At 40.3% G+C, this 60948-nt stretch overlaps 3 protein-coding genes across 7 annotated transcripts; 1 reads left to right on the plus strand and 2 right to left on the minus strand.

The window, feature by feature from the left end:
* Positions 1 to 3727: 3727 nt before the first annotated feature.
* Positions 3728 to 16482, plus strand: ncln (nicalin). Of its 5 annotated transcripts, none has more exons than XM_030083532.1 (15): positions 3728 to 3985; positions 5364 to 5554; positions 6588 to 6732; positions 6874 to 6968; positions 7988 to 8068; positions 8497 to 8600; positions 10043 to 10131; positions 11609 to 11748; positions 12010 to 12236; positions 12478 to 12565; positions 12675 to 12713; positions 14319 to 14482; positions 14640 to 14693; positions 14932 to 15010; positions 15864 to 16482. In XM_030083532.1, the coding sequence occupies exons 1-15, from the start codon at positions 3811 to 3813 to the stop codon at positions 15924 to 15926; spliced, it is 1734 nt and encodes a 577-aa protein (XP_029939392.1). In that variant the 5' UTR covers positions 3728 to 3810; the 3' UTR covers positions 15927 to 16482. The 5 variants fall into 5 exon arrangements, with proteins under 5 accessions (XP_029939392.1, XP_029939393.1, XP_029939395.1 ...); XM_030083533.1 differs by having other exon boundaries at positions 14322 to 14482; XM_030083535.1 differs by having other exon boundaries at positions 12010 to 12188.
* Positions 16483 to 19224: 2742 nt separating this feature from the next.
* cers1 (ceramide synthase 1) lies at positions 19225 to 50926 on the minus strand. The gene is made up of 7 exons (XM_030082864.1): positions 49740 to 50926; positions 31337 to 31496; positions 27289 to 27469; positions 26563 to 26724; positions 26132 to 26279; positions 24823 to 24983; positions 19225 to 23000 (listed from the first exon to the last, which is right to left on the minus strand). The coding sequence occupies exons 1-7, from the start codon at positions 49986 to 49988 to the stop codon at positions 22958 to 22960; spliced, it is 1104 nt and encodes a 367-aa protein (XP_029938724.1). The 5' UTR covers positions 49989 to 50926; the 3' UTR covers positions 19225 to 22957.
* A 227-nt stretch (positions 50927 to 51153) lies between these two features.
* cope (COPI coat complex subunit epsilon) lies at positions 51154 to 60681 on the minus strand. The gene is made up of 10 exons (XM_030082865.1): positions 60537 to 60681; positions 60283 to 60345; positions 60067 to 60167; positions 56938 to 57090; positions 56286 to 56339; positions 56006 to 56087; positions 55420 to 55575; positions 52947 to 53015; positions 51863 to 51937; positions 51154 to 51502 (listed from the first exon to the last, which is right to left on the minus strand). Exons 1-10 carry the CDS (start codon positions 60636 to 60638, stop codon positions 51449 to 51451), a joined length of 909 nt encoding a protein of 302 aa, XP_029938725.1. The 5' UTR covers positions 60639 to 60681; the 3' UTR covers positions 51154 to 51448.
* Positions 60682 to 60948: the final 267 nt, after the last annotated feature.

Raw genomic sequence — 60948 nt, forward strand, 5'->3', positions numbered from 1 at the left:
GTAAAGTATAATAACTTGTAAACTAGTAAAATAGTACAAAGTATGAGATAATATAGCGATGGCCGCCATGACTGTGCAGCCACAATGCAGCATGGGAGTTTGTGATGGGCCATTCAAGGTTCAAACAATGCTGGTTGATGCTAATGTTCTGATGGTGTTAATGCTGGTTGTGTTTTGATTTTTGTTCTTGTATTTGAATTTGATAAAAGAATGTAATTTTCATGTTAGATCAAGAGTCGGAAGTGTCGTATGTTTCATGAAATCCTACTACCATTTTTGTATGTAAAACTGTACATTAATTCTTTCATGTGGACATAAGTTCTTGAGGATGCCAATCTTGAGGTGATCTGCTGACATTAGAATAAATTTGAATTAGTATGTCATAGAATTCAGTTGATATTAATAATGTCTCAGTGCAATGTAATGTGAATTGCAAATAATATCCTGCAAAGTGACAGTTAATAGAAGAGAGTAGTGATACCTCCATATTTCAACAAACTTAAATGTGCACTATAACCAATACACTAGTAGTATATAGATGAGTGCACTTATTATATACATATTACATAAAGGTGGATTTTTTTCTACCTTAAAAAGTGTGCTTTTATAAATGTACAATCTTTAAATTTAGTCCCAAGTATTAATTTAGTACCCTTTCTATTACACTGCAAGTACATAGTCTGTAGTATACTTAAACCTAAACTCAAGTGTACTTTATTGAAATAAACTTCAAGTACCTGTATACCACATTTTGTATGAACAACCAGTATTTCTCAAACAACAATGCAGTTGCGTGGATAAACGGATGAAGAACCTGATACAGTAGTGTCTGTGAGTATGCAAGAGACAGCTGAAAATTACTTGTAATGAAAGTGAAGCGTAGATAAATAAGGTTTTCTTTTTTTTTTTACATGTATTCATTTTAATTTAGACAAAACTATATGCAGCAGGCCCCCACCCTCCCCCCAACACTTGTCATATTATGTATACTATATCTTGTCTTGTTCTGTATTTTTCTTCTTTGCATTTGTAACTTTATATGTGAGCTCGTTACCTTCAGGTTTTTTTGTGTTTTGTATTTTCTGGCACAATAGTTTTTAATCCCAAGTACAGATTTGCTTTTAATTTGTGAAATATGCAAATACAACATCAAATTAATTATTTGTCAGACAATAATTTTAAATCCCAAAGAAAGGAGGAAAATGCAGTTGTTTTATCCAGCCATCTTTAGTCAGTATGCAAGCTGTCATGCAACGTAAGGTCACGGGAAACTGGAGTCTGCAGGTTGGAAAGTTTTGGTACACACTGGAAATTTGCCAAGCCAAATTGTACATACTTAAGAAAAAACTAAACTAACTAAAAAAACTAAAAAAGGGTACCCTAGGCCTTTGTTCCCCAGAATACACACTCAAATATGTGCAAACACAGACTACATCAGAAAAAATTAAGATGATGATGAAAAAAAATCTTGTTATTATTTTCACTCACTGAGTTATCAAATCAAAGTTTATTTATGAAACACATTTAAAAACTGTTCTCTTTGACCAAAGTGCTGTACAGGATATTTGAAGATATAAGCAGTACAATAAAATTTAATCAAATCAATACACATTTCATCCACCCATTGATCCATCCATCTTATGACTCTGCCCAGTTCAGCATCACTAGAATGTGCTGGACCAATCCCAGCTAAAACTGAATAAGGGTCAATAATACAGAAATGGGACAACATTTTAATGTGATTAAAAAAAACAGTAGGTTATAATTGCCTGAAGACAAAGAAGTTAAAAGACAAAACTTTATATCAAAGTTTCAAGGTGATTGATGATCTTATGGAATTTTACAAGCCACGGTTATAAATATAAGCATACTGTATTTGTGTCTCTTAAATGAGATCCTTTGATGAATGAATTTATTTTAGAATAAAATAGAAATAACTCTCTCAGAAATAATGTAACTTCCCTTCTGATTATTATTACTAATATAACTAATCAGTGTAGAGCTGTAGTAGAAGTAGGAGTAATAGTAGAAGCTTTATTTCAAGCATGTATAAAACAAAAGTAAACAATGAAGGAAAAGAGAAAGACAGACAGAACATCCAACTACGCAAACAATATTGAGGAGAGAAAACAATCTGTCAGTCTTGTCTGCATGAATGAGAGAAGCAAGAAGTGAAAGTGAATACTTAATCCTACCCCTTCACACCTCTGTCATTACCTTAATTTAAAACATCATGTATTTTTTTAATTAACATCCATTTCCGCGCATTAATATACCCAAATATCAACAGTTAAAATATCACTCAATGCAGCACCATGCATTGCGTGCCATGCAATAGTTTATACATTGCAACAAACAGGCCTCCTGTCATCACCAAACCCCGTACCTCATCAGAATCAAATTCTGCAACTCTTTATCTTTTTTTGGAATTGACATAAGTTTGTCTGAAAATTGTAACACAAAAAACTTTTCAAGGTGGTTCAAACTTTATGAGTTTTAAACTGTAACTCTCTCCTTGGAATGTAACCTTTGCTTTTTAATAGAATTTTTTGCAATATTTCCTGTTAATTAGAAATTCTTTGCTTCATATATTATTTCAATAGATTTAAACTCCACAAAACCCATGTATTTCAGAGTTTTTGATTGTAAGAAAGTTTGTAAGAAAGCCAAACTTGTGTTCAATTGTTATTGCTCTTTTTTTTTTTTTTTTTTTTTTTGTAGAATAGAAAGTCTTTGTAGTGAATTTGCATAAATATTTGACCATACTTCCATACAGGTAAAATCATTGAGTTGTAAAGAATATAAAGAGATTTATAGTCTAAAATATCTTTGGATTGCAGGACTGAGATCCTTCTACATATTATGAACTTGTTTTAGGTGAGGTTTCCCTAAAACGATGTCATCAATTATTACACCCAGAAAATTGTTTGGATTCACCTTATCTATATCTACAATCTGTATCAGTAAATTTGCCTGATTATTTATTTGACATTTTCCAAAAATCATGATTTTTGTTTTACAATAATTTTATCATAACCTGTTTTTATCAAAACAAAATTTAATTTTCTTTATCTCTGAGGTGATTAAGTCCAAAATATGCTGTAAATCCACCAATTTCTAAAATATCTGTGTCATTGGCAAATAATATAAATTTCACAATTTTAGATACTTTAGAACAGATTTGGTACAAACGCTCAACCCTGGGGGACGCTACAATATTCAGATGTTCAGAGTAACACTCTCCCATCTTCACAAACTGTTTCCTGTTCTCCAAATAACTTCTAACCCAATTCAGTTCAACTCCTCTGATTCCATTTGTCTCTGGTTTATTGATTAATACATCATGATTTATGGTATTAAATGCATTTTTTGAAATGCATGAAAACTCAAGGGCTGTCCAGCATCGCGGTATTGATTGAGAAGCAATGGAAACCTTTGATGCATTTTATGATGGAAAAGTTTACTATTATCATATATTATTTGATTTGTTTTATTTATTATCATCATTACTAATACTGCTACTACTACCGACACATAATGAAATGCAAAGGGTTTTTAGAAATAGACAGTAGTTGTATAATAACTCTTGCTTGGAAATGCAATAAAAGAGATAACAAAGACATAAAAATTTATTTACTAAAAATATTACTGTTGTCCTTAGTTGTCCGTGTAGGCGCCTGATCAGAATTCCCTCGGCTGGTTGCGCCCCGGTTAGCTGGATTCAGTACCCGGCTGTCAGCAGCTGAGAGCAGTGTCAGCCACACAGATCTTTTATTCTTATTCAGCTTTCCACCGATCACAGCCGCCAACATGTTCGAGGAAGCGAGTGAGGTGTTTGACAACATGTTTAAGTCTTCGTTTCCCCTGACCTTCATCGTCTTTCTCCCCGCGGTACTGATCCTGGTGTCCCCGCTGCCAGCCGAGGCGGCACACGAGTTCACCGTGTACCGCATGCAGCAGTACGACCTGCAGGGACAGCCGTACGGTACGTCCGCTGGCTCTCTCCGTCCTGTAGCACACCGACCAAAGCTATTATTACCATCATGTCATTAGACGGCTAAAAGACAGACCTTTAGCTGTTGTTTAGCCTCCCTGTTGTTTCTGTTTGCCGTTAGGGTCACCCACATTAATGACGGCGTGCGGGGGAGCTAGTTAGCTGCTAATGTAGCTTTAATGTGCTACTTAGGGTCAGCTAGCTAGCTAGCTTGTCAAACGAGAACAGTTGCTCCGTAAGTTCCCTATCAGTGTGCAATGGAAATCACGCAGATCCTTCGTTGAAAGTTCTTCTATCCTATTTCAAAGTATTTGTAATCAGTTCTCATGCAGCCCAATATAAATAGCAATAGATGACACTGAAAGGCCAGGCTATCCACTTCTCCCTTAGCACAAGTGAAATAGCAGAGTTGCTGATCCATTCAATTTGAAAACCATCTCATTTGTAGACTGAGAAACGGCAAGAAAAACAATTGACACTGATACAGATTTCTCACATAATGTAAAAAGTGTGATACATTTGTGCTAACACTGTTTTCAGGTCCTGAATGAAAATGAATGAAAGCTAGCAGAGTTTACAAATAGTCAACCAGTCTGATTGGCTTGGCCAAGAATAACTTTAGATTTTAGGTTGCCTTGCTGTGTCACTTTTCACAACCAGTCACCAGATGCTTTACAGGAGTGAAATCGTAGGACATGGTCATAACACTGGACTCAGAAAGATTTTGCACCGCTGGGTGGAGAATTTGTGGGGGGTGTTTCACTTGTTGTTGGAGCAGTATCATAAAATTCACAATCTTTGTGTCTTTATGACATGAATCAAGACACTACCAGTAGACTGTGGTTTAATGGTTTGCTATTAATGGGAGGTAAGTCCCAATGGCAGGAAGAATTCAGTGTCATAAAGAAATATGTCCACCAAAGAGATCTCTGTAAGTCATAATAAGAACTGTGAATGGGATCTTCAATGTATTTATAGGGAAGATAAGATGATGTAGGCCTTGTGAAGTTAGGTTAAGACCAATTCTATTTGCTCCAGTGCCAACTGAGTGAATGAGAGTCTTCCCCACGACAAACATATCTTTCTTTTAAAATTAGATTGTGAAGTAAGAAAGGTGAGTGTAGTTGTTTTGTTTTGATTTTCAAAAAATAAGAGCATGTACAGCTCAACGCAACCAACTTTTCTGTCCATACTGCCCGTTAAAAAGACAAATAGCTGAAGATTACAGAGGTAACACTTGTGTGAAATGGCCTGTAATTTTCCGACAGAGGACTTGAGTGCCACTTTATCTCATCAGCACCGTTTTGTGTATGACCATGGGTGGATATCTGATGACGTCCCAAAAATCATGTTGTGTGTATCTTCTCAGGTACCAGGAATGCTATCCTGAACACGGAGGCTCGTACTGTGGAGGCAGAGGTATTAAGTCGCCGCTGTGTGATCATGCGGCTGGCAGACTTCTCCTATGACAAGTACCAGAAAGCACTTCGGCAGTCGGCGGGGGCTGTGGTCATCATCCTGCCCAAGAACATGTCAGCTATGCCGCAGGACATAGTACAGGTAACAGCATGCTACTCCATTCTCTGTGATACAGCTTAGAAAACTCTCTCATCCCGAACAGCACCAGCCAAACTCATCACGTCTGCGTACCGCCAAAAGACCAGTGCTGTGTCGTGCACACATCAAAAAAAAAAAAGACTTATCAAAACAACGAGCGTGTGTAAAGTGGGCGGCACAAGTAAATAACAAAAGAGGGGTTATACAGCTGATGAGCTGTTTAAACACATTTCTCCTCCATATGGTCACCTTTCTGTTGTTCTTGGTGCCGCAACGGAGGTGCTAATAAAAATGGTAATGGTTGAGTATGGTTCTTTCCACAACTTTAGTCAGTGGAAACACACAAAAACCCAACCTGCACCGTGCCGTACCACCACAAACTGCGCAGTGTAAACAAGGATCTGGAAGACCTTACACATATTTCATCTGGACGGATGTGACTGAAATTTTTCATAACGTGTCTTGCTGGGGCTGGGTCCAACGTCTTTAATTTTCTTTATCTTGCTGTATTTTCATTGTTAGTGTTTAATTTGATGTTGTCAAGTGTATGATCACCAAGTCACAATATTTGTCTGCTTAAGTTATTTTTCTTTGGGAGAAAAAAGCTAAAAACAAAATACTGTTGTTTATTTTGACTAATAGAGGATTTGTATACAATACACAGCCATCTCTCTGATGTTTTTTGAAGTGTTTCCCTGATCTTATCCAAGATTAGTGTGACTAATTAAAGAAAATGTTGGGAAATTGTGGGAGAAAACAGTGAAATGGCAGTGCTTTGTAATTCCCCTCTGACGCATACAGTGACTGATCAATCTGCACATTTTGTGAATGTGTATCTTTCTGAAGGCAGAAGTAATTTATGCATTGCTTACTACTTTGGATCAGTCGAAGTTCAGATAGTCCTCTTTTTGTTTTCTAGAATAGATACTTTCATTTACGGTGATATAATGTGTAAGGTTGCAACACCGCAGAACCTGCAGGAAGGACATGGCTGCTTCATTGTTTGAGTTTCTAAGCTGTTGTTCACCCTCTGCAGCAGTTCATGGAGCTGGAGCCAGAGATGTTGGCCACTGAGACCATCGTCCCTGTCTACTTCGCTATGGAGGATGAAGAGCTGCTGTCTATCTACCTTCAGACTCTGACCTCTTCATCCTCGCAGGGCTCCTTGTCGGCAGCTGAAGGTACGATTGAGCTCTTACACATCACTGTCCTACCTCTGCTGTGTTCAGAAGAATGACATGACAGGTTTTTAAAGCCCATGTCTGGTGGACACTGTCTAAAATCAGTTGTGGTGCATTATGTTTATTGTGTGTTTTCTGCAGTCCTGCTGCACACAGCCACAGCCAATGGCTTTCAGATGGTGACGAGTGGAGCTCAGAGCAAAGCCATCAGTGACTGGGCCATCACAAGTTTAGAGGTGAGAGACTGAAGTCTAATCTGAATGCTTTGGGTGAACAAGCACATTCCGAGTTAAAGTGTTACTGTTTTGTCACAGTACATTAACTGAACACAAAGTCAGTTTTTAATATTCCAACTTCTGTCTCAGTCTGTTGTGTGTGTGGGCTTTAGTGGGTGTATTTTTCCTCCAGCAGCAAACAAGCGGAGACTCAAGTAGACGTCAGTAACTCTGCACATGAGAAGATATTGGCTCACTGTACAGCATATTGTTTCAAAACCGTTAATACACTGGGATATATTAATCCACAGGTGATAACAAAGACCAATTTACAGGACAGTCTGCCTTCCTCAACTTGGTTCCAGCTGGAGAAGTTAATAAATGATCGAGTGAAAGGAACATTCTGACATGTCTGAATGCCTGACCCGTGTTTTCTCAGTCTGTGGGTGGGCATAAATTCCTAAACAAAAGCTGTTGTTTGGACTGAAAGCTGCAGGTTTTAGGCTGAAGAGATTAATGTGAGTTGCTTACTTTAGAGTTTGAGCCACTGAACACGGACTTCTGGAATTATAGGAATGTCTTATCTTTAGACCATCGTACACAAACACACTGTTCGCCGACTGCAAGGCGATCTTCAAATTGATATGTGAAATCTTCTAAGTTAAAACATTTTCATGAATCTTATTGCAAACTAACATTCACAAGGTTCGGTAGATGTTTTGTTGCTTTTCTCAGGTGTTAAGCAATCTTAAAAAGATTCAAAGGAGTTTTGGAAAGTCAATCAAATAACTGCAGTCAGACATACAACGGAACAAAGCAGGATTAAAATGTCACTCCTTTATTTCCTAATCTGAGCTTTAAAATCTTCTACATAAAGCAGTTTAATCCGGCTAACAAATAAGGGGTTGTTCGTTGAATGTAAAGCAAGTGTTGAAGTGTTATTTTTACTACATGTGTAATTTTATTCTATTCTGTTTATCTATCAAATTACTTTTTTACTTTTCTGTGTTTAGTCTAAAACCTTTAAATCTGTGCTCCAGGGTCGTCTGGCTGGAGTTGGTGGAGAAGATCTTCCCACTATTGTTGTGGTGGCCCACTATGACTCCTTTGGTGTTGCCCCTGTAAGTTTCCCCTCCCCCCCCAATCATTCATGTAGAAATAGGTTGACAGCAAGCTTTGCAAAACTTTGGGTTAGACATGGCAGTCCTTCCAGGTGAGTCTTTCAGCACATTCAGATGAAATAATCCAACGTTGTGGTACTTTTAAAAAAGAGATGGATCAGATCAAATTAATCAGATTCTTAGGGTCGTGGTGGCCAACAGGTCAGAGAAGTGGGCTTGGGATTAGAAGTTCTCAGGTCACATGTGGGTCCCTGAGCAGAACAGTCGACACCTGCTGGTGTCCGGGCACGGCACTGCGGCAGCACACCGCTCATAGCACGTGTAGTTCAGCCTAACTGTGAATAGGATGAGTTAAGTCCAATGAAATAGTTTCCCCAAGGGGGATCAACGAAGCATGCTTTCTTTCCTCTTGTGCTGTGGTGTTTTAGTGGCTGTCTTACGGAGCGGACTCTAACGGCAGTGGAGTGTCCATGTTACTTGAGCTGGCTCGTCTCTTCTCCAAACTCTACACCTACAAGAGGACACATGCTGCGTGAGTCATGAAGTCTTCAAGATGCATTTTGATCAGTTATCCGTGTGTCCAAAACAGCTTTAGTGTTGCAAAAATAATCAATCTATTATCTACACTGCTCCCTGTGGGTGAAGGTGGTCCCTCAGTGGACTCACATCAGCACCGATTACCTACCGATGACATATAGTCACTTATTTAACTCAGTAGCTTTAAAGACACATAGAGCTCCTACTCTAACCAGAGACATTGCTCTAAGGTGGGACTGCTTACCACCGCCTCACTATGAAGCCCTGTAACATATTTCATCTTTTATCTCAGTTATTCTGTTCAGAATGGCTTCCCCACAGCTCCACCACACACTCTCATCCTCATCATATATACAGTTTATGTGCATAAACTGTTTGTACACACCTTCTCATTCAGTACTTTTTCTTAATTTTCTTGACTGTTTACATTGTAGATTCCCACTGAAGGCATCAAATCTATATTTATATAGTAGTATCATATTTGAGATTCCTCCAAGTGGCCACCTTTTCTTTGTTTTACACTGCTGTAAACCTTGGGTCTTCTCTCAGTGAGTTTCATGAGGTTATCATCAAGCAGTTTTCTCTTCACAGCTTTGCGTTGTCAGAGTTCATTTGTAGAATATTTCTTAAAGGTGCCTTAAGGAGTTTGCACGTTTTATGCGAAACAGCGCCCCCTGCAGGCCTTGGGCGTAATGCAGCTTAGTGAAAAACTCGTCCCTGTGGCTCGCGTGCATGGAAGAGGGGGACTCCGTCTTCGCTCGTTTAGAAGCGCTCAAGTAAGATTTAAGTTTCTTTTACCTGGTGGAGTCTGTGCTGGAGCTGTGGCAGTGCTAGAAGCCAGTCTGTTCTTACTTTCTGGAAGATCCTGCTCAGTTGTTGCTCACTAAGCATCTGGCGGAGTAATGGCGGACATAACGAAACTCAAGGAGCCGGAGCGTGCATTACATCATTCCTTTCAAATTCTCCCCAAAAAAATGCTGGTGCCGGACCGGCACTGCAACTTTCAAGTGACAATTTAGCGCTGTTAGAGGTACTTGTAATGAATATGTCAGGGCACATTGTACACATCATTAAAAATGTGTAATATATTTACGGTGGAAAATAAGTATTTTTAAGGTTGTAAAACTCCTTAATGCACCTTTAATATAAAACATGTTCTGAGTTATTTCACAATTTTTGGTTTGTTTCGTATTTCCATATGTGTTCATTCATAGTTTTGATGCTTTCAGTGATGATCTACACTGTAAGTAGTGGTGAAAACAAATAAAGGCCATTGAATGGCGTGGATTGTCCAAACGTTTGACTGGTAGTGTATTTCATCAGAATTTAATTTGAAGAGGCACTGGCAACAATTTATCCTGAATATCAAACCTATATTCATTCAGCTCACTCACATAAGGCTCACGTGGAGTTTCTCGATGACGTGTGTGTGTTTAGGTATAACCTGCTGTTCTTTGTATCCGGTGGAGGAAAGTTTAACTACCAGGGAACCAAACGTTGGCTGGAGGACAATCTGGACCACACAGGTATTTCTTTTAACGTTTATTCTGCTATGCAGCACGGAGCATCTGGTGAGGAGAAACAGATTTTCTGTCAAAAATTGTTCTAAAAAGTGAAGTAGGATTGTATTATTGCAATGTTTACAAAGATATTGCACTAATATTCTTTCATACATAGACAAGTGAATTTGACATGAAGCCTCTCCAGTGTGGAGCTACAGTTCTCTCTGAAGTGTCTCATAGATGATAACACATGGGACGTGCAGAGACATTAAAGTATTAGAAATTTGAACATTATTATTTAGCCATGGCATTTTTTATACGTAGGTGTTTTTATAGATACTGTAAGATGCTGCATGCACGCCAGTAGGAGCGGTGGGGTGCAGCCCTCCGGGGAACAGGTGGGGCTCAGGGATGCTGCTCATTATTCCTGACCCGTCAGCAGAAAGAATGCAGACTCGCAGAAGGTCAAACTTCCTGGGTCACCACATACCAACACTTTCTGTTTACTGGTCTGGCACCTTGTTGTGACATTTTAATTCTTTTTTTGATAAGTAGACATTTTTGTGTTTCACACTTGTATTTTTTTTTTTTAACTAAAGTTGTGTTTATACATATCTCTTGAAGGTTGCATAAATCTTAATTTTTTTTGTGCTTGTATATAACCCTCATCTGATGTTTTTTTTTTTTTTTTTAAGTGTAAATGGCACATAAAATATGCTTTTCTTTTTCAAGCCTGACCCAGGCCAGTATCGTCTGTGTTTTTCATCAGATGTGATGCTGGATTTAATCCTACCTCAGTCTGAACAGTCATGTTGCATCTCGTCTGATGTTTTTCACTCACAGAATTTTAGACACATGTAGCAAGAGCGCATAATAATAATGGACCCGTTCACACACAACTCCTGCACAGATGAAGCAGCCGGTGCTACATGAATGCACATTTCACAGTGTAACTCTTACAGCGTTTGTAAACAGTCTGCAGTGTCGTCGGCCTGTTCCTTGCATACATGTCCTGCCTCACTGGTATTTCTCCGGCTATCATTGCTGTCATGCTTCAGTCCCACCTGCTCCTCCCATCTAAGATGGAACATTTGCGAGGCTTTGACCTGCTCGCTAACAGCAGCGTCTAGCAGATGTGATTCAAATAGCATGATCATTTAAGTCACCTTTCAATGAACTCATCCAGTATATGAACTAGAGACCCCGACTATAAGGTTATTTCCAGAGCTGTTTCCTTGAAAACAAGCCCAGTGTGATGTTTGTGCCTGTGCAGTGAACACAGTGTGCTGCTCAAGACGCCACACCGGAGTCTCTTTTCAGATGATTTTATGCAGGAAAAAAAAAACACTTTCTAAACCAAAGGAAACCATTTCAACTAATTCATGTTTTGAGTTGAAATGAAGTTGGAGTCAGACAAAGTCTGCCCATAATAGAGTTAAGTAATTAATGCAGGTACTTCTCATCAAGTGAAAACTATACCCTTCTCTTTTATCCGTTACAGACTCCAGTCTGCTGCAGGATAATGTTGCCTTCGTCTTGTGTCTGGACACGCTGGGAAATGGAGACTCTCTGCACCTTCATGTGTCCAAACCTCCCAAAGAGGGAACCCCTCAGTTTTCTCTGCTCAAAGAACTGGAGATGGTAAGATACAGAGACTCATTCGTTCCTTTGAATTAAGTACAAAGCAAACAAGGGAACATGAAATCTAAATGTTGTCCTGTAACTTTAAAATTCTGCCATGATATTAATCAAATTATTTGAACTCATGATGATTTAGCGAAGTCAAGACACTCGTCTTGACATTTGTCATGTTTCCAGTGGAGCAGTCAACTTCAGTGAAATAAATTCCTCACGCCTTCAACATGTATTAGATCCTTAACCATCAGCTGCTCCTTCTCGCAGGTGGTCACAAGTCAATATCCAGAGGTGAAGTTCTCGATGGTTCACAAGAAAATCAACCTGGCCGACGACATGCTGGCCTGGGAGCACGAGCGCTTTGGGATCCGTAGACTGCCGGCCTTCACTCTGTCTCACTTGCCTTCGCACCGCCTGGCTCAGCGCTCCAGCATCATGGACGTGCGGTCAGTGTCCCTCTCCTCTCGCCACGGAGCGGGAGAGCCCCCTGCTGGGTGGGTTCATTACTGCAAGTCTCTCGAATCAAAACAAGTTTCTTTTATTTTAGTTCCACCCATTAAGTCCCACTGTGGTCATCATGTTCTGTAAACCATTACTCTTTTCCACGTTAAGCTCCCTGTGTGAAACCTGACACTGATCACTCTCTTCTTTCAACACTGTTTTCTCATTATTTTTAGCGTCGTGTTGATGTTTGTGTAGTTTTTCTCTTCATCATCTCCACATTTACTCTTACAGGCCTCACGTGGACGTAAAGAAACTTGGCAGAAACACCAAGGTGGTTGCAGAAGCTCTGGCCAGAGTAATTTACAACTTGACAGAGAAGGTATTAATGGATGGAGATCATCATCATAATATCACTACCGTCAGTGTCGCTGGTCTTTTTTCTGACGTACGGTGTGCTCTTTGTGTTGTGGCCACATCCTGCTGCACAGGGCGCACCTGGAGACTTGCAGATTTTCACTGAACAAATGGTACGTGAATAAACTCTACACCTCTTCTCCACCCTCAGTTATGTGTCAGTCAGTTACTGATAATAGGTGAATCTTTGATCGCTTATATTGTGTCATGTTTATGAATTCACAAGGTTAGTTTCATGATGAAATACTCCAAAGCACCACAAGAGGGCTCCATTTCCACTTGAGCTGCCTTTTTGTCCTTTTCCCAGGCTGTAGTGTTTTAAAAAAGGGTTAAAATAAATGGGTCTTGTGTTTGGAGCCAGGTGTGTTTTTAAGAGTGTTTAATGCACTTTATCAAATAGGTTCACAATGCTGGAGAAAGTCTGAGTAGTTTGTTTAAAAATATCTTTGTAAAGTTTTTATAGACACGTGTTTGACGCTTTCATACTGGGTTATTTCAGCATGGTTTCAGATTAGTACCTCAGGTATGAATCTGAACCTGGAATGACTGAAACATCGGCCTGTTTCTCCACAGCTGTATTTTATCAGAAAACTTGCTCTGTTTGGAAGACAGTTTCCTTGAGGTGCTTTCACCTGACAGGCTGCTTCCTCCAGTTTCTTCTTGTATCTCGTCTGATTTAAAACCCACAGTGCAGTTCTGTGAAGCTTTTCAGCACTTATTGCAAAACATTTCTCTTTGCAGTCTTGAAACTAGCTGATACCGTCTGCTGAGATTGTACCAGAGAGTCAGAACTTTAACCTTTAGAGTCCCTCTGACTCCCATCTGTCAATTCCATTTATGCTTTTGGAATAAAAAATAAACATAGTTGCACATTTTGTGTGGTAAACAATAATTGGTGTTAATCAGAAATGTGTTTTCTGTATCAAGTTGTGTAAAGAAAATGAGGGTCGCAAACCTAAACACTAAGGTGAGAAGTAGGAATATTATTGGAGGTTTTAATGCTGCATGTAGAATTTCCACTAGAAACACTCAGGAAAAGAATTGAATTTATTTGAAATAAGGACACATCAAGCTGAGAAATGAGGATTTAGATTTCATTTTATGTCAGTTTGAATGGTTTTTAATGTCCTAACTGCAGTATTAACTGAGCTTTTCTTGCAATGCGATTGTGTAAATTTTAATCCTTGGACTGTGCAAAAGCTTTAATGAAGAAAAGTTAACAATTTAGCTTCTTGTTTCTGGGGGAAGCATTTCACACTGATTTCAGTTTGAAGGCATTTCTGACACTGACGGCAAGAAGTAGAAGTAGTGATAAGTGTATGTATCAAGCTTATGGAAAAATATATTGTGACCAGTGATCATTATTATTCACATATGGACAACTCCAGCAGGACAATCATGTTAACGGACACTGTGTGGAGCTTTAGGACTACTTGGTGGATGAGTCAGGGCTCTGATATTCAGTCTGCTGGGTACTGTCTGTCCAGGATGAGATTAAATCTGTGCTTCGTGACTGTTTTCAAACTGGTTGTGTGATGCCACAGCAGAGAACAAGGCACTGACAATACTAAAACTTAGTACAATTTTGAGTGAACCCTCAAATTTACAAGTAAATGAAGTTACTAGAGTAAGTTTATATTGCAGAAAACCTTGTTTTGTATTGAGGGACATTGCAAAAAGTGTATGTGGAACCTGATGAGCCTGAGCGTCTCTGCCAGCAGGTGCAGGAGGAGCATCTGTCAGCAGTGGTGGACTGGCTCACAGCGCAGCCCCGAGCTGCACAGCTGGTGGACAAAGACAGCAGTGTGGTGTCCACTCTGGAGTATCACCTGGGACGCTACCTCAAAGACGTCAAGAGACACTATGTCAAAGCAGATAAAAGGTAAAAAAAAAAAAAAAACAAAATGAAGGAAGCACAAAGAAATGTCAAACAGAGGTGATGCATCAGCGAACAAGCCCTCGCTGGAATTGATAAACTGAACATGAACCACATTCAATAGATGATCTGTTTTGATTTTCTTGACTTTTGTCCTCTGCAGGGATCCTGAGTTTGTGTTCTACGACCAGCTGAAGCAGACTATGAACGCCTACAGGTTCGGTTCAATGAGCTCATTTTCTCCCCTGAAATGGTTTTACTCTCATCATGTGAATGCTCTGCAGCTCATGCGGCTCTCATCTGTTTCACTTCCTCCTCTTGTAACCTTATTTTGAAACGGCTAAAACAGTGACAGATTATAAAAGCCATGGCCTGCTCTGCGGATGTTTGTGAAAGTCTCTTGTGTCGCTTCCTCTCTGTGGGTCTGACTCTGGTGGTTTCTTTCTCGTTCTCAGAGTGAAGCCAGCTATTTTTGACCTGCTGCTGGCTGTCTGCATTGCAGCCTATTTAGGGATGATGTATCTCGCTATCCAGGTAAGTCACAGTGTTGCTGCAGCACGTTGTTCCTCCTCTCACTCATGCATCACCCTGCAGAGCAGACTGATAACTCGGTACGTGCTCAATGTACTGGATTTTTTATCCTTCTGAATATTCTAGTTGTCAGAGTCAAATGAACCTTATCATTATTATCAACTTGATTGATCAAGTACTCTTCTGTAAAGAGAGGTGTGCCAAGAAAATAAACTTAACACATGTAATCATTAAAGTGGCATTCCGTATAAACACGGAGTGATAAATGTAAAATGTTAAGAAGGGTAATCTTTTAAGTTTTTGTCACATTTCCTGACTGATAGCGTCATCTTCTGTGATAACTCAGTAGTTCTCTTCAGTTAGTTCATTCGTACTCTGGAGCATCTCTATTGCCGTTCAATACAACAGTCCTGCAGTAATAACACTGATTCTAACCTGCTTCAGCCGTCCCGCTGCACAGCCTGACCGCTGCTGTGAGCTTCAGCTGCTAACCAGACGGAGGAAAGATTATCTAAACCAGTGTGATAGTCGATGGCAAATGTCCACGTCCATATTCTCTGACTCTGCTGAGGTTTTTTTCTCTGCACATGAAAGGCATTACAATTCCATCTTCATTTATTGATCTCCCAAAGACACAGATAGTGGACGACGTTGGTAATGTTGCGTCAATTGTTGCTGTTATCGCCTCAGACTCAGTTGAGGGGTGACATTATTTATGAACCCAGGTTAGAGATCAGATCAGGTAAAACATTTCTCTTTTGCATGAGTTCCCTGATATTTCAGTTTAACAGGCAGTAAACTTATAGGATGGCTGAAATAACTAATTCTTCTTTTTCTCTTGGTGTTTTCTTTGCAGAACTTTGGAGTCCTGTACAGCGTTGTCCGTAGGATCACTCAGCCTAAGAACAAGGCCCACTGAGAGCACACCACATGGCGCCGCCTCCCCCCTCAGACCCTGATGCACCTCCTCTCCTCAAGTGTAAAGAACTCTTGCCAGTGCGATGCGGACGTGGGACCGAGCTGCTGTTCTTACCAAGGTTTTTTCCAACCAGCAGGTTCACGTCTCTGTCCTTTTTCATAATCCCCTTCTTATGATGTCAGACCATTTCCTGCTCTCAGCTTCGTTCATTTGATCTCGGTAATCACTTTTCCTCCAGCAGTCAGTCACAGTCGTCCCTCCTGTTGTGTTTTTATGATTTTCCTCATGTGAGGGACCTCACGGTGGCTGTTCTGCCGCTCTTCATCATTCTTCTCAGTATACTTAATGAGCCAAACCGACGATCATGTGTTGTCTCAGGCAGCTATAGAGAGAAACCGAACACTTTCAGCCCCAGCATGCCCACCAACCCTCAGGTTAAAGTCTCTTTCAACACTTTACTTACATTTTTATGTACTTCAAAAAAAAACAACAGACTTATCACAGTCATTTCTTCTCCCTTGTTAACCGTGCAGAGGATTATACTAAAGCTTAATTTCTTAGCCTGTGATAGAACTGAGCTTTCACTCCATAGAACATTATGAATTGATCGCTGCATCGTTGGGATCTTTCCCCTGCAGGACGCAGTGTTTATGGAAATGACTTGAACTGACTTTGAAGACATACGATGCTCATATCGCTTTGGGTTTCATTCTAAAGATTCCAGGACCGCCTCGGTCTGTGAGCTGCTCTTCATTATCAGCTCAGTCTTGTGACGTATGGCCCCGTTCAGATACCAGAAGCAGCGGGGAACACTGTGGCAGGTCACCAGTCCGACTCACACACAGTTAACCGAACACACACACGTTGTTGAATTGCTTGGAGGAGTCCACAGTTAAGATGCACTCATCGGGAAAACATGCAAACTCTGCTCAGAAAGGCCCTCAAACCTCTCTGGTTTTTTGGGGTTGTTTCACATCAAAACGGTTCAAGTTCAGATTCTTACAACATCCTTTCTGTATTCTTTGTGCCCTCCAAACAATACAGACTCGTGGTTGTTCAGTATCTAGGAGTGAATGTGTGGCGACTCCTGACCTGCTCAGGGCCTTCAGACGTCTTTTCTCCCTTCGTTGCTGGAATCGACCCAAATAACTCTTGTCTTTGTGGTGATTTCAACCACATTTCCTTTAATGTTAATCACCCAAAACACTGATGTTAATGTACATCTGCATTTGTTGTTAAAATTTCCTGCAACTTGCAAAAATTTTAATGGCATTTTTATCAGTTTGTTTCTGCGGAATGAAAAATGAATCTGTAAAGAAATAGGAAAGGACTAACATTACTTCTTTTAAGTGCTGTCAGAGTCTATAATGTAATAAAGACCCCCACCTTGTAGATAAAATAACTTAATGAGAAGTCAGGAATGATGTGTGGTCGGGAGCTCTCAGTGTGAATAATGTCAATATCGTGTTGAGAACGTGCTGATAAATCGTGCGGTTGTCCTCAAAACACTTAAGGATCTGAGTACTCGAACACAAAATACTGTTTACAAATAGGGGTGATCTGATTGAAATGTGAAGTAGTGTTTAGATCATATTGACTTGCCTTGGTCGTGGTTTAGTCTTAAAGGAAGTGACTGAATGGAAAATCCATGCCAAATAACGAATGCCGTATGACTCCCGGTTCAATGTCACTGTGTAGAAGCAAACATTGCCATCTGCCCTCTTCGTGTTTGTGTTTTTCTGTCACTGTGTGAGCTGCTGTGTCTTTTATTCTTTGCACCTGAAATTTTTAAGCCTTGAATTTAAGAAATAAATATGAATTTTGGGGGTTATCTCGTGATCGGAGCACTTCAGTGATGTTTGCCATCCTGTCGCAAAAATACCAAACCTTGTTTATCCTGTTAAAGCGACACTAAGGAACTTTTCAACCTTAATAAAACATTTTAATATCTTTTGTGATGATACATCGACTTACAGCTAGCTGAATGACCCCTCTGTCACGGCCTGAGGGCGTCAGTATTGCTTTCACTTGGACTAAGCAGCTGTGAGAAGGGTGGTAAGAACCCTGCACACTAAAAAACTCCAAATGTGCGGACTGCTTTATGGAATGCGTCACATCATGAGATAACATTGTTTAGCCAGCATTAAATTCATTACCTCGTCGCTTTCCATCCTTCACACAGCCACTGGAAACAAATGTAGGCGAGTTCAGTCTGACAGCATGCCACCAGCAGCATTTTACGACGCCACGCGCTAGGCCTCATGGGAACTGTAGTATTGGTTCAGGAATAACACGCTTTTGTCCACTGACGCTGCCAAAATCAACGAAAACTGAAAGTTCCTTAGTGCCGCTTTAACAAGTGTGTGGAATTGAATCGGATCTTTTGCTGACGGGGATAAAATGTGAGTTATCATGTTTTTAAAGTCTTGTTTGGATATTGGGTAATCTAGCACTGCATTTTTTTTAACACTGGACATCTACAAATGTTGGGGACTGTAAAGGTTTGGACAGTGGATGGTAAAAATTTTATGGAATATCAGTGACTTTAATTGAAAGCTACGGTATCGGCCAGACCCTGCTCTCTTCTGTCTGTGAATGTTAAGTATGATGTTTTTTTCTTTCTTTTTCACCTGTTCGCTGCATGACTTTTTTACCCAGCCACATGCCATTGTAACAAAACAAGGACTTCATTTACTGACCTGATGAGAATAACTGTGGTGGTACAGATACATTTTTATTTATTTGATGCGGTTTACTTTCACTGGTGCATTGGAAGAAAACCTCCACAGCTTTGAACTGTTCTCCACCTCATCCACAATTTGGTCTTTACAATGAAAACAATTTCGGTTGTGATTAAAAGATACTTGAAAGAAAAACCAAACACAGAGTGCCTCTTGTTTACAGACATGTTTTATTTTATGAGAAAAAAATGAAACAATAACATTGGCTGAATGGTATTAAAATTGTATTACAAAAGAGTGTCGTATTTTGGAAATTGGTCAAATTGAGTCTGAAAATCGGGGTAATTCATTCATAGCTTACAGTATGTATCAGTGGTCCAACAATTGATAAAATACACCTTTAAAATAAGATATTTAGTCAATTATTCTTCAGTTGAAGCCATAAAAACACCCAAATGTCCCGACCCCTCCCCCCTGAAATTTTGATCGACTAATGAACAATAAAAATAATACCAATAAATTACAGTGCAATGTAAAGGAAATACCTGCAGTGGGCTTTCTCTGCCCACCACTCATCACCAGCTCCCACAAACACTTGCCTCGTAGTTTGGGTGGACTTTTTGGCACAATCAAAGCCTCAATGGAAACACTTTTACATGATGGAGAGAAAACTGTCAATCCAGTTCACCGAGATGTGTGAGACAGCATCTTCATCACTGCCGCTGCTCAGTCCCACCACTTAGAGAAAATACAAAACAATGAAATCACCCTTCATGATCTTGTTATCTCAGGGAAGCAGACGAATTCAGGCTGATATGTAATACTCTCGATTATTGCATTAGAAATAAACTGCAGCCTTCGAAACACAGTGGCTTCATCAACGTTGCTGCTCTGCTGATAAATTTGCAAACGTGGTTCATTTCATCATTATTTATTATTTTAAATTAAGGGAAACGAGAGGAAAAAAAAAAATCCAATATTACACTAACTTCAGCAGCAGGCCGAGTGGATTCAGTGCCTTTGCTCTGATATTTCCGTGCTGATCGTATTGGTGTGTGCAGACGGACGGCAGATCCCCGGAGTATCGGCACTACTCCACAGTGTTTGCTATAAGGTGCCCAATGCAGCTTTACAACGCAGCTCACAAGCATCAGTCACAACACCACCACTCCCTTCATTTCACAATTTGCTGATCTCAATATGGAGATCCAGAGCTGAACGTCTGTAAACCATCTGTATTACAAACTTAGAAAGAAAAAAAAAACTAAATTATTCCTTCAAATAACACCCTGATTTTCTTAAGATGAACTAAAACCAATAAGTGTCATTGTTGTGTATTCACACAACTTTATGATTAAGATTATTCTTCTTTACTGGACCGTTTCTGATTGGTTTAACATAAGAATCACGCAAATAGGCAAAAAACAAGCTTGGAAAATCTTCAGCCCCGGCAAGTTGCGTGCAACTTTACGAGTGATGCACTTCAGGGAATTCTGTGCTGGGGGTGGGCAATGTAAAATGATGCAAAAAAATAAAAGAAATTAGAATTTACCATTATGAACATGATGTGCCATTGGAGATATTTTTTCCTTTTCAATTTTGTTTCTTTAAATAAACTCAGTGCTGATGGTTTCCAGGTATTGAAACTTTTATTGCACATAGAAATAAATTACATACTTCACACACTTCAAAGGTTTGGGGAGTTTGTGTGTTTTTGCTATTTTGTTTTGCCTTTTTTTTTTTTTTAAGGGGAGGGGGAAATTCATAAATTTAAATACTCAAAACCATTTTTAAATAAAAAAAAAAAACATGAATTAAAAGCCATTAATTGTTTAAAGACATTGTCTGTAAAAGCTGAACATACACAGAGGTGTCAGAGAGGGTAAACACCACGTTGTAAACATTACAGTCTTGTCTAGTGGTACATTTAATCTTATTGCCCACCCCGAGTAGTAGCTACCCGTTGACGCCACACAGCACTGTGTGTGGTGTGAAAGAGCAGGAGAAAACAAGTGTGTATCACACAATACCATGTCATCCACGCCACCATCTCAGGCCTGAGTCGCACCGAATCCAGATCACAGGTCTTTGTGGGTCTACTGCAGTCTTCAGTCCCAGTCCAGGTATTATTTCCGTCATCACATCGTTTCAGCAAACTGATGGATATTCTAGTCTCACAGTTGAACAGGAACGACAGCAACATGTCGGATGAACCATGTCACTTACAGTACAGATGTGTCGTGTGGCTCCACTGCGGCGAGTGCGAGTCGGCATTCAGATTAAAAACAAAGAGGTCGGAAACTAAATCCAGAGGTTTGAATGTACCGGCACATGGACAAAACTGCTTTCCCTGGTCCCGGGTGAAAATACCTGATCCGAGTAGACGATACGCAGCAGGAAATGAAACACATCTGGGATACGAACAGTGCTCTCACAGGTAAAATAACAGCAGCAATTCAAAAAGAATGTAAAAATCAACAAGGATAACCTGAACTATAGCAATAATAGTGATAGCTTCATGTAAAAATTAAAAGTTAGTTTCAGTCCCCTCCGTCGCGCCGACGTGGGGACTGTGGAGAACAAACTAAAACAGAACGAACAGACAACATCTGCGGCCTGCTCCAGCAGCACAAGCATGCTGTTCATCCAAACAAGAGCTTGAATTTGATCGAGAAGGTAGTAAAAATAGAAACATCCCTTATTTAATAGAAGTGCAGCAGCTGCTCCAGTAACACACACAGTAACCAGCAAGAGAAATGAAACCAGTGAAATGAAACGATTCCCTTTACTGAGTTCAGGTCAGATTAGATAAAAATCCCCCCTCAATCTCAGGCCTTACTGATTCTACATGTGCGTCTGATGAGCTCTTTTGGAGCCACACAGTCCTGAAGGACCTGTGTGTGAATTTCACAGGACGCCGAGTTGCTCTCTGTTTGTATGAGTGTGTTTGTGTGTGTGTGTGTTTGTGGTGGTCAGCGCTGCTTCAAAAAAGATCAATTTCAGGATGAACTTCTGACTATAATAAAGACGTTATGATTACATAGCTAGAGGATTTTTGACAATTTTATAGCATATTTCCAAAAAATCATTCCAATGTCATGCATTCCTGAATACCATAATGTGTGCATACATGATTAGATTCTTTTTTTTGTTTGTTTTTTAAATAACATACTGATCTTTTATCTTTACACATGTTCAGGGCTATTGTTTCAAATCTTTTGCAAACCCAATAGCCGCCCCGCCACCACCTGCAAACTGCTTTAAAATGTGATTCAAATCCATGTGGGTTCAAACAAATTAAATCATGAGGATGACGTTTAAAAACCCGTTCAATCAATTCTCGCTATTTGCTGTCATTAAACCAGCAGTCAGCTTGTTTGCCTTCATGTCAGTGCAGCAACAGATGCTTCGCAACGCACACTGAGGAACTACAATTACAGAAAGAAAAAAAAAAAGATAAAAGCTTTCTCCACACAGGAATGCTGAAGGGGAATAATCCCAATGCCTGTTGATCATCAGTATACATACATACACACACACACACACACACGCATACACACACACACACACACACACACACTCACACATACCTGCTTCTCAGTTCAAACTAAGAGATGCAGAGGGCTGCAGCTGTGCAGCTGCCACAAATGGTTTGAAAATCAATCCATGTGGTGCAGCAGCTCCAGACAATGAGGCAGGCTCACCCTGCATCCCTCAATCATGTAGTTTTCTTCTTCTTTTTGCGTTTTTTTTCTTTCTTTTTTTTTTTTTCATTTTTATCTTTCTTGACTCGTTTATTCAGTCTGGGGATGGACGGAAGTTGAAGTAGGAGAAGGAAGGAAGAAAAGGAGCACATTAGGAAACATGTCACCCTTGTAGAAGTAGCATATTGCTTGTTCGTCGTCTTCACTACAGATCTTAGTATCCATAGTGCTTTTACCGGCCAAAACCTCGTCCTTGTCTGGGTGCTGTGGTGGTGAGAGGGCGAAGTGATGAATAATGACACCCTGTACAGTCACAGTCCAACTCTCACTCTCACTCAACTGGTGTTCTACTGAATCTATCAAATGCAAAGTTACCAACAGTAAGACGAAAAGTCAGCTGAAATAACATTCACAGTGCTCTAACAAAACAAAACCTGAAAACAAAATGACAGTAATGAAATGAAATGTCCTAAAACAAATAAAAAGAATACAAACTCATCGCGCTCTAACTTGGTGTTTTTCCAATTTTTTCTTGTTTTCACACTCATCGGTTCAGCCACGCTGGGAGTGCGAGCCTTTTGAGGAGTTGCGTCCCACCGGGTATGCACTAGTAGCGTGGTGCCAGGTGGCGGCGGTGGAGAGGCGGTTATAGATGCTTCTCCTTAGTGATCCCGTTCTGCACGTGCTTCCTGCCAAAGACAGAGAGGGAGCAGCGGTGAGTGGTGGAGGAAGGAGCGTGGGGGGGGTGTGGGGGGGGCGAGGGGTGTGGTGAGGGGTCAGCTGAGGTGATCAGCAGACTGAGCCACGAGCAGGCGCAGGGGATATCTGAAGTGTTCAAGGCCGGGCCGATAAGGAGCGCCACATAATCACATCTCCATATGGTCCCGGGGCCGTCTGATCCTATCTGCCTTCCAGCGCTGCCGTTACGTCGGCTCGGCAGGAGGTCTGCCAGCTCCGCATCCTACAGCAAGTCTCAAGAGAAGAGAATCCCTCACCGAGGAGACCGAACCTTTCCATGATATCATAACGGTTACTGTCATATTTAACCACTATTAACAAATCAGGGAGGCAGGGCGAAGAGGACCCTAAAAGATTTAGGGTCTTCATGGATAAAGTGGTCAAAGGCTACGGTGATAGCCAGCAGCAGATGATAGGGATGCATGGGGTAAAGGTATAGCCACAGATAACAACAGACCTGTTAATAACTTTAGATAAAGGCACAAGCACATATACTTCGCCTCCAGTCAATATTTTCTGGTTTGGTGCTACAAAGTACAGTTTTGCATTGTGCAATCTGGTGGCTTCTTCAGAAGTCTATAAATGGCCCAAAGACTCAGAGGCACAATCTGAAGGCTTCAACATCTTTCTGTAGCATCACAGGAATGTATCCCAGTGTCTGCCGGGATAACTTCCACATGGATCAAACTCACAATATTTAACAAATCAAAGTGACAGCATGTCCTGACTGCAAGCTGAAAGAAACGTTGAGAAAGAACTGGACCGTGAAGGTTAGAGCAGTGGCTTTCAAAGAGCAAGATGCTCCCCTGTTCAAGGGGGCTTGGGGCCTGTCTGTGTGGGTTATCTCTAGGTAGTTCAGTTTTCTCCTACAGGCAGAAATTATGCATTTGAGGTGACTTTCAATGTCCTGCAGGGACATACTTCCCCTTGGAGGGGCAGAGAGCCGATGTGGGGGCTCAATGCCCAGAGAGGCTCTCTGCGGTGTGAACAACTGGAACAAAGAATGGCTATATTTATTTTTCAATACTATTCTGGTGTCAGGCTGGTTGGAATTAAATGTACTTTGAAGTCTAAAGGAGGAGGTCTTACAAGTCTGAATAGTATTTCTTGTTTAATCTGATATTATTTGGCATTCAAAGCATATGTAAACTACTTAACTCTTAATTTTCAAAGTGAAGTGATAAATTCAAAATATTTCTTCTGGTCAGCCACAGAAAAATCATTTAATTTCAGTCAGTAGTCTTGTGAAATCCAAACACTGTCTTTTCTGTGAAAGCCACAACTTTGTTTTATAAACAATGTAGTTTTGTGCGAGTCACTTGAATGTTTTTGGACTGCACATCATGCGGTCATCAATGGGAAGGGAACTCTAGGACTTTGGTTGCTGTTTGACTGTTGCGTGAATCCAGCCTTATCGTTCACAGAGGGGTAAAGTATTTTATGGTATCTGTGAAGACACACTGACAACTATGGCTGGTGATGAATGTACAGAATGATACGGGTGTTAAACAGCAGTAGTGGGATAAATTAACACACTGACACAGGCTGGCTTAGTAGCTCAGGTCTTCCCAGAGGTCCGTCTTTAAACTAATGATTTATTAATGTAGAAAGTCTACAAATAGCACCTAAAGACTGGTTTGGTTTTCCTTCAAACTGACTGCTCCTAAAATAGGTTCCACTTTTACAGAAAAACTCTAGTGGTTCATTTTCCAGCCTGCGCTGTGGTTTCTGTGAAGAAGTAAACACGGGACAGAGACTGGAGGCGTCGCTCACCCCTCAGTGGAATTGTGATGTCCAGCATCGTCGTCGTTGTTCTGCGCCTGAAGATCTCTGAGCAGTTTCGCCGCTGCCTTGCTGCTGTCCTCGTCCTCGTACTCCCGGACGTCGTTCACTTCCTTCATCTTTAGCACCTTCACTACAAAGACCACAATGAACTACACACACACAAACACACACAAACAAACACACAAGAGGAAAGCAGGGACTCATTAAAAACAGATCCGCCACTCGAGTAGCAGGTTTCCTGAGGACAAACAGTGAACTGTGACTACTGTGATTAACGGAATACATTTAGCTTTTTCTTGATATTGAGCAAACATTACCAAGCTACGCCGAGCGTGTCAGTGTCTTTATTGATGGTGGTTGTTTCCTCTTCCTGTGTTCTATTTTTCATTCCATTTTCTATTCAGTTGAGGTTCTTGTCTGTCTTTAAGTTTCCTCCACAACACACAGCTTTCCAGACGGCGGTGTCACTTCATTCCTTAGTCTAATAATTGTTTTTATTTGTCCTTAGTAAACCTTTGACTATGTTTTTGTCTTCTTTCTGTATTTTGTCATTTGTCAAATTTTCCAAGTAAAGTAGCTTAAATGTTTTACGTATCTCATTTCAGATTTTTTTTTTTTTACCTCCTCAATATCTTATCCCATATCCTTTCAATTTTTGGCAGTACCCAGATGGGTGTGCATTTTTTCACATCCTCCTCCCTTTATACCTTTCCATCCTGCCACATATTCATCCATGCACCAATATATCAAAGGTCTGATCTGAGCAGCTTACAAATACTCCTGTAAGGCTCAGTAAGGCCAAATGTCCTTTAATTTTAGGAAGCAGCAGAGTGTTATGTCTGATAACTGGTTTCTTTCCTCTCCATGTTAACCTTGATATCACATTGTCCCATTATATCTTTTTTTTTTTTTTTTTTTTTTAATCTTTACTGCAGAGACTAAAACAAATACAGTAGCCTTGGTTGAAAGTTTATTTTAATATTTCTATCACTGAGCAGGAGTTCAGACCGATATTGAACCATCTGGGTCTATCCTAGTCTCTTGATTTATTTCTGTGTAATATGCACCACGTAATTTCAGAATTGCTTGTGTGACATTCACTCGTTACTATTGTATTGATCCATCTATTATTCCAGATGAGCTTGCATATTTGCGTGGTCTGTTGAGGTGGGGAGTGAGGAGTGCTGACCTCCACTTGTTATCTTTGAATGCTGTTCATTGTTGAAAGTTTGAGAGGATTTTGTGTGTAACTGGTGTGAATTTCAGTGTTTTGTGAATGTCCTTCATGTATCCTCACCAAGAACCAGTAGATATTCATGATGAGCAGCGCAAACAGAAGTGCGTTAAAGAAGAAGTAGAAGGGGATGGTGGGGACAGACTGCAGGCTGGAAACACATGTGGCGTACAGCACTTTGAGAGGGAACCAGTAGAGACGGAACCAGAACCTGAGAGAGACAGAGACAGCAATACAGTCAGGACCGGATATGTGCAAACCGCCTCTTCATCTCTGGCATCTATTTGGGTAAATGACACAAAAATGACAAAACACTGGAAAACTTTAGACTGTGACAAAGAACTACTGGGATGAGAAAAAGCCAGGAGAGAGAGGAAATGAGTGAAATGTGTGTGTGTGTGTGTGTGTGTGTGTGTGTGTGTGTGTGTGTGTGTGTGTGTGTGTGTGTGTGTGTGTGTGTGTGTGTGTGTGTTTGTGTGTGTGTCAGTGCTCACCAGGTGATGCTGAAGCTAACGGAGCCCATGTTAGACAGCACGTCATTGAGCAGGTAATATCCTCCTCCTCTGGACTTCAGGTAGACGTTGAGCTTTGTGAACTCCAGTTGGATGTCATTAATGTCATGCAGGAATAACACCAGAATCCCAACGTTGTGGTATCTGAAGGGCACAAGAAACACACAGTGGAGTGTGGGTCATCTTCGCATTTATTTCTAACGCATGCACGACATGCAGGACATCAAACAGCACAAACAAGGAATAACATTAAAAACATCTTGTGCATTTAAATGCGCCCGCCTCCATTCACTGATGGTTTGGAAAGTTTTTTTTTGCTAGTCATTTATCGTGCATTTCACTTTTCCGTTGACTTGATAACAGGAAAGGGATTGCATTGTTCTTGTTCCTGGTTTTTGCTGAGCTGAGATAAATACTCCTGCACCCTGTGTGAACACTGACTGAAAGCAGCAGCATCGTTTCTTTTTGTTTTTTTGTTATTCCAACAGAAAATGTAAGTTTCTGTTCAACCTTTAATCAGCATATTAAATCATAAAGAAAAATGTACTACTAGCATTCATGAATTTTATCATCATCATAATCATCACTGCTATAACACACACTGTATCCCTGCTTCTCTGTCTGGTTGCATGTTATTACACCGGCCTAAAGGTTTCCTGTTTTGTGATTAATTCACTCCCAGCACAACAATGCAAAATAAAAATATACCTGAAGGCATAGGAAAAGGAAATGAGAGCCAGTGTGATGATGTGGTGCACCACCATGACTGCAGAGTCCTTCCTCCAAGCGTCCATGTAGACCGTAGCATAGATGGAGTGGCCGTAGAAGCTGCCTTGGATCAGGTAGGCTATGGCGATGTCTAGAGGCACTGACATACCACTCTTCCAGTCTGGACAAACGCAGAATGTACAGAGAGAGCGGTCAGAACGAGGAGGGAGAAGGAAATGTGTTTATTTCAGTGAGTGTGTGTGTGTAGAAAAACGTATTTTTCTTCTGATGAGTCAGCTCTTTAAAGTGTGCTCATTGAAATGCTTAAAAAACAAACCTTGACTTCAAATACGGAGTCAAATGGGCAAAACACAACGTATTCAAGCTATTATGTGTGAAACAGAAATTTGGTGTTTTCATAATTATTACTAGCTTTATCTTTGTCAAAATTCAGCACCACTTTAAACATCATATCATAAACGAAACAAAGTTTAAAAGCAATTTTATAGTAAGTGTAGTAATAGTAGAAAGATTTCAAAAGCAAGCCTTGGAGCTGTTCTATTTAAGGTTTATCTCATATTATCACATTAAAGGAAAATATAACTGTAAAACCGGCCCCCTAATATAGTGTCAGAATTTTTAAATTTGGTAATAAACCCGCTAATCTGTTGAGCGCTATCTAGTTGCCAGGCTTCAGAGAAGCTGTGGTAGATGTTCTGGTATTTCGTCTACAGGGGGCAGCAAAATAACATGTAACGATTACAGCTTGTCTAATGGTTTTAATGCTGTGCACAAGTCATGCACACATTAGGCGTTTGCAGCATGTACAAATACACCTCCAAATATACAAACATCAAGAGTTTGTCAGAAAAATAACTATGCTAAGGATATGAAAATGACACAGAATCAAAACATACATTTACATCGTGTTTTAGGTCTTTTTTTCTATGTTATCTATACCCTTTTTTGCAACTGACTGCAACATATTTTAAAACAGAGAGGAGTAACGGTGTCACCACTATCACACAGCATGATACAGCCATGCCAGTAGGCCTATTTACATCAGGCACGGCGCTTATCAGTGAAAACTCAAGTGCTGGAGACCCTTGCTTTGTATCTACCAAACTGTGATCTACTCAGCAGTCACTTGTTGTCTGCACAAAACAAACTCTGCCTTTGTTGTTGCAGTCAGAGCTGTGATAAAGTTTGAACAAATCATTTGCTCAGGTTTTAAAGAGATCAACTTCACATAGCAAAAAAAGCATCAGAGATGAATGCAGCAGTTGACTCATCAAGAGAAGACGGTCATATTCACATCTACGGGACATTTATTTTCATCAGTGAGCCACCAACGGGTATTTTAGAACTAAGCGACAAAACCAGAGTACTTAAAAGAAAATATGTACATGCACGAGAAGAAGAACATGCAAATGCCAAACAGAACATCCCCCAAGCTGAGCCCAAACTCAAACTCGGCATATTTTTGCTGTAAGACAAGATTGCTAACCACTGGACATAGTGCCATTTGGTTTCATTCACAGACTTTATTTCACTTTTAGTTCATTTTACTTATTTTTGTTTTACATTTAATAAGATGTTGTTCATATTCTAATTGATCCAAGGCAGTGCAGCTGCAGTAAAGAGCTACATAAAGAGCAGTAATGCAGCTGCTATTTGCTGCAGATGATGAATCGGTTGTGTATAAAGCCAGAACCTCGTGGTATATAAACATATAGCCATTTTGACATAAATATGCTATAAGCAGTGTCAGCAGAGAGCAAACTATGTACAATCATTTCCGGGGAGATATTCCAGAGGTGAAAGGTCAGTTGGGGTAGTTAGTGTGTGGGGAGGCTGAAGGGATCAGGTTTATTCTCAAGAGTGAAATGCAGGGTTTTTAAAGTACTGCAAGAACAACAGGCCACATGTTTATTAAAGCTATGAGGTTGGCTCATGTCTCTGAGACCTATCGGATGTTGGATGGAAACTTTCTCCTCTGCTGTTGGAGTGAGGTTTGTCTCTGGTGAGATGGAGTTACGTTCGGGCCTTGTGTAATGTTTATTGATTGGACCTTCCATCATTAAACATTGAGAAGAGGTCTGCTAGATGGATCACAACAGAGTAGCTGCCAAGCGGAGGCATGGGAACTGGAGTCTTTCCTTTATTTCATTTTTTTTTTTTTTACTCCCTTCTCAAGATGAGGCAGTAACCCTCCACAGGCCTGTCCCTCCACTATGGCTTCTTCTGATTCTCCAAATGTTTGAAGACGCTTCAAGTCTCTGTCCCTTCTTTCCTTCCGCTACCTAACTGTCCAGAGCTATTACGCTCCTTTTGTGCACGCCTCAAGCTGACAGCTATTAGAGGTGAAGGAGCTATTAAAGATGAACCTGGCGCTGTCAACTGGCCTTTGTGAGCTCCACTCAGGAGCCTTGACACCTCCTCGTCTGATGGAAGAGGCTGAGAGGCTATAAAATACCTCGCAAGTCCCAGTGCACATCCACCCTCCATTAGTAATGCTGAGTTTTCAGCCGTGAGTCTTCTCTCCACGTAAAATTATTCAGACAATGTATAATTGATATTGAACCAGAGTGTAACGTACATTGTAATAGGCGACGAAAGAAAAACTAACTCAGCTTCTGCTTTAGATGTCAGGCTGAACTCTAAATAAAACGTGGGTTTTAACAAAACGAAGTAGTAGTGCAATAAACCACGAAGGCTGATTAATTAATGTCCCAGCATTTGCATGAACCAGTAGGCTGCATATCCTGTCTAAACTGCTTTAAATATCTTCAAGTATTTGAATACTCGGAGACATTTTACCTCAGTCTTTACCAGACTTTGTTGGGTTGCCTGCCTTTAAAAAAATGTATTTATTCATTTATTTATTTATTCGTTTAATGTATTGTATTATTTATATGAGTACAAATCAGTTATTGGGGGTCATGACCGCTGGATGGAGTCAAGCTAATTGTTACAAAAACAGGATGTACTGTAAAACAGTGGAGGCTGATGGCAAAACTCTCATTTGTGTCATGGGATCATTTTAGTTCCCTAAGTAGAGTATCTGAATTAAACAGACATGTTCAGGGACAGTGGAGCAGCAAAGGTGACCAATAAAGTAAATCAGACCAGCCAAGCCCACAGCAAAGGTTGTTCTGCTAGTCATGAATGTGAAACCCTGCAAAACTGAAAGTGAAAGAAAGAAAAATAAAATGCTTCAGGCTGTGTTTCAAGACCATTAACAATGAAAATAAGTCAAGATTTTTTAAATAATCTGTCTCTAATTCAGTTTTTTTTTCTCCAATTTTCATGAATCCACAAGACAGTGTTTCAATTTTAAAAATATGTGTTGACAGTTCCATATTGTAGAGGTTTTATAAACTATCAACTTAAAGCAACACTAAGGAACTTTCAGTTTTCGTTGATTTTGGCGGCGCCAGTGGACAAAAGCGGTAGTGTTTTGCCTGAACGAATACTTCAGTTCCCATGAGGACTAGTGCGTGGTGTCGTAAAATACTGCTCCTGGTCGAATGCTGTTGGACTGAACTCGCCTACATTTGTTTCCAGTGGCTGTGGGAAGGATGGCTAGCGACGAGGTAATGAATCTAGTGGTGGCTAAACAATGTTATATCATGATGTGACACATGCCGTAAAGCAGTCCACACATTTGGAGTTTTTCATGTGCAGGGTTCCTACCACCCTCCTCACAGTTGCATAGTCCAAGTGAAAGCAATACTGATGCCCTCAGGCCGTGACAGAGGGGTCATTCAACTACTTGTAAGTCGATGTATCATCACAAAACATATTAAAGTGTTTTATTAAGGTTGAAAAGTTCCTTAGTGTCGCTTTAAAGCTAAATTTTATAGGTCTCCTCTCTCTTTTTTATTGTGGCTGTGTAAGTAACTAAAGGAAGATCTTTTCAGATGTTGCAATGAATCCCAACTATCAAGATATGGATGAGCACAATGGAATGATTCAAGTAAAGTATATAAAAGAGATAAGTACATGCAACTGAGCTGCAAAGGTCATAGTCTGCTGGGTATCTTACTGTAGAAGACCGAGGGTGGGTCGTTGAAAAAGGAGTAGGAGGTGAAGAAAAGTAGGTAGGTGCTGTAGGACCATGACATAGTGTAGAAGACCAGCTTCCACGCACTCTCCGGCATCTTGGCAGCATCTTTGGGCAGCAGCCTGCACCACTGTGCTAGAGGCTGGAAGGACAAAGCAGAGACAAAAAACAAAAAATAAAACAAAAAGTCAGTCAGTCCAGAGGAGAAATGTTCTAGACACAGTTCAATCAGCCGCTTCTGCAGGTTTGTGGCTTAATGAGCTGCCCAGAGGCCTTTGCACATGACAAATTTGTTTTATCGTTTAGCATCAGTGTGAATTCAATGTGTAGTGAAGTCAGATATGTTCAGCACTCACAGCCCGTTAATACACACTGGTGCTGTTGAGTAGAAGAATTTATTCAGTTGTGTTTGTTTCAGCATTTTGATTGTTTCGAGTTGAGCACGCCCAGTTTATTTGCTTTGTGAAGAAGATAAAACTAAAGCAACCTGGAAACAACACAGACGTATTTGTAATCCATAAAGAAATGAAAAGGTTTTCCCAGTATTCATTATGTTGTTCTCTTCTAGACAAACGAGATGATCAGAGTGACAGTTTGCAGCAGTAAAGTTCAGCAGCACTACAGCCTTCAGAATGACCACGGAGCTGAATCAGCACCTCTCTAAAACTGTTTAAATCAAATATTCATGAATGTACAATTTACTGCCAAGCTGTTGTAAGAGACTGCATTCATCTTGCTTAGGTGTTCCTAAAATCCTAAATTTAGTGAGTATGATGTTAAAAAAAGAAAGAAAAAACAAATCTCCATTTCACATTACATACAGTTGTTTAACACTTTATGAAATTTGTAGATATAACAATGACAAACAGGAAGGGATGTTATGTGGCAGAGTAAAACTAAGGAGATCAAGTGGTTTTACAGCTGTACAAAGAGTTGAATGACTTCTAAAACTAAAAACTAAACTTGAAAAAGAAAACATACAGAACGGATTAGGAGACATCACTAATAAAACAAGTCACTTTTGAAACACTGCATCCCCCCAAAAAAATCTTCAAGTAATTTTTAGGTATATCTTAAGTGTTGATTCAAAGTGGAAGATGACTACTGCTGGCGGGCTGCCAGAGCTGCTGACAGTGTCGTTAAGATGTTACACTACAGACACTCAAGGCATCTTTACAGGCACAGCATATAAATCAAACATATTTGACTCACTAGCATCAAAATATTGATTCCCTTTACCTCCATATGTCTTTATCTCATTGACACATGTTCACCTCATCAAAACACGTCAATACAACACAAACACAAAGAGCATCCACCCATAAACATGTGCTTTTTGCAACTCTGCTTATTGCATGCTCTGTAAGCAGAAATGGAGGAAGTCGAAGAAAAGGATCCTGACATACTGATGTAGCCTGATAGCACAAGCCCACACCCCCAGTCGCTGGTTGGGCTGTGTTATCTTCCTCTGTGCAGTCCCCAATTGTACTGCATCTTTAATCTTTACTCTCATTTGCAACAGCAAAGTAACAGTCTCCGGAAATGCACAGAATGTGAGAACGATTAATTCCAAATGTGCACAAGCACATAGAGGAAACACAGAAGGGGGCATCGAAACAGGTAAAATATTAAGTTGGTAAGAAAGCTTATTCACATTGTGAGACGGGAAGGTTCTCAGAGTTTCATAGCTGTGCCAAGACAGGAAACCAAACCCAGCTCAGCGCCTCGTGTACAAAGTGACGCAGACACACACACCGACAGGAGATGCACTGAGATGGTAACAGGAGGCAGGAAAGTGAAAGCTGCCTGTGTCAGTGATACAGCGCATCTCATTCAGATATTACCAAGCTGCTAGTCTACAGGACATGATCTGACACGGCTCACTCACCGCTGACATGACAAATTAATGCTGTGGCTTAAGAGCAGGATCTCATCGTTGTTTCTACCTTTACAGTCTAAAAAAACATAACGCATCTGTGCTTCTTCTGAAATAGACTCCGCTGTTTCTCACTTCATTTACTTTTTGCTGTTTCTTTCTTTATCTGTGACTTTTAAGTGTTTTTTTCTGCAGTTTTCTAAATTGAAAGTAGCTCCTGTGTCACTCAGACAAGCAAGGAAGTTGACAGAGCAACACCGATGCCAGATAAAAATGTCACATCAACAGACTTTGTGGTCCTTGGCAGTGACAAACGCAGAGTAAGACAGGCAGCAGGCATGTGATCCCATCCGCGGCTGTTAACTGGCTGAGACGGGGGTGACATGTGGCGTGTGTTCAGTAAGTCATGACCGGAGCGCAGTGGAGTGCAGGGCACTCACCACATTCTCTCAAATCTCTCCGTACATCTGTATCGCTCCCTCTGTATCAGCCCTCCCTTGCATGCATCTTCCCTGTTCTCACCTCCTCCATCTCCTTCAGTTCCTTCTCTTCCATGCTCCTTCATTCCTCCTCTCTCCACCCCCGTGTCCCCCCTGCCTGCGACATTTATTTTTAGAAGCCAGCTGTCAGCACACACCATTACCCCCCCCCCCAAGTCTTCCAACCCCTCCAATACACACACACACACACACACACACACACACACACACACACACACACACACACACACATAAAAACACCAAATCATAAGCCTGCACACTTGAATGCTGAAATACAGGAAAGGCTGACACAGGTTTATGCAAACACCAGCACAGCCTCTGCAGCTCAGATCACACTTGTTAATCATGGTTATTGCTTGTCCATCTCGTTGCTAGAGCTCAGGAATTCAACCTTTATGTTCTGTTTGCCTTTTCAACCACTGCAAACAAGTCTCAACTGTCTGCAGGACAGGTGCTAAAGAAATAGACCACAACATATTTACAGGAAATCCATAGTGGAAATAGTTTTTCTGAACTTTTAAGGGGTCCCAGGGGTGCAGTAGTTATTGCTTCTTTTTTTTTTACCTCACAGCCAAAAGACATGAGTTAATTTTCAGCTCTTTCTATGGAGAACTTCTTATGTTCTACATTGTTTTCTTCAGCTTTCACTAACAACCCAGACATGCTTGCTTTGCTAATCTCAATTTTCCAATATTTGTCAAAATAATAGAATCAAGGGGTTGTGTTGTGGTTAACACAACCACTGTGATATTATCCCTGGCTCAATTCTGTGGTTTGAGGCCTTTCAGTGGCGAGTCGTCGTGCTCTCCCTGGATGTGGGCTTTTCCAGGTTTGTTGGTTTTCTCTCAAAGCCTAAAGTATCAGATGAGTTATTGTCTCTAAATGGCCAATGGGTGTGAATGTGAACGACTGCACCAGTAAGTACTAGCAACCTGTCTGGGTTATACTTATATGACTCATTTTATTGCTGGAGCAGTTGAAACACAATTTACATGATCAGTCAACTTCCCCTGCGCACACAAACAGGCACACACAGACGGCAACAGCGTTCATGCATGCTGCTCTACCATGACTGAAAGCAATTTGGGGTTCAGTGTACTGATACGATAACACTGGCGTGGGGACATGGGCGGCATTTGGATTGGGATTCCTGTCTCAACCTTAGCCAGACTGAGTTCAGTGTTATTCTAGTTACTGTTATGTATTATGACATTATGAAATTCTTGAGGAAATACTGAAAAATAGATTATAATTTCGTAAAGGCTGACCGGATTTGTCCCTTTGTCTGTATTCAAACAATGTGATAATTTCTTGCATTATCTAGTCTCAGAGTGAGTGAAACAAATTTCAATAGCAGTATGCAAAACCTTTGCAAATTTAATCAAATGTAGTCTATTTCGGTTCATATGCTTGCTAATGCTCTGTTAAAGGGTGCTACTCATGCTACCATGACACTGAAACATGTTTGAGACTGCCAGCAGAAGTTGTTTTCTGTTTATTCAGCAAAAAGGAAAAAAAAACTAGGAACTAGGGGAAAGACATTTTGGCAAATTCAGCAAACTGTGAGGGGTTTGTTAAAGCCATATTTGTTTTGCAGGCACATCAATAAAAGCAAAACAACAACATGACACTGATAAAATGATTTTCTGTCATCTTCAGAAAGTAATGCTATTTTTAATTTTGACATGATTTCTGTGGCACAATCCCACTGCAGAGGATGTCATATATCACCTGTTTACGGTTGCTGTTTTTTTTTTGTTTTTTTTTGTTTTTTTGGGACAAAACTAACTAACAAAATTACAAAAAAATAACAACAAAAATAACCAAGTATCATTGGTCACAATTGACATATTTACATTTGTGGATCACAAACTCTTACTTGTTGTGAAAATTCAACGTAAGTGATGTTTTTTTCTCGCAGCTGTTTTGGAAAGAGAGTAACCATCCACATTCAGGAGATGGCTTTTAACCAGGACAGCTGGAACCAAATCTTTGTTTGAAAAGCAGATTGTGGGAAATTGCGTAACAGCCAGCCAATGGTCCCATTCTTGTCTCTCTGAGTACTACCTAGCCCACAGTCTCTCTGGTCACTATCCACACACTCTAGCATCCAAGCTTTAGGATTTCTTTTTATGTTCATGTACACAGCCGTGGTATATTGGGTCAAGGACACTGAGATAATACACTCGCCCTCTGTCAGATAAATGACAAGGCCTTGAGTTACACTCAGCTAGGACCGATGACCATTCAACAGGCCCCCCCGTCTCTCTCTCTCTCTCGCTCTCTCTGACAGACACACTCTGGCTTGGCTCATTCTCCCGCTTAAGGCATCACTGGCTCTCGTGTCACTGTCCCTTTCTGCCTCGTCCTCCCGGGTAAGCAGAGAGGCTGAGCTCTAACAGAGAAACAGGAAATGGAAAAGATACCAGGAAGAAACTACAGGGGCTTACTGTGTATGAAAGAAAAAGACACAGTTTGAAAGGACCTCACGACAAATGAGTGGTTCCCTTAGCAACGATGCCGGGAGGCTGGCAAAGTCAAATAATGTAGCAGAAAGCTCCTTCCATCTTGCTTCCATTTCAGTCCTTCCTATTTGCCCCAGTCTTCAACTTGCTGTTTCTCTATTTATATCGAGCTGCACACTACTGCGCCCTCTGTCTCACACTACAATCTCTCAACTTTCCTTCCTCTGTACTTCACAGAAGCAAGTGATGAGGGAGGAAAAAGGGTGAACGACCTCTGGCCTGTTATATAAGAAGATAAACTGGGCCAGTGAGTCAGGATGCTGCTTCATGAGCAGCTTTGTTTAATAAGACTCGCTCCCTCATTCACTCTCTAAAAATTCTTTGGCCTCATCACACTTCGATCACTCCTGGCAAGACTGCTGTCAATCTGTCCGTCTCACTGTTAAGCCCATTTCGAATGCAGATTCCTACTGGTCCATTTACATCTTTTTCCAGGACTGAAGACAAATAGGATTTGCAATGGCTAATCCAATAGGTCCACTGAGATTCAATCTAAATATATATATGCTATTAAGTATATCCTTTTTACCTGTAATTGAGTTTACACTGGTCTGATCTGTAGTAGCTGTAAGTTTTGGTACTGCAATTGGTCGAACTGCATTTCAATTTTAGTCTGCCCATAAATCCATTCACCACACTATTTAATTTTTACAGCTCTAATCAGTTTGCCTTTTTGCTCTGTCTTATTTTTTAAGTTTTCACCAAGTAGGTAAATATGTAGTAACAAATGGGTTAATGAGACTACAGAAGCTGTCATTTATGAAAAGTCGGAGTTTCCAGCTTTGTCATATTTATCATGTAACTATAGTCATGCTAACTATTCTTAAGTAAAGTGACTGTGGTGCCTGTTGTTTTTAGATTCGAAATAAATTTCTATACCTTCTCAGGCCAACGGAACTGAAGTTTGATCCAAAGTTTGTCTCAACAAATGAAATATGTGTCACCGCTATCTTCAATGGCTATCTGTCACATATCTTATTTGCTGCAATTAAAAACCCCATGAAATCCTCCATGGGGTTTTTGTTAAGAGAAACAGAATGATGAACTTCTGGGTCATCATTTATAAAAATATATAATCCCTCCAATCTTCTCTTCTGCATCATCCCATACAGCTTATCCCTCTCTATAGCAAGTAAATCATCTCACTCACCCCAGCCAATTTGCTTCGTGTTCTTAACAAGGTGAGGAGTGGACAGCTGCCACTGAGGATAAAGCTTATTTCTCAGAAAGAGGGGCAGACGGAGCCAGCAAATACTACCACTGGCAAATCTCTTTAGGTTTTAGAATTGTAAACTCTACTGGTTGGTTGTTTTTCCATTTGATACGAATGAGACTACAAAAAGGTGTTGCGCTGAAACTCTACAAAGTTTTTGCTGTCAGAACCTCTGTTTCTTCGATTCCTCGATGACTTCCAGCTTGATGCTTTGACATATTAACAATTTGGCTAAAATGTAATTCGGCTTTTATTATTTCACACTAGTATTGCATCCATGTTAGGAAACAATCTGTCATACACAATCCATGTAAATATGTCTGCCCTATGATGGACTCGAGGCTGCATCGTGTCTCTGTCCAGTGCCACCTGGAATCAGCTCGAGCCCCTCTGCAACCTTAAGCTGGACAAAGGAGCATAGAAGATAGAATGAATGAATATTTTTGAGCGAGGCACATGCTGAAGAAATGACGTCTCCATTCCTAATGTCAACTACCTTCAGTGGGCACCAAATGAAAAACAAATCAGCGTGAGATTTATGGAGTGAATAAAATGTCGGGAGCCAGTCTGCGTTTTTTTTAAGTTGTTCTATAGGGATCTGCTAATACTGAGGAATGTTGCAATGTGTGGATTAAGGCCACAATAATGTCACATATTTGCTTCCAGCAGGGCACCTTTGCAGCATGTTCTACTCCCTGCTATCCTGCTGCATGTTTCCTGTGCAGTGTACATGCTGGCATGGTGAATAGACTCTTCCTCTCCCTGCCAACCTCTCTGGCCCAATAATGTTGATTAATGGTGGCAATTTTAGTCATGACTGCTGCACATCTATATCCTATCTCTCCTCTGGAGGCTGTACTGAAACTTAAGTAATGCATGGTGGGAAATTAGTCAGCTGTTAATTTGCATGTGACTAAAAAAGAAAGAGATGGACTGATCAATTCTGAGGGCATCTGGGGAGCAGCTTGCCAAGAGAAATGTTATAGTCTTTGTGGAGAAACACTCACTTGCATGATAATCATTTTGCACTGACAATTGACATAAAACAATTACACTGCATAACCCTGGACAGGCAAAACACACACCTCAATATCTGGTTGTGATATTAATTTTTATATCCACCATAATCACACAAAAAATAGCAGCAGTTTAACGTCATTAAACCTGACATGTTGCATTTGCTTCTGAACACAAATTTCATTTAAAAATGCATGGAACAAACAGTTATATTTTATCTTAATTTCCAAGGCATTTAAATGTAGTTTGGAGGAACTGATGTTCTCAGTTTGTGAAGGCATGCAGTCTCTTTACTGAAAACAAGCCATCAGCTGTTTGAAGATAAGTTTTATAAGTTGCATCACAGTGTGTACAATACAGATATCTGGGTCAAACACTGAGTTACAGAAAAGTCCTTTCATTAAACTCCTATGTTTCCCTAGGTATTAAGAACATTCACAGAGAAGTGCATAATTATTTGGACCCTGAGGGACAGCGGGAGTTGCTTCCATTCCAAACGGGTGATGAAATGTACTCTGTAACTTATAAAGGACATCTGGAAGACACTAGTCTCACACAAATTGGACCAAGGTATGATGAATTTTGGCTTTACACGTGAATGTTGTTAGGCAAACTAAGAAAGCTCATATTACGCGAGGTGGTTAAAGCCAACACAGCTGGACCTTGATTTGATTAAAAACACATGATTAGCCATGTAGAAAACTCATTTGCAAATAAGTACGTGACAGAACATACACATTACCCACCAGCATCTGCATGGTTCAAGCACATGCCGACGCTCACAGACTGTCAAAGACAAGCTGCAGTAATAAACTGTAGTTAAATGGAACCACATCCTATAAGACATTCAACAGTGTTGATTTGACTTTAGTACAAAACATCTCATCATCATGAAACAAAGGTATCTTTTAAGGAGGACAATATAATATTTTCTTAGAACCTAAAAAAACCCCCAAAATTCTTATGCAACTATAGTGCTGAAATAAATAAAAGTCAGAGCTTTTCTTTTTGCAGCAACAGGTGGAGACCCTGTCTTGAAGTATATTTATCTGAAATATGTGTATGAAGAACAAAATGTATCTGTGACCGAAGGTCAATAAACTAAGTTCAATCTTCCCATTCCATTTGAAATATATTACTGTAAAAAAATATAATTAGATTTAGCTTTTCTTGCAGTGAGCCACAATCTTTAACTACATATGAGAAATAATAGCTGCATAAGAATTACCAAGTCCTACAGTAGCACTTTCTTCCAAATAAAAATTACAACTTTTTCTTCAAAGAGTGAATACTATCAATCTACAGTCTAAAATTACCTACATAAAAAAAAATTAGCCCAACAACTATAGGATGTTTTTGAGGATCTTTGCTGATATCTCACTGCCAATAAGTAACAGTGGCAACCTTGACTCTGTCGAGTCTGTTAGTTGACGACTGCAACGGAAAAGGAGTCGACCTTTGTGATAAACTTGAAGTAGTGATTGTAGTTCTGGGTTAAAATACGTGGCAAATGTCAAATCAGGAATGCATGGAGTGGGAGTATGTAAATTTAAGACAGAAACAGAAAAACACCAACAGCAAAGGAACACTAGCAAAGGAGCACTTGTTAAGAGGTCGAGCCTATTAGTGGGTCAAGTTAGCATCAAAGCTAACACACACGCACGCACACAAACACACACACACACACACAACAAAAGCCATTTACAGGATTAAACTCAGGCACACATGAAACAGCATTGTTTCCTAAATAGTCTCACAGTATGTCAACTTTGGAAAATGACTTATTTTAAAAGACAATTGTGCAGCATTATTCATCAAATTTTTTTTTTTTTTTTTTTTTACATATTTAGATCTTTTTTCAGTATAGGCTATTTGCTTCACATTAACATAGTCATGTGTCATCATCATCTCTCATTTATTTTTTAGTACTCACAGCCAATCATAAATGAGAATTACAAAGCAAGACTAATTATTAGGTAAGATAAGGCTACCAGTTCCTGTCGCTTACAAACGGACAACAAATTACTGAAGACAAGAACACAATCAACAGTCCTGATATGTTAAACATGTCATCATGTGATGTTTGATATGTACCGTAAATTCAGTTCTCTGTGGTGTTTGTACTAGCTACACATCGTCAGTTCCTCACCGTGAATTAATGCACTTTACAGTGGACCTTTCACAGCTGCTTAACACAGTGCATTATAATGAAGTTTGTCTGTGTTGGGTACATGTTTAGTTCTACTTCTCAAAAATATCCTCCACCACTGAGATGAAAAGGAATATAAATCAGACATTATGTCTACCGTTTTTTTTTTGTTTTTGTTTTTTGCTGTGAGCAAGACAAACAAACAACACCAGGCTTGTGATGTTGTCATGAGTTTTTTTTATCCATGTCTGATCCAAGCACATTAAAGAGTGTGTAATTAATGAATTGCTGTATTTGTTGTTATTAATATATATGTTCTTGTTGCACAGAAGATGAATGTTGATTAAATGCAAAAGACACCTACCCCTCAGAAAAAAACAAAACAAAAAGTGGATGGATGAAGAGCTGCCTTCCTCAGTCCAGCAATGATACATTTAACCTGCTGAATGCAATGACGTGCATCAGGGATTATTGTGGCAGTATTTTCATAATCTATGAACCCACTAACAGAAATATATCCAAAGGGATTCAAAATTCCTTCATGGCACACAACATTTAAGATCTACTGCAATGATACGGCACTTCAGAGGCCTGTGACATCTGGGGTCCGTATGAAGCCCTTAGGTCTGTGCTGCAATCACACTTCAATCCTTCTTCCATTTAATCACAACAAAGTTTATTTCAAAGTGGTATGAGGGGAGGCAGAATTTAAACTTCTACAGATGAACTGTACAGACTAAAAAAGTAGCAACAAGGCGAGTCTTATTAGGACTGAAGCTGCCAGTCACTGACACACAGTGAGAGAAATAAAGGTACAGCCTCGATGAGTGTCGTCACTTCAGCTGCTCGCTGTCCAAACTGACAGCACGGAGACATATGGCTGTCATTCATAATGTAGTATCTATGCTACTGGCAAGACACTGAGAATGAGGACTGATCATATAGTGTGTTCCTGTGTGCCAGGGGAGAAATTTACAGGGATGAAGTAAATTATTTCGGGTAAGACTGATTAACTCCTAACAACAGAGCATGTCACTTGCAAAAAGCTTTCAAGAGACATCCTTGGAAGATTAGGCCTATAGCAGCTCTTAATCATAACTGGAGGTTACTCGTGACAGAATGGAGGCCTGCATATTTTATTGATGTGGCTGTTGTTCTGGTTGACTCTGATTGGAGTGAGTGAAATTATGCCGATTCTTCCTTTTGTTTTTAAGCACAAAGCAAAAACAAAAGTAGGACACCATGACACCTGGGAAAAGACAGTTTCAGGCAGAAACTATTCAAATTCGACATGGAAGTAGTTTCAAAAGTTAGATTTATTTGTAATTCACACATTATAACCAAACATGTCTATCTGATCATGGAGCTGACAGCAATGATTAAATTAGGCCAGCTTTGGTAGTAAAGATCAACTTGGTGAAAAGTCAACTTTTTTCCTGCAAGTTTGCAGGGTAGCAAATAGTAGTGCTGCTAGTGATGATAGCTAGGTATGGCTTTTATAATGGGAAAATGTAAAGTAAAAACTTTCTAATGGAATTCATAGCAGTTGTTAGTCATGCCTTATATGCAAAAGTTTAGAATTTCTCTTTGAACGCTGACATGCTGGTTAAAGACAACAAGGAGCAGCATGTTACCTATGCTTGCTGTAATGGGTCAAAATTGACTGTGGAACATCAGAGCTACCACCAGGTGAAATTCAGGGTACACTCAGGACAGACTGCTAAACAGACCTTCGAACCTTTCACGCATTTAGTCCCCAGCTAACTCTGGGTGCCTTTCTAGGATTTTAACAGCACCTGGCAAAATCTCACGAAAGGAAAAGAGCAACATACTCAACTCCACACAGTAAGTCTAGAGCTGATCAGCAAGTTTTAACCCAGGAGGCTCTTACAGTAAAGCTACAGGGCTAACAACGGTGCCACTTAGTCATTGGTAGATACTGTAAATACAAAATCTGCATGTGCCTAACCATAGTGTCCTACTGAGACAGTCCTGTCAATTTCCATTTGTAATTATCACTAATACTATTACCATTTGGCCACATGACACTGCAGTTAATAACTTAAGCTTATGTATTAAGCTTGTGTGGGTTAAAGAGCCAGGTTTAGACTGATGATGGTAGCTCCCTGCATTGCAGATCGGCCCCATTACACGAACAGTCTAATGGTTTTAAATAATGACTGAATGTGTGGATTAAGGTTAAATTACTGGTTCAAGTATTGATTACAGGAAGAGTAGATCAGACTCCCAGTGCTGATCTATGTTGCATGGACTGAGATCTGTGCAGTCAATCAATGTATTCCTGCAACAAGTTCAGTTTATATTGGGTGTTTTCATCAAAAACATGATATACCTATTATTATGGTCTTCGTCAGTTATATGGTCAGTATGTTTAAAAAAAAAAAAACATATTTGGATAGTTTTACTATTGACTTGATGTTAAATTATTGCCAAATTTTGAATATATCAATACAGTTCATAACAGTGACTTTGTTTTTACACCGTTCAGCTTTATTTGGCATTCTAACTCTTCATAAGAACACACAAAGGAAAAAGTGAGGGAAATAATTTTAAGAATCTGCATATTAAAAGTGACAACAAACAGATTTTGAAGAGAGGGACAGGAAATGTCTGTGCAAAATCTGTGTTAGTCACATCTTGGCTATTCATTTGTTGGAAGAATCTTTATAACCCCAGCCAGATGTCATAAAGATTCTCTAAAAGGTGCCACACTCAAAATTCAACTTTGCACCAGCTAGTTACAAAGTATTATAAAACCAAAACTATGCGGTGAGAAAGAGAAAAGAAATGCCAGAAAGATCTAGCAGAAGAAGGAAGAGCGTGGAAAGCAAGGGGAACAAAAAGTAAGCAGACGACCACATTGCACTGGAAAGCACACTGGGTCTGACAGTTAGGACATGTGAACGTACCCGTTTTTATTCCACTGAGGATGACAGGCTGAAATGAGAAGGATGATCTCATTGCATCCCAAAAATGCTTGGCTCTAAGATCTAACCCATAAGTATAAAGAACACATGGCCACACAACACACGGGTTGAAAGTGCACTAATGTGTGTCTAGCGGAGTGAATTAACTGGTTCCCCTCTGACCATCGCCTTCTCACTCGCCGCCGTTATAAAGTGTCCTTGTTAGAGGGGAGACAGCTGCCAAGTGTGAAGCCTTCAGTGACAGCACGTTCTTGTCCAACAAAGGCCTGTCCACTGAGTCAATGTGGAGGGAAAATAAATGAGGCAGGAAAAGAGAGGAAGAGGAAAAAGATTGAGAGGCGGCTCTGTAGTGGCCAAGGTCTCACGGCACATTCCAGCTGACAAGAGGAGAGAGCGACTGTCTTGGTCACAAAATAGAGCTGATTCATAGGCCCAGTTTACATGGGTGTTTTTTCAATCCGATTGTAAACAATTGTATTAAACGCGAGTGTATTCATATACAGCATACAAAGCGATCCACGATGAATCCTCGTCTACAAGCACCCTGGGTGAAGCTGATTATACAGCGTCCTGTGACATGCGCACAAAGTCAGCCGGCGATCGCTCGTATTCTGCTATGGAGCTCTTTATACAACTCGCTGTTGCACGATTTGGTTCCATCTCACCTCTCCAATGTTTTTCCTGTCAGGGTTTTTTTATTAAAAAGGTGTTTTTCAACCACCGCTGGTTTTTTGACTGTGCTGCTTCCCGTTTACTGGCACGTCACACGTCACTACGTATGAGGTAACGCATGCGCGGAACAAATACTCCTCCGTTTAATCCGCTCCGCTGTCAGGCGGCGTTTATAAGGGACACGGAGCGGATTGTCGATCAGTGTACACCACCTCATACAATCGGCTCCAAAATACAATCCGCTCCGAGTGAAGCGGATCCACTCGGTCGTTTACATGACACATTTTACAATCCGCTCCAGGTATAATCAGCTTATACGTAGTCCATGTAAACGTGCCCATAGCCCTGTTTAATAACTGGTGATGTATATATGGCTTCTTCAGCTATGATTCACACTATTTAAAGCAGCACAACCACTCCTATTAAATAATTTCACTGATATAAAGTTACTTTGTGAGTGTAATTACAACTCTGACGTAATGTGTATGGGTTTCCCCAAAATAATCAGATGATCCACATTTGACAAGCAAGCAAAAAAACATATTTTACTTATTTGTGTCTACAATTGTCAGTCATCAAAACAGAGTTTTATTCTACAAGCTGAGCCACAATGTCAAATCCTATGCTAGGATTGAAGAATCAATTTATATGGATTAAAAAAAAGAAAGACCAACAATGAACATTTGCTCTGTTGATAAATTAATATTCATAAAATTAATATTAAGCTGTGACCAGGAGCAAGTGACATGGCAAACATGCCTATATAATATTTTATTTGTCCAGCTAGATGTTGAGTGAATGGAACGACACAAAGAAACCTACAAGCAACTGAGTGCAGAAAACCAAACATTCAAATTAAAAAGGCATGCTGTCACATTGACTTTAGATATGCTATTATCTAAATCTTTACTTACAGCATCAGCAGTATGTATTTTAACGAGATGAAAATTATGTCATCTATAGACAATTTATAATAAATTACAGCAATCTTTTGTGAGGGAACAGCAGCACCGACAGTTTAGCAACTCCTTTAGTGCTGCCTATTTAAGTTGCATATAAAGTTAGAGTTCAAGTGTCAGGAGGTGGTGGAAGTACTGTTCAAGTAAAGACAATCCGATGATACAGCTGAGTCATGAGAGGAGCGGAGCGGAGGATGATAGGACCAGGACTAGTCAGATTCCATGACAATAACAATTGTTTGCAATCAGTGTCAAAATTACAACCAAGTTTCACCTGAGTAGGCACTTTTGGCTGAATGGATATCACTTCCCCTTAACCACAAATCCGGTATCAGGTTTCTCTGTGCGGCTCTAATGCACAACAATGAGCGGGAGCTTAGTGGAAAGTGATCTGGGATATGTGGTTGGAAACCTTGTCAAACCTCAGGCTGCTTTCACATTTAGAACAGCAGCAGGGGATGGGGTGCCACTCAACTCAGAGCAGGAAGATAAGCACTGCAGCAAGGCTGGAGAGTTGGCATCAGTGCTGCTCTCCTCTTTATTTATGAGAGCAGTCATAAAGTGCTGCTGAGAAGGCTTGACCACTACCTACCCTGTTTGGAATAGCTGCACATCTTTGTAGGTTCCAAAACATGCCAGAAGTGGCTGGATGCAAAACTAAGATTGTGTACTGACCTGACAATGTAAGATCTATAAGAAAATATAGTGTGTCCTCTTACCAACCATGTGTGTAGGTGTGTGCGCAATTGTGTTACTGATTGGCTGCTGTTTGCTGAGTCAGCTGGCCAGGCCCCAGATACACACATCCCTTCAGCCCACTTCTCTTCTCCCGTCCTTCCTTCCTTCCTCTCGCCACCTCTTCTTTGTTAATCAATTTCTTGAGATCATCTTTTTCTACTGTTCTCCCACACTTCTGTCAATATTTTGCAAACATTTTTGTACGACCTTTTGTGGCAGTAGGAAATGGCCTCTTAAAGAGTGAATGTGCAATGTGAAGAAATCCTCGCAAACTCAAAACAACAAACTCCTGTGTGCTTCTAAATTCATTGCAGTTTTTAAATTTGCAAATGAAAATCCACTTGTGTCGTTCATGCAAACAGAAACGCACACGCTTCACATACTTCACCGAAACATGTTAGTGCAAATTAAAGTTTAAAAATAAAAAAGAGGAAGCAACGATGACTGATGCTTTCACGTGCTGTGTGACATTTAGAGAGTAACTTGCTGCATTTCTTTAGGAGCACATTTCAGCACTTAACTTAAAGAAAACATTTAATTTTTTCCTGATTTTTAAAATGCAAGTGTCAGTAGTAGAAGGGGGTGATCCAATGCAGTACATTAAAATTCAAAAGCCTGATCGGAAAGTGGTCTACAATATGTGCTGCTGCAGCTTGTACAATCAGCCTTCAAACCAAATGTGAAACACTCACTCACTCAACCACACACTATTTAGCACATCAGTCCCTTCCCCCCAAACACACTTATTGCAATGTAGCCAGCCACATGCACAGTAATATGCACAAAAGAGGTGAGACCTTGTTTTGGTGTCTCGGTTAACAAAAAATGGCTGCTATTTATAACTGTTGTTTTAGCTATTTATGGTGTATTCATAAATACACCATATATCTGAGTAAGAAATGGTTTTCATAACTTCCTGGTTTGCAGTCTGGAGTTAACTACCAATGTAAACCTCTTGGCTGTGGTTGTAAATGCATTCAATTAACTTGGCTCATGTTGTGGCTACAGTATATGATGTACAACTGACTGTGCAAAACAAAATGGAAGCATTAGTCCAATAATCGTTCAATCTGTCCCATCCAAACCACAGGAGAAAGGTACATTTTAAATTAGTAATCTTCAGTTCTTCAAACATAAGTTCTTCAGGTAATGAAACAGGAAACAAATTATTTTATGGATTAAGGGATACATGATTCATTGATCAATCCATCTCTGTCTAAGAAAGATTGAGGGCTGAGCCAAATCCAAGATGACACTAAGCAAAGAACAGTATGAAATGGACAGGTGGCCTGTGCAACACAGCGTTAACACAAAGAAAAAGGTAATCCCTTACCTACAGTCACACTGACTGTCATATAATAGACACCAATTAACCGTACAGCAGTCCTTTAGATTGTGGGAGGAAGCACAGGAGAAATGTCTAATGCTGACAGTGTATCAGCTTTCCTCCTTGATTTATCTGCTGACTATTTTTTGATTTATGAATAAACCTATTTTTGAGATTAGTTCCCTTTGATTAATCACTTTCTTTTCAAGGTAGCATCCACAGTGACAGAAAGCCCAATGTGCTTCACAGTTCAGGTTTTTTTTTAAATACACATGTGAAGGTCCATGTCACGAGACACCAAGCTTTAGTCCTCATGTCACAGTCTAGTGAAAGACTAAGATTACGCATGCTTTGTCTACTGATGCATAAGCTAATATTTACTGTCTATAAGGTTGCAGGTCTGAATCTAATCAAGCATGTTTACTCATGATTGTGCTGTGACTTATTGTTCTTTGGGCAGTTTAGCCACTTGACTACAAATCAGTAACCACAGCAATTATACACTTCAACAAAGTGAAAGCCACACAGTCAGTCATTACTGGCAAGTTATTAAATGCACTGTGGTTTACTCAGCATCCAACTACATGGAAGGAAGAGCATCCCTTTTTGTTCCAAGTCAGTGATCTGTTCAAATAAAACCTTAAACATTGTAGTGAGCAGTCCTCTGGCGACTCACCTCAGCTTTTTTTTGTTTAACAGCAATACTCACTGACACTGAACTCGTCTTTATTCCTAATATAAGCACTACAAATGTAGTATTGCGTAATGAACAATCTTAGCTAGACCTACAGTCAAAAGCTCACCTTATGCTGTACAGCTCTTAGGCCTCAAACTGAGTCCAACCCATAAATGTTCCCGAGGAGTCAGTGAGTCACACATACTCCTGACACACAAACATAATGTGAAGGGAAAAACAGACCTCATTCTTTGAATTTTCTGGCCGCATCTGGCTTTGCACATGGGGCCCTGAGCTATGGTATACTGCTCCTGCATCATCATCCACCATGTGCAGACAGTCCACCCCCACCCAGCATCATGGTAGAGTAACGAGCCAGAGGCCACATCCAGGCTATCTGTGGACTCCTCCCTGGCAGGGTGGAGGTACTCAGACCTTGGATGGGTAAAAGAAATGTGGAGGAACTGGGCAGGAGGCCAGTCTGTCAGATCACAGCCTGGGGATCTGGCCTCTAACAGAAGCACTCATGTAAAATGTTGTCATGTTGCCTTTTACAGACACCTGAGGTCTGAGTGCATGTTGTTAAATATTGTACAAATACAGTGCTTTTTTAGATCATTCAAGTAACTTCCTTCCAATGCCAGCTTAAAATCAATAAGTAGGACTGGCTGATGACAACATTTCATTTTTATTTGATTCTACATCAATGCTGTTAAACACTTTTCTGGGCTATCCAATTTACTAGATTATAAACAGGCATCACTGTCAAGTCCTATTACCAGCTGAATAACAAGAGACTTCTCAGAAAACATCCTTTATAACGGACAAGGAATACATTCAAAAGCATGCGATCTTCATTGTTATCCCTAACTTGTAACATTTTGAACTGGCTCCGCATATCTGTGACAAAATAAACAGAAAAAGGAAGACATTTGATTTACTCGTAATTCACTACTTTAACTAAGGCAAATGATTTTGCTGTTATGTTTAAAAACTACAAAAACGCATGAAAACCCTTTTTCAAATACTCCTGGTTTTTAAAAAGCTACTTCAAAATAGTTTAAGTAATACTAGCAAACATCTCTTTATTTTTTGACTTGTGAGAGCTCACACACCTGTTCAGATCAAAGTTTTTCTCCTGCAAAGTAGACAGATAAGCGCTATGAATGTATAACAACCCCCCCACGCCCCCCCCCCAGGAGTCATCCTCGTCTGCCCCCTCTCTGTACTCGTGTACCTATGCTAAGAATGTGCTTTGAGCAATGCACAGCAAACATCATATGTATTTGAGCTGGCTGTGATATCGGCATACACTTCCTTACCCGACCTGAACTTGCCACCAACCTGAATGACTCGGACCACCAAAACTGGCACGTGCAGCAGCAGCAGCAGCAGCAGCAGCAGCAGCAGCAGCAGCGTTTTCGGCCTCTGTGAGTCAAGTTAATATTTCCTGACACTATGGTTAAGCTATTTGAACGGAGGTGACCCCCCCACCCCCCTCCTCTTTCCCCCACTCATTTTGCTTTCAGTACCTTAAACCTGCAACCGGATCCAATATTTGTTCACATGTGTTACACTCTCTTGCCACCTGTGCATCGCTTGCCTCACACATCTCTGGCGTGCACAGAGCATGTGCCTCTCCTTACACACACTGGGAGATGGGAGGCCACACCTGTGCAGTGCTGCTGGGTTTCAATTAGGAGAGCGTGCTCCCTGGACCACAAATTAGCGATGTAAATAGGTTAACCTTGGGAGAACTGTGTGATGCCAATGTGTGTCACCCACCTTAAACAGACTTTCTGTCAGTCCCCGCCTGACCTGCGTCCACAAAAAGGCGCAAAAGAAAAAGAGGGCGATTTCGACCCAGGTAATGTATGCGTTATCCAGAAGAGTCTGTTTGGAGAGCTCCAGACCGCAGTTGCTACAGTCCCTCCATGCGCCCAGTATGATGGTGGAGGCTCTGGTGATGAGGTCCAAATATCCTGGCATGGGCTCCACTTCTACCGGCTCGGCGCTCCCGGCATGACCACCCATCGTGGCGCGTCGCAGGATCAACAAAAGGCGTGAAAACCGGGAGAATTTATCCCAGCAGATGGAAGGAAGGAGACCAGCGGAGAACACAGTCCAGACTACGCGACTGAAGGGTCAACCAGCTTGCTAGCTCAACTAAAAAAGCTAGAACAAGCTTATCTAACCAGCTTACCCTCTTCAGTAGCCTAATTCTTTGTTTTCCAAATTAAGACATGGGCCCATTCCTCGCCTCCAGGACAGTTTTATGAATGATCGCTTCTCCCGCAAAGTCTGTCCAGACGCACCGCGCTGTGGTGTTGAACCCGATAATCACACGAACCAATTACAAAATAGCTTTTGATAATTAATCTGAGCCATTAGCGCCGGTCTGTCGGAGGTTTCTTCTCATCATCATTCCGCTACGCACACCGCTCATCTGCGATAGCAGCGAGTCCGGGTTAGCCGCCTAGCTAAGTTAAATCAAACGCACACAATAGTGAATGAACCAGCATTGGCAGCGGCTTTTTAAGCTAGCTCGCGGTTTCAATGAAATGGCCTGTAAAGAGGACCGGGCACACGTCTATCAGCTAATTCAGCTTGAGGGTCCTGCGTCTCTCTCTGTCGCCTTTCCAGCCAGATTACGCTGTCGCACACGGTCGCATCTCTATCCGTTATTCGCCTTATATAACGTCTCTGTGCCGCTTCATGAGCACCGGCAACCGATTCCTGACAGCCCGACACCCTCACTCACACGCACACGCGCGATTCCAGCAGAAAACGAAAGGATAAATAAGAAGAAAAAGATCCCGGCGAGAGGCTGCCGCTGGTCTCTGCTTCCACTCCTCCTGGCCAACGTGTCGGAGGCTGCGCCGTGACGAGCCGCGCTGTGGTCTCCGCGGGGATCAACTGGTGCGTCGAAAGGGGGACAGCGCGAGACGTTTATGAGAAAAAAAGAGGGGGGAAAAAAAAGAAGAAGGGGCGTGACGTAACAAGGACCGCTATCTTCTTTTTGAACCCCCAGCTTGAACCTCCGAGGATTAGAAAGGATGGCTTAAAGAGACAGCGCGAGTCGGCGCCTCTGACGAGCCACGGAAAGACACACTCATTTACATCATTTGATTTGATTGCTTTAATTCATGCATGTACACACCCCTGCCCAGGAGCCCACAAATACACACATCAAACAGCCCAGGTTTTAAACATTTATTATCATTTCAAAAGGAATGTTGCCACAGCACAGATTTGTTAATATCTGTAGGAGAAATACAGAGTTCTAAAGAATGGATACCAGAACAGAAACATTTCATTTGCCCAAAAGGGAAGTTATGACTTCTAGGTGGTTTAAGTAACACAGCCAAACCTTCCATGTGAATATATCAAAACAAAGACATGCAAACGAGAGAGAGAGCGAGAGAAGTAAAGTGTTGCTGTCATGGTTTTAAACTAAATTTCATTGTAGAGGCGCCTCAGTGAAAGCAGATGTTTTACGCTGAAGCGGTGGGAGCGTACTGCATCGTTAGTCTGTCAAACTCATTCTCCTGTTGAAAAACAAAGAACAGAGAAAACTGTTAAAAAAAATAAAGTATGACCACAGGGACAGCTGTGCGTTGCATGACTTGTTTGGTAACACTCTAACCCAGTTTTTGCATGTTTATGTACATCTGTAGTCTTGCATAATCACAAAATAATGTACCAAAGGGGTAAATATTCAAAGTTTAATGCTCCCAACGGCTATGCTCCAAGGACATCTGATGCCAAATCATCATAACAACAAAATCAGGCATATACATTATAATGCTGTACAGCTGAGGAGGTTCCTCGACAGCCATCAGAGGGTCCTGTGAGTCTAACCCACCCTGGACAGGGACAGTAAGAGTATCGAGCATCAAGATATTCACCTTGGCTAAGTAGTCTTTGAGGAATGGGTGGGCTCTGTGTGCATCTTTCAGCTGGGAGAGGTACCGATTGGTTACCTGAGGACAGACAAAAGTTAATAAGTGACAGTTACAAAAGCATCCCAATATTTGTGTTGTTCCAAATGGGTTGAAGAGGGTGAAGCTAAGCTGAAACAACAATGAACGACATTGTGTGCACTAGTGAATATTCAATTACAAACCTGATGAAAGCTATGCGATTGATATAGCAGCCACTGCCAATCATTGTGATATAATAACAACTCAATACCGCATCTGTGTGAAACACTTTATAAAACTGTATTATGCACGTACACACACACACGCACACTTACATTACTTTTGTTGTTGCTAAGAGTATTTAGTCATGAAAATTTAATGTGATTGAGAATTACATTGTGGAGATAGAACTATAAATTGACACAGCTTCCAGGAATGAAGGTGCTTCAAAAGCTGCTACTCCACAATATCTCCAGGAAAAGTGCAGTCAAACTGTTTGCACTTGTGATAATTTACAGCCTCATTGGCAATGGCATAAATCTAAACAGACACGTTGTACTTTTGGTACCACAATTTGTTCAGTGTAAATTTTGAAGAAAAAAAAAAAGGCCACATTGGTAAAGTCCTCTTAATAGTTACTTTTTCTAAGTACTCTGAGACCATTTCAGTTTAACCTTGAGGGAGATGACGTAATCAGCAGTTATCACAGGCGGAGACGCTTTAATGATGACTGTGAGTTAATGGTGAGCGTTCTATTGCATCACTATCACGTCAATCAAATTTAAGAAAGATAATCACGCCTTTATCTCATGGACTCTGAGTTGTGGGTTGTGTAAGCCAACAGATATGCTTAAGAAACACTCTCTATGATGAAAGACATTTCTTTCAGGAATACATTTTCCTGGTTTTAGCTATAATTCTTGTGAAGTGCATCTTGGATGCATCAAGGTGAACTGGACAAATCTTATTTCAAGACCTCTTAGCAAAAGCATTTTTCTACAGTAATGTGTGAAACGAATGGCTGTTAAAAAAAGTGGCGTCAGTAACAGCTCTGGGTCCAAAGTCTCACCTCGGGAGCTTTGCCCAGGTGCTGGGTCAGCACTATGAGGTTGATCAGCGTCTCAGGGTGGCTGCTGTCCTGATAAGGGTGAGAGAGAAAGATACAAATGGACAGAAAGTGAGAGGCTTGTTCAAACAACACTAACTGGACATGTGTAAATTGGGTGTTAAAAATTAGCAGCAGCTCCAGTTTCACATTGCTCATGTCTCATACTGAGCGCAGTTCCTTTGTATTCCTGTCATGTTTAATGCAGACAAGAAGCTATTGGGACAACTGCAAATTAGAAGTGGTAAGGAAATTTTAAATGCTGCTTAAATAATGCTTTTTTTTGTATTAATGTAATGACTTTGGCTGTAATCACCTGCTAGATTTATGACTACAAAACTATTACCAGACTGGGGGGAAAGTCTAAATAATGCATTACACTGTGAATGTGTTCTTTTTAGTTGAGAATATCAATGAGTAACCATTCATTTGTAAATATGTAGCTTGCTAAAACTATGTAAAGAACAAAAAGCAGCAAGTGGTACACCTCGTCAGCCCTACTCACAGTGAGATCTGATTATTTTATTGGGAAGCTGCAGCTACTTTCGCTCTGTAAAGATGGAGTGCAAAAAATTTTAAAAAATGTAATATGTTGTATACTGTGACTTGTATTCTAAGTGATTATGCTTCAGTCAGGAACTGAAGTTCAAATTCAATGACAGACACACGTGTGCTGCCATCTGCTGTTAAAAATAAGGCACAGCAGTTTTTGTGACCGCAAACCGAATTCTTCACGAATGCTTCATCAAATGCTCTCATGTCTAACACCTATGTTACTTAACACTGCTTCAAAGATTCATGGAGGCTAACCCTCCTGATATTAAGGCTCAAGAAAGAAATTCTGAAAATTGTTGGTTTTTCTCTGTCTAGTGTCTAGAAATGATTACGTACATTGTAATTGATGCTATATGAATAAAGATGAATTTGTCTTAAAAACAGGTGAGTTTGCATTTAATTAATTCATATAAGAAACTACCAATGTTTAAGCATTTATATTAAAAGTGTAAGCAGCGACAAAAAAAAAAATGGTGGAGTGTCAGGCTGAAGAGGAAGACGAATGTAGCTTCATTGAAACAATGGACAAAATTAGAACCAAATAAATCTTTTGAGGTGACAATCTGGAAAAACAATAGTTAAACGGTGCAAGCTGAAGCCACATCAGTCCACCAACACTCCAAACATAGTACCAGTAATTAAATCCAAAGAGTTTATCCTTAGAGAAAAGGAACTCACTGCTAAAGAACATAAGAAACTGTATTGTACAGGGCATGATAGGGGTTGGGCTGCCGAGGTTGACAAGAGTCAAAATTTGTTTTTTTGAAGGCAACACAATACAGGGTTAAAGTTCAATGTATGACAAAACATGACACTGTGTGCAAGCTGATATATACACAGTTTTTGGAAAACTTATCATTTCAAAAGGGAAATACCACAACATGCACATTTTTTATGAAGTCACAAAAGTCAGACGTGTCTTTAATTTTAGTTTCCTAAAAATATCAAAAATCAAACAGCAGTTTGTGAGGCGCTCCAAACCTACTCTTCATCAAAGCAGGATAAAAGTACTTCAGCATCTTGCCCGCCAGGTGGCAGTGTTAAAGTCACTTTTCCCCCCAGAGAACTTAAACATTTGTCCTCAGCTTGAGTGAGCCTAACAATCAATTAATCGAAGACTAATCTGTCAAACGTCAAAACCTTTGCGCAGTGTTTTGAAGAAGCATGACAAAAGGTAATGTGACAATACTGAATATTTACACAATTAAAGTTCACTTTAACAACAGTAGTGAGAATGACACACGCGCGCACACACAGACTTATTATTATAGAAAACAATATAGTTTGCAGTCTATTAGTAAATGGCATCAATGAGTGTTTGGCAGTGTTTTCAGCCTACAGTCCCAATCACTTATTTGTTTTTGGTTAACTAATAACCGATTGCTTATATAGGCAGGAGATGAGGATTATGTAACTGGATAATACATTTTTTTAATATTTATAAATATATAATTATTCCTACTCCTTTTTGAGCATTGTTTATCCTATTTTTTACATTGTTTTTTAATGTTCAAATCATGAAACAAACTCAATTCCATTTATAAACTGCACTTAAGATTAAATTATAAAAATTAACTCACATTTCCTATATAGTGATGACAAAACTTAATGACTGCCTGAAAAGTATTCTCTAGCTTTATATTTCTAACTATGATTCAGAGACCTCAAGGGTCTTAAATGTGCAACAGTAATGGATTGGGGAATAGAATTCTTGTTTTCATGTAATATGGGTAAAACATCCCATTACACAGCAAAATTAAAAGTTTGTATGAATTAGTTACCCATATCATCAGATGACTAAAGAAGCCAAGGTGTTGTATAAAATCTAAACAACAGCAAGTTTGGTTTACCAGTTAACATGGAATAATAAAAATCTTCTAACCTTATCCAGCGCTTCCTGCAGCACTCCCTCGGCCTCTTCCCATTTGTTCTGAGCCATGTAGCAGGCTGCCTGCCCATTGAGGAGCAGCAGTGTGGATGAGTACTTGTCAGACATCTCCTGGAAAATGTAGTAGGCATCCTGCAGCTTCTCTCCGCCCTTGAACATGAAAGCACAGTGTTAGTCAAGAGATTATACTGAGAAGTCAGCAATCAGTGCGCAGTGTCAGCCATTTATTGTTTCGCATTTTTTGAAGGTGGACTGCTTTTGAAGAGCTGGTAGGGTTTCAGTTGAGCAAAGCACATACCACCTGTCATGCTTTAGACAGAGTAGCAGTGCACTGCACCAAAAAAATGCTTTTGACTGCACAGCCTGCTGATTATTTCAAACCTGCCTGCAGCTTCAGACAATCTCAACACAACCTGAATGTTAATAATGTGATAAAGAGATTCATTCAATCTACTGAGCAGTGGAAGTAAATTATTCTAGTCACTGTGCATTGTGCAGAGGGTTTACAGATTTGTCAAGGGATTCAACTGTAATTCTTGCTGCTGATTGAAGAATAAATGAACATTTATTTTGCCCTCACCACAGCAATATTGACCCACGCTGTGGCTAGTTGAGTGAGAGTGGCATCCTCATCCTGCTCCTGCATTTTCTTCAGCTCTTTCCTGTCAGGAGGGAGTTGTGCATTATAACCAAATCTGTGTTAACAATGTGTTCAGGCGTACACAGACACACAGAGATGCGTTTCATTAGCTTGAGGAAAAAATACACACACACAAAAAAAAAAAAAAAAAACTGGCTAATGCACTAATTCTATGCACTTTCCACTAAATGACACATTTTGCATGACAGTAAACACATACCTGGCCAGGTCAACTCGATCCAGACTCAGAAGCACCTGAATGCTCATCGCCATACTGAAATATTAACAGAGTAGCTTGGTTCAGTGTTACAAAGACGAGTTCAAAACAATAAATATTTTGACATTTTACAAAATGAGAAACTTCAATTAAAATAAATTAGGCAACAGGTTATAAATCAATCCTTTTGATGGTGACTTCTATAAACATGTTATTATATTGACAAGGTTGCATAGCACATTATAGAACTGATTACCTTTTCTGCAAGAGCTACTTTTCCTGGAAATATGTCTCTGTACATACTTTACACAGAACTGTTTAATAACCTTGTGAGCTGTTATTTAATAAAAATCTCATCTTTGATGAAGATGAAACTTCTCTAGGTGACCACTCAATATCATTTAAAAGGATTTATGATTAATGGGGACAGAGGCATCTCTGAAACCATAACCGTTTCAAAAATACATATTAAAAGTAACATTTCAAGGTCATGTCAATGGATGGTTTTATTATATTATTACAGAGAACTATGTGTGTGTGTGTGTGTGTGTGTGTGTGTGTGTGTGTGTGTGTGTGTGTGTGTGTGTGTGTGCGTGCGCGTGTATGGTAAAAGAACTAAATCTTTCTGCGGACTTAGGAAAAATGATTGTCTGACCATTCCAGGCTTTCCCCTTGGTGCAGAGTCCTGAGAGCAGCATCAGTGTTCATCTCATGGTAGTAAATGGAAGCAGCCATGAGGAGGAAAGTAGTGTTGGCAGCATCAACACTCTTTGTCATCTTCTTTTCCAGGTCCGCAACAATGGCATCTCTGTACAAATACAAAGCATCACATCAGTAAAAATTGTAGAGGGAAAAAGTGAAAATGACTACTTTCACTCACGACTGAAGATTCACCAAAGCCACTGCAACAATTGTGTGTACTGAAACTACAGAGATCTGAAAATGAAAATATGAAGTCTCCATCACTTCTTCAAATTCCCACAAATAACACTTTGCTTATTTAATGCACATACTGTACCATGTTGGTGAAATTCTAGTCTTAGAGTTTGTTTCATGAAATATAAATCAACAAATTTAAACGTTGGCAATACCTGTATTGAAAGTGGTTAAATGATTACACTGTTTAAAATAGACATTTTTAGCTATGTTCACTTTTTACCTATTCAGCTACACCAAAAGATAACTGAACAAGCTGACAAGGTAAGAAACTAAGAGCTTAAATGATTGGGGGATTCAAAAAAGGCAAAATAACCAACATTCATCCATCTTCATTCCAGCTTGATCTACATGGGGTTGTGGCAGCTGTGGGGAGAGTAAGGAAACATTTCTGTCCCCCTCAACTGGGGGGATCTCAAGCTGTTTCCAGGTCAAACAGAAATATAATCTCTCCAGTGGTTTCTCAAGCGGACCACAGGGAGTTCTAAAAGTTGAATTTATCTGGTAAAACCTAACTGGGAGGAGACCAGAATCATCTTGACTGGCTTGTCTATGTGGAGGAGCCATGGCTTGACTTTTGAGTCTTTGGCAGAAGGCAGAACTTCACATTCTGTAATAAAGGATGAGGCCCACCACTATGTGGACAAATTCTCTGCAATTTCCTTCCTTCAGTCATTACCAGAAGTGAGGGTGGGGTAGACTGACCATTATCCAAAAAAGCTTTGTTTAACATCTCAGCTCCCTCTCCACCACAACAGCTCAGTACAGACTGCAACTGCATTACCACAGAAATCTGTTAGAACCTGTGACCAATGTCACAATGCCTTCTCCAATCACTTCAGTAAGACCCCATGATACTGGTGCTCCTTCACCTGGGGAAAATGCCTCCCCTATACAAAGAAGTCATACCATTCTTTTCCGTAAATGGACTGAGATTTGGATGTACTGTTCACACTCCAATCTATTGGTGACAAACTTTCATTGAATGCTGGAGACCGTCAGGTATGCCAGAAAGACAGTGTCATCTGGTGAAAGCAAAGACACCACCCTCTTGCCCCCTACATGTTGCTGTCTTGCCCTAAGCTGTGCCTCAACACCAAGCAAAGAAAAGACAAAGCACAAATGAGTCCAACGCCTTCAACAAGTCCAACTTGATGCTGAGTATATGAACACAGCAGCCTTCACAGCGGAAGTACAGAGATCAGACAGCCTGTAGCAGCTGTTCCAATAAAGCACACTCCCTAAGCACCTCCCACAAGGCATCCCGGGGGACACAGTTTTGAGCTTTCTTCAAGTCTATAAAACATCTGTAGGATGGATTGTCAAACTCCCGTATCCCCTCAATAACCATAAATAGACACAAAATGATCACAAACTGAAGTAGAATGATCAAAAAGACAGCAAACGGATTAATAACATCATCTTTAAGAGACACAAAAATATACAATTCAAAAATAAAAAAAACCCACAAAACTATCAGTAGGGTTGGGCGACACGGCCCAAAATTCAAAGTTTTACCAAATATAATTCTGGAACAAGGTCATCAACAAACTGCAACACGGCCACTTCCATTAAGCACCAGCTGCACAAAATTAATGTGTGTGAATTTCAGAAAAACAGTCAAAAAAGTGGCATGCATCAAAACAACACATGTTGGTAGATTTTAAAGTCAGCTGTGTCAAACTCATTGGAGTTCAGCGAGAAAATAGAGGGAGTCAGATCAGTGAAATGACAGCACAATAATGTACAAACATAAGCAAATCCAAATATCCTTGTGCAACTAAATAAGATACATACATAAAAATTTTATATCTTTAAACAATATACAATAATTTCAACATCATGCCAATTTTAAGCTTCAGATCCTGGAAGAAAATAAAGTGAAAAGTGTCTTTCAATCCTGCTGCAACTAAAAGTACAACAATGAATCAACTACATGCACAGTCATCTCACATCCCGGATGGGATCTTCTGGCTTCCTGGGTTTGGCCCATGGACCATATGTTTAAAAGAGCTGACCACAAAGATAGAGAACATGAAGGAAATGCTCCTTCCCATCAGATATGCATTGCTTGGGAAGTGGACGAACTTTTAGTCCAAAGATGTTTATTGCATTCTGTACGGATTGCATTTTTCTGCTCAACATCGGTTGGATCGTCACCAATTCCTCTACTTTTGGGTAATGCACAAAAAACCAATATGTGCACTGATGAAGAAACTATTTTTTGCACAATTGATATAACAGCCAGCCCTAAATCAAACATTCCAAAATGCTCAAACATTTTAAAACTATCACAAAAGAGGTGGGGGAGGGTGCAATGATTTTTAACTACTGTAAAGCTACCTTGTGTTGCTTTATAGCATGAAATGTGCTCTACAAATAAAGACTAATCAATTGAATAACAGTAAAAAGATACAATATTACACAGGACAGCCACAACAGGTGAAAAACATTACAGATACAAATGTTCAGAGTACAGCGAACACAAGACTACAAAGCAACACATGAAAAACATCCACAAAACAGAAAAAACAGTCAAGCAACTCTACCATAAAACAAAGTGAATTCACAAAGAATTAAAAAAAAAAAAAAAAAAAAAACTCCAACAGTTGCAAAAATGCCCCAAAAATAAACATCCAATCATCTGAGATTACCTACAAACAGTAAGTAAGTAATACACACAGTAAAGGAACATAAATTATTTAAATTAAAAACGACCACAAAATCCGTAAATACAATAGTATTTTCAGAGAGCCAGGATGTAATTTAAACATCGGTGTCCAGAGGTCAGTGTGTCTCAAAATACCTCGCTCTGGTCCAGACTAGGGACCCTGCAATGTTGTCCTACCTTTTGCTTTCGCTGGACAAATATTCCGCAAACATCTTCACAGCCTGAAGTTCAGGGGGAGAGTTGGCCTTGATGTCATCCAGAACAACAGCATACTTCCTCTGTATCGAGACACGTCAGGTTGATTTTGTGAATAGATATATTCAGTCTGATGAAACTGTCAGTGTCAAGAGAGTACACCGACAGAGATGCGTATGACACCGGAGACAGATTTACCTGAGCGATGTATGCTCTGTACAGAAACATGTCCCTTTCAACCTCCTTGTCAGGGGAAGACGGCTTTGAAGACACAATAAACACTTTTTAGTTGAGGTGCCGGGTTCCATTCATAAGCCGGACACAACATATTAGCATTTCAAGTTAGCACAGTAGTTGGAAAGAACAGGACGGGCTGCCATCAGTTAGACAACGACTAAACAGACAAAATAGTTCCACTTCCCAAGAACAAACGGTTTACGAGTTTCACCTACCTTCACCTTCTGTGCCTCATTGATGCACTGTTGATAACTGCCGATGTAATAAGCATTTTTAACGTCGAACAGCTCGTCCACATCGCTCTGTTGCGCCGCCATGTTGACTGCAGACTTCCCGACACGTAGCAAAAACACGTCACACTCTGCGTCTGACCAAGGATTCTGGGAAACGTAGTTTGAAAGGGGCATGTCCAATGCTCTGACGTCATTACGCAAAGCCTTTCAGCCTACAGGTTGTGTGTGCGTCTGTGCGCGCGCGCGTGTCGGGTTAGGAGCTAAAGTGCATTAATGGAAGCCCTGCAAGCGAAGTGCCCCAAGGCTAGAGGTTAAACCTTAAATGTACCATACACTGGAACAGGATCCACTCTAAGGAAAAAAATATTAGGAGTAAAATCACACTGGATTAAAG

This window comes from Salarias fasciatus, chromosome 23 (genome assembly GCF_902148845.1).
Source record: "Salarias fasciatus chromosome 23, fSalaFa1.1, whole genome shotgun sequence".
NCBI classification, from domain to species: domain Eukaryota; kingdom Metazoa; phylum Chordata; class Actinopteri; order Blenniiformes; family Blenniidae; genus Salarias; species Salarias fasciatus.

What these genes read in the sequence shown, in the direction of transcription:
- ncln (XM_030083532.1), top strand. Translation starts at nt 3,811, where the DNA reads ATGTTCGAGGAAGCGAGTGAGGTGTTTGACAACATGTTTAAGTCTTCG. An exon ending in TACAAGAGGACACATGCTGC is followed by an intron (nt 8,601 to 10,042) that starts GTGAGTCATGAA and finishes GTGTGTGTTTAG; the next exon opens with GTATAACCTGCTGTTCTTTG. An exon ending in GGACAATCTGGACCACACAG is followed by an intron (nt 10,132 to 11,608) that starts GTATTTCTTTTA and finishes TATCCGTTACAG; the next exon opens with ACTCCAGTCTGCTGCAGGAT.
- cers1 (XM_030082864.1), bottom strand. Translation starts at nt 49,988, where the DNA reads ATGGGTGGTCATGCCGGGAGCGCCGAGCCGGTAGAAGTGGAGCCCATG. An exon ending in GTTAGCTTCAGCATCACCTG is followed by an intron (nt 26,280 to 26,562) that starts GTGAGCACTGAC and finishes TGTCTCTCTCAG; the next exon opens with GTTCTGGTTCCGTCTCTACT. An exon ending in TGAATATCTACTGGTTCTTG is followed by an intron (nt 24,984 to 26,131) that starts GTGAGGATACAT and finishes GTGTGTGTGTAG; the next exon opens with TTCATTGTGGTCTTTGTAGT.
- cope (XM_030082865.1), bottom strand. Translation starts at nt 60,638, where the DNA reads ATGGCGGCGCAACAGAGCGATGTGGACGAGCTGTTCGACGTTAAAAAT. An exon ending in ACAGAGCATACATCGCTCAG is followed by an intron (nt 60,168 to 60,282) that starts GTAAATCTGTCT and finishes GTCTCGATACAG; the next exon opens with AGGAAGTATGCTGTTGTTCT. An exon ending in ACCTGGGCAAAGCTCCCGAG is followed by an intron (nt 51,938 to 52,946) that starts GTGAGACTTTGG and finishes GTCTGTCCTCAG; the next exon opens with GTAACCAATCGGTACCTCTC.